The sequence below is a fragment of the Opisthorchis viverrini genome (assembly GCF_000715545.1).
Source record: "Opisthorchis viverrini unplaced genomic scaffold opera_v5_91, whole genome shotgun sequence".
In the NCBI taxonomy this organism is placed as follows: domain Eukaryota; kingdom Metazoa; phylum Platyhelminthes; class Trematoda; order Opisthorchiida; family Opisthorchiidae; genus Opisthorchis; species Opisthorchis viverrini.
In genome coordinates, this window is record NW_008751746.1 from 616,836 (window position 1) to 688,924 (window position 72,089).

The window sequence follows — 72,089 nt, forward strand, 5'->3', positions numbered from 1 at the left end:
ACAGTTGTACAGCTGCCGCCGACTCCACGGACTGAGTTCGTTTATAAGACGAAAACCCAGACACGTCAACAGAAGCCGAGATAAAACATCCTGGCCCGATTTTTTTCTTCAGGACTCACCTCAGATGTTCACGCGCATGCATATTCGTTTCTACTTGATTTCGTCCTCGTAATGTATGTGGAGCCAAACAACAATCAGAATTAACCAATATATGGGCAATAAACCGACCAAATGGCCGCTTCAAAACACACATGCGCAGTGAGCGGGGTAAATCTGAAGCGGAAACCTGAGAGCTTCAGGAAGTCTCAAATACCCGTTGGAAGGAACAGGATCAAAAAAACAAAACACTTTATCCGGGATCGGATATCCGATGGTCTATCAGGAAGTGACTATTTCGTCATAAAAGTAATACTGAGATCGTTCACACATTGGTACGGTTTATCTACATACCTGAGGACATCACACACATCACATCCTCGAGTACGTTATCACTCAGCGCATTGCTGTTGTCGTAGCCCATTCCCAGATGAGGGCAAAATTTGTCCAACCACCGAAAGAATCGAGTGCGTTTCCTATATATTCCCCCAGCTGCATTAGGCTGCTCGTTGTTTTCGACTTCCGAATTCGGTGTCTTTTTTGTGCACTGTTGCGGCAGTTAAACTGCCGCACACATAATTCCTGGAATAAGTAGCTGGTTACATATTGCTCGTTTGAACGATTTTGTTGTTGAGAGTGGTGGTTACATCATGCTTGTGTAGCGCAAATTGTGCATCCTGTTAGCTGAGTGTCAAACTTTTGGTTCTCGATGCCTTCTTTCAAGGTAGACACAAATTAGGAATGAAGTGGGACTGTTAAAACCAAAGAACCAAATCGCACAGTCAGAAAACATAAACAATGGCTCGGGTGGGGGGGGGCATAACTCGATGCAAAGTGACTTGCATTTTAAAGGCAGAATATTTCTATCTTGTTCTTAGTCTTAGACTACCTCTGTCTTGTTGGTCCTCATGCATTCATTTGGCCTTGATCCGTTAATCCTGCCCGCTGTAATAACCCAGTGTTGCTCATAAGTTTAGCTGTCTATATTTTGGACATCTCAGGCAATTTTTTCAGACTTGCTTTTCAGTTCATACACCTTTCAGATTGTCTGGCTTTGACCAGAAAGAGTGTAATGTCATAGACCTCAGAACTAACAGTGATCACGCACTGGACATATGAGCACACCATCCCGTCGCTCTCTGGGTCGGTCTTGTTCTGTTACCCTAACATCACATTTTTGTGAATACACCGACTATAGCGGACACCAGCATCACCGATTTTCCACTGAAACGTTAGAGGTAGAATATTTCTAGAATGGTACTTCCCAACACCTTCTGGGGGAAAACCCTCAAGTGGCCTTGAAACTATGACTACACGCAACGCACGGGAACTCCCTTAGAAACTTGGGTTTGTAGTTTGATAGTGTTGTTCCTGAGCTAACTAAGAACGAAACCACTGGAGAGTTTCTGAGACTATCTTCTAGTAACTGCAAATGTAATTTAATTTCCTGGGAAATAAACAGGAACTGCAGTCCGAAGCGCAGTTGCAGACATGCATTCTTATGCGCAACTCAGGTTTTCTACGATAACTGATGTCGCTCCCGGACTACTGTTGAAGCATTGCAATTTAGGTGGCCACGTTCGATTTTTCAGTATCCTAAGAATGGCTACCTAACTGAAAGTTGGACGCCTTCCAAAGAGATTCCTGAAACGAGCCAGAAAACTAGCATACGGTCCCTGCTAACTGAGATTTCTTTTAAAAGTATCGTTTCCTCCGTGAAAAAGTGAGTGATACGACACGAGCCGCATTGTTTATTGCTTATTAGTATTTTTCTAGTAAAAACTCGTTTGACTAGCCTTCCGCAATACATTAAAAAGGATGCGCGGAGCAAAACGGCCTGGTGAGTCTAGCCGGAACAACGTTTCAATGAAAAGGAATCGAAAGTACTTCGTGAGTGTGTATCTGTTGATCCCAGTGAGCGAAGCGCAGATAAGCTCAGTTGGATTTTCCTAAACGTGGTAAGATAATGAATTAGCTTCGACAGTTTCTGTTGCTAAACACGCCCACAGAATTCAGTCCGTATCGCAGAGCCGAGATCTTCTCTACCGGCACACTGAATCTGTGATCCCTACCTCATTCCCCACCACATTCAGCATGAACTAAAAAGGTGGCGCTGGTGCTTTTGGACACAGTTCTGGAATCAACGGGCTATACACGTACATCAATGGCATGGCGACCGGTTTTCTGTCGTCTGATGGCTCTAGTCCATCCAGCTAAAATTCCCTTCGGGTCATTCACACTGTCAACCGAAACTTGATGAACTGTCCCATTAAAAACCAGAACAGGATTAGCATTTAACGAATCTGCTTCAAGTGCTTTTGGTACCAAATTCAGTCAAGATGAACGTCTAGTAAGAATGCATTCAAACATTCAGTCATACAAAGTGATCTCTGAGCAAATAATTGGCTAAAAATGATACATTCCGAACTACTCAGAATATTCAATCTAGAATGAACACCATGAGAAAATAATTTTGGACAATCCCAACCAAACCAAGCGTTAAAATCAAACGGTCATCGTGTGACCACGTAACATGGTTGGAGAATGACCAGTACTATCTTCATGCGAGATAATCGCTGTGCTGATGAGCCCACCCGTGGCAGAACAGTTAGGTCTTCAATCTAATAGTCGAGTGGTCACGATCCCGAAACTTCTGGGGTTTCATGAGTGGCTCACACTTGATGTTTCCCAATAAGCATAAAATGTCTGTAAAGTGATACTCGTTTTTTCAGCATAGATTAGCTTCAGTTGCAGAACGAAATCTCCAATAAAAATTACTTAATCCCATCCACAAAATAGACACATTTAGATAAATCGAAGCAGGAGACCTTGTTTCTCACGAAGAAGTTGCGTCACTTGTGACGTAATTACGCGGACGGGTGGATTTGGTAGCGAAAATTCAAGGCTAGATGCAGTAAGTATATATATCAACAGGGATCAAAAATGAACATTTTAATACGTATCGAATATGAAGAGTTCCCGCTGCATTCTTTGGCGAAAGTAAACGCATAGATATGACTAGCCATCCTGCTTCTTCATACGTTGAGTGACGATTAGGAGTTTCCGCTACAACGTGTCCGGAGATTCCACTATATCTGGCGTCTCAACAGACACGCTTGAAGGAAACTGATACCAGTGAAACTTACGGATGACATTTTCAGAGAGAAAAGGGTACATAACAGTTGTTGACAATTTTGAGTACCGTACATGGTCAACATCCCTTAAACACAAACACCTAAGCCTAAACTCATCCGATCGCATCCGCGCAGCCGCTATCTACTGTGATCAGTTCAATTCGTTCAAGAAACCCACTCCTCAGGCAAAAAGAAGAAGGCATTTGGGCTCTCACTGCTCGAAAGAGTTGGTCTGATATACAAAGCTTGTGTTTGAAGAACTATCTTGAGCGGAGATTACCGCATGCTCTGAATACATCTATACACTAGCTCAAATCAACTTGACTTGCCTGGTGTTAGGAGCGATGAAATATATCTCGGTGGGGGACACTGGCCTCCAGATATACCGAACACCCCGTGATACTATTCGTCCGGGAAAAGTCAGTGGTTCCACCAGCATAATCGTCGTGTCAAATAGCAAAGCTTCCAAGAAATACACTCATTTGCAAATCAATTTGTTTTCGTGAATTGCCTGGTGTTAGGAGCGATGAAATATATCTCGGCGGGGGACACTGGCCTCCAGATATGCCGAACACCCCGTGATACTATTCGTCCGGGAAAAGTCAGTGGTTCCACCAGCATAATCGTCGTGTCAAATAGCAAAGCTTCCAAGAAATACACTCATTTGCAAATCAATTTTGTTTTCGCGAAACCAGTCGTGGGCTGTCGAAGAGTTTTCAGCAACCTTGTGAGTAGTTTTCTTTATGGAAAGCATAGCTTCCATTTCAGACGCAGGACTCAGAGTGAAAACGTGTATATGACACGATGAAGTGAAGCCTGATAAAGATTGCTCCTGACAGAATACCGTATGTCAATTACGGTGTATATAAGTAAGACTCACACGGTTAAGATTGCCGCCAACCATTTGAGGAGCTAAAAGTCAACAACTTTAACCAATATATTCCGGTTTACCTCTCCCTTTTCACTAATTTGGCTGGAGTTTCGTTTCAATTGAAACACCTAGTCCGCTGAATTAACATTCAAATGGAGATGCCGATCGGATACACCAAAACTTCATGTGAGTATTTAGGCCTAAAACAAGAGCTTGAGTATCCGACGGGGGTTGCCGCAAAAGGAAACAAGACTTGGTTTGAGGGGGGAATATTCAAGATGCACAAGGTAACAAAGAAATCCAGGTAAGAAACGTGCAGCGGTTTGTCATCTTAAAGAGTTAATTTCAGACGGTACGAGATGTTCGTTGTGACAGCCATGGCGAATGGGGATCGTCCGCAGAGGCACCACGATTTGTGTCATCAGTAGCCTTGAAAAATGGCATAAAATTTATAGAATCGCCCAAGTAGTCACATTGGGAGAAGCCAGGAAGTAGCGTGGTCGAGGAAGAAGCCGCCCTGCAGTCGCCGGGAAGATCTGAAATTTTTCAATTCTTCAGCGTTTCGCCACTGTATCTCGTTAGTCAAGAGCCCATTTTTCATGGAGATGTAAACGGTGTAGAACGCACCCAGGCCAAACGAATGGGTTAAAACGCTCTGTGCTTAGAGGTACTGGTTCAACTGGTAGCAAATCTTCAAATCGTTTAGATGCTACTTGTGTTTTGTAAGTAGCCAAACGAACAAAGTAACCGAACGAGGTTTTTACCAGGTGTAGAGCATCACACTGCATTCTTATTTAGAAGCCAATTTTAAATAGGCAGAGTTATCATACTGAAGCGAAGTTTGCTTTTGACTGAACTTTTCAAACTACCTCTCTTTCTGCTTGTGTTGTTGGTCTCGAAACACTACAGCTTTTCTTCGTTAGACATTCGCGCTTACATTCAGATTTTGTAAAGGACACGAAATTCAGAGTGGATTAATGATCATACGCCTAAGGATTATTATTGTGTGCTAACTTTCTAGTTATTCGCGTTAAAAGCGATCACATAGTGCCTTATCGTTAAGTTATGGCGGAAGTGATTCGGAGAATTTTCCCGCCCTAATGTTGTATCATCCATTTACGACGCTCTTCCGAGACTATCATCGTACCCTCGCTCGTAAGGCTCTCGTTGAGTATAAATACACATAATTCTGAACTGGAATCTGAAACTGGCCAGTAGATCAATAGGGGTTTTCCGGGGACTGAGCACGATGATACGTTCAAGCGGTTGCTGCCAATGTAACCCGGCGTACCAACACCCAGAATTGGTTGAGGCATCGGCCAGCTTAACTGCGATTCCATAGAGAACGGCAGCATCACTAGTCCTCAAACAAGAAGGAGGCCTTTTCTCTTGGTACTTTCCCATGTTTTAAAAAACATCCAAAGAAGTCATCAGCGAGATATTTTCTGTCTTATTCCCCAGATTTCCGGAGTTAACTTACATTGCACCGTCCAGCTACCACCAAGGTTTCCAGCTTTGTTTTGCACTATCACAAACAACGAACGTGCATGTGTGCACATGTTCTAACGTGACTTAGTCAGTGGCAGTCAACAGGGAGGAAAAGGCTTTTGCCTGTGAGCACAGACTACATGGTCGGAGAAGAATTTGTATTGTTGTTGGACACAACTGTACAGCGCCTAATGGGGCAGAAATATATCACCAGACAGTTTTCTACAGACGAGAGTCGCAGAATACTAATGAGCATCGATCCACCGGGCGGGTTGATTTTTTTAAAATTTTACCAGACGAGTCTGTATAGAGATACTGTGAGTTGTCCGAATCCTCACTAAAGATCCCATATATAGACAGACCACCGAAATTCTCCTGCAACTATACAGAAATAAAGAATGGCCAGTCATATTTTGATTAAAGTGATCAAAGTCACTGACGAAACACATTGATTTGCCAATAAGGTTGATGTTAACGGGAGATAAAACCGAAATCTCCCGTTTGTGACAGTAGTGTTACCAGCAGAGGTGGCCTTTTTTTGCAATTGCACACGATGAAAAATTCTTGTCCCTTTAAACTGAGCCAACCACGTCCCTCGAGAAAGCATAAATACAGTTGAGAAGGCCCAATTTCAACGTGTTTCGAATTACTGGAGTTCCTTGTTCTTCGCAGACAAGTCCCGGAAGACCAGGTCGTGACGGCTGTGTAGATAGAATGTTCGCGCCCCCTCGGACACAAGAAAAACGCCAAAAATATTACAGAACAACAGTTAGTGTGGTTCGCCTTCGTTTCTGTGCCCCAGAAGGCTCTATGGGAATGCTCAATAGGAAAGTGGCACAAAGCATTGTTTGATAATTCGGGGACTAAGTCAACAAGCCTTAGGGAAGGTCAACCCTACGACAGACTTTAGCTCCCGCTTTACCTTCACGGAGTATGTACAGATTTTCCCCTTATATTCGTCTCTCTCCCCAATTTCTTGATCGATGACATCATCCACAGCGCAATGGAAGTCCGACGTAGTCACGGCATAGAACAGGAGATAAGCCTGCCGACCAGGATGCTCGTAGCTGCTACCGTACTTCAGATGTTCAGAAGATGCGACCTAATTGAGGCGGCCCATCAATCGCGGTGGCACAATTTAGTTCCTCACATTAGAATGAAAGATGCTAGCCCAGGATTCATTGAGCCTGCCCTCACCATAGATAGGAGAAAGTTGAACCTAGGCTACGGCAGTGTTCACTTGGGAGATTGTGCCTTCTGGTGGGTGGGAGGGAACCGGGCAGGCGAAGTATCGCAACCAATTTCGAGATACGCAGTAGCTTTCGCCGATTTACGGGAACGAAGCGACATCCATCCTACTTTAAAGGGAAGGATGTGGAGATCACACAGTGCGTGCTACCTTGATTTACGAATGAGAAACCTGGTCACATTGTGTGTACCGCTGCTAGCAAATCAGTGCTTGAAGTTGATGATGACATGTTGACAACCGCGTAATCCTTCATATTGTGTTGGGTTCAGTCAAGCCTCTTCGAAGGTTGCGATTTTGCTATAACAGCTGAGATAGCTTTCGGACATTTTGTGCATACCCACTCAGAGCCTTCCACGTCACACGGTTTGCGCATGCTGGAACTGGAGGGCGACACATTCAGGACATGACATGATGGTGTAGAGATAAGGAATACTGCGGCAGAACCATCCACAGTTGTTTTCTGGTTTGGGGCCCGCCAGACGCTGATGACAACTACTGGGTGCAGATACTAGACGTATCTCGGCATCGTAACCAATGGTAAGCGTGTTCAGAAGCTCGTTGGTGACCGAAAAGAACAAACAAAATCCCGTCACCAAAACACAGAAAAGTGCATCTGACTATACTTGTCCTCCTCTTGCCAACTTCGTCAACAAACCAGATGTCCGACCGCAAACACAGAGCTTATAGCTCGTGTATACATCACTTTATCGTTCCATACAAACTCAATACTTTTAGTTCCCTACTTTATCGTTCCATACAAACTCAATAACTGTTAGTCCCCTACCCGTGCCTGTCTACATGTACCTGCCGAACCCAAAACTGGTATTTTGAAACGTACAGTCTCAAGGTCTTCGGGTAATACACTGTCCACTGAATGGGCCTGCGTTATCTATGAAAACCGAATTTATACTCTTCGAGATGGTCACGCCCAATTCTAATTCGTGATAGTCAAAAAAAGCCTACGGTTCAGAATGAATCAAAAAGTCAGCGCGAAAAATTACCGTTGTAATGACAGGAAGGATCACAAGTAAAAAAGTGATTCACCTGCCTCAGAACCAGAACTTCGGGTTATGTTATTCTCTCCACTCCCAGATAACAGAGATCCAACTGCGATTCTGCGGACCACCGAAACGATAAATAAGTTAACACCGTCGTAAAATGCTGTGGAAGATAATTTCACAGATTAACACAAATTCACACCCTGTGGTGAAATCTGTGACAAGCATCCTGGACAGTGGTTCAGGTAATGAAAACAACGCTTTAGGACGTGTATTTGAGTGAATCTCGATGACCGCCTGAGGTTTCGTGAGACAGAGGCCTTTAGAAAAATCGCCCTGTTATCAAATCGCGTTTGGCCGGGGAAGACCACCGTTACTGCTCTCAGAAATTTAGCGATCCAGCTCACATAGGAGTCTCTTCAAGCTTTCTAGATTCCATGTAAAAGCAAAGTATAGTTTGGATCATTTATTACAATGGCAGTTGTATTGGTTTCTGAGTAAGGTAGAAAATTGAACACCGTTCAGGTCAGGGATGTAAAGGCAAGAAAAAAGTCTGACTATTTGGTTGGTATGGAAAATCATGTTGAACCAGATCATTCGTCATCGGATCATAGTTAGTCAAATGGTCGTTCTCGTCAAAACCAAAAACGGGGGAGGACAAACAGGAAAAATATGAATGTCGCCGACAGCATTCCTGAGAAAAAGTCAAACGGACAAATGGGATGGAAACCAATATGACGCCACTGGTCAGATATGTCCGACTCTTAGTTTTAAGCAAAAGAGAAAGTAAAAGAAAAAAAACAATGAAAGAAAGAAAGAAAGAAGTACAAGTGATGACAATTCAGCAACGTTGGCTGGGGTCACGGCGAGGTGAAAAATTGAAGAATATGGATAAATCATCAAAGGAAAGCATCGTGCGACATCAGCAGTGGTAGTGGTAGCGTGATATCGCAAGAATAAAAAAGAACACATGGGCATAGAAAAAAAGAAAAATCAATCGTTTGTTGACAAAATGAAAAAATTCAAACTTACTATCATGGGATGTAGGGGCCTAAATAAAAACAGTTATGTACAGATCATATCACTTTAGTAAGGTAAGAACGCACACCGATAGATAGGAATAGTAAGTGGCGCGTCAGTAGAGGAGTGTAGGGTCAAACGAATGCACGGTGACACCTGACGGGGTTAGATTAGGATGCGCAAAGACAGGGAGAATCAAAGGCTGTACAGACTAATGAGAGAAAGGTGGGCGCAGCGTATGTTGAGTCGCAGACGATGCGATTGGCAGAAAGTGCCAAGGGAAGTAGCGAAGTAGCGGCAACCAATTATTGCTGATCCATTCGGAGCTGTGCGATCCCATTGGTTAGTGGAGAGGCACAAGAATAATGCGACTCCGCTTCACGCGTGTGTGAGCCCGCGTCCATTGGCAGAACTCTAACCCGCTGTTCCAAATCTATTGCCTCTGAGAAAGACCTATTTTAAGCAAGAAAGAGAAATGGATGTCTGTTGTTGGATTGCAAGAGCACCCCCATAACGAAAACGGTAAACTTTCAGCGAATCATATGACAGTGCAGTGATCCACATGTTGAAGGGCCTACACAAGTTTCCACTATCAGCGCACCTTTCGAACGCGTGCTCAGGCGCTGAAATATGGGTATTTCATTTCACTAAATCCTCGTTACTAAACTGATGCGCGCGAGGATCCCCAACGTACTGTATACATGTAAAAAAAACGTTTCACATTCCAACCGGGATACAAATAAACTATGGTCGGAGATACCTACGTCAGTGTCGATCAGACTGTTAATTTCTATCCTGACTACCTGAGTGGCTACTACTGGTGAGGTAGGCAACTTGGATGTTTTTGGACAGGCCAAGTGCACTGCAACCCTCCATCTTTATTATTTTTAGCAAAGGGCTTTGTATAAATAAATTCACATGATTTTATGATAGTGAAGTGTCGGTACGTTACATAAGAGTTGCTGTCATTGGTACCAATGTAGCTAGGCCAGATAAAAACAAGCACAACAAAACCATACCATTGCTTTTATCGAGAAAATCTACCTCTACCTGTGGCAAAACATGGAACGTGTAGAAAGGAATAGTCCCGCCATTATCGTCTACTGGAATGCACAATACGCTGAATGGAACAGAGCCGTGGTGCCAGATCTAAGGAACAATGAGCTACCTAGTCTGTGTGGACTAAAAATAGAACCAACCAACAAAGTTTGTATATCTATTGGTACGTGTGTGTGCGTAGGTATCTGTGCGTGAGAACTATGCTCAAACACGAGAATAAAGGCGATGATATTTACAGTCAATAAATAACTCATCAAAGGTGCTGAGCGAGATAAAAAGGAACCATGCAACATTCCAGTTAAAAGCAGGAATTTCTTCAACTGGACCCAAATGACCCAGTTTCATCACGGCCTCCGAAATTCGGATACAAAACACTAGAAAGTATAATGTTGAGTTCACCTAGGTACTGAATATGAGCATCAGGTGGTCCTAACGTTAATCATTGTGGAGGTTTTGACACCTTGGATACCTCAGGTCTTGACCAGACCACTGAGAAGTGGAGGTTCACCGGAAATCCGAGTTCCAGTCAAGAACTTTCTAGCCGTGTTGCATTCGGAAAGAAATGGTGACGGCGTTAAAAAACGAAAAAGATTACTTATTTTTTGCCTTGGACTTGGTAACTCGGAAATGTGTGCATAGAAACGGTTCGAGCGGCTAGCTGAACATCTGTAGACCTCGGTCACAACCAGACATTTAGCTGGTCCTAGTAAGTTATTTTACTAATAAAACAGTGGTACAACCAAATTACATAAAAATCACGTCAACGAGTCAGTAGGGCTCCATATCAGTACTGTGCAGCCGGTTAATCGAAGTTAAACAATAAGTACACCGTTTCAATAACCACCAGAAAGAGTGAATTTTCGACCAGTGTTCATCGACTGGAAAATTCGCCAAAAGGAATTGTAGTCTACGGTGTGCAAACTGATGCTTATGTCGCCCACGGTAGTCACTTTCGAAAACATTAACCTGATTTTTTCAGAAAATCTGTGCAGGACTCTCTCCGGAAGATATGCCACATCCCAGAAAACGTGTTATTTGTGGTGCCCTCTCGCTGAGAGGATCAACAATGAAAGTTCATCGCGTGTTATCAAATGGCGCAGGAGTATGAAGGAGATCACGAAACGCTTGGGTGTTGTCGGTGCTACTCGCCTTCCAGGATGGGGACCGCCTGATCCTCAGTGTGCCTGGTTGGAGACACCAAGATATGGCTGCCAACCGATGTCAGTGGCGTTCTTGTTGTCAGTTTCTGTCCAGATTGCCTGAATGAATGTCTGGAGGTGTAGGCACCTCGGAATGATTGTGTTAAGCTAGCACTAAGTCCCTCCCCCATCCACCTTTATTCTTTTCTTCAAATAAGTCATGGTTGTACGGCAGTGAAGCATCCGTGTTGAACACTGATGTCATGCTGTCGATGATGATGTTGATGATGATGTGTTATCAGATCGCCGCTGAATATGTGGAACCAAAAGGGTCAAAAATGTCCACGAAACGGTCATGCGACCAGCATGACCCATCGGCATTTATCTAGCCCAGAACAATTCTAACAGCATTGAAGCATAGAATTTCAGAATCCAAAAATCGTCCAAGCAGAAGTTTTCCTCAACTTAGTGTAGGTAGACCATGGGTGGATAGAGTTCCCCGACTACACTAAAGTGTGATCGCGACCAAACTGATTCAATGCCAGGTTGGGCGATAAGATGGATGCTGGGATTCAGTGAAACTCAACAGAGTTGTCGAGCGATGGTACAGCGGAACAACAGATCAGTACGTTTATAAGAATTCGACTAGTAAATCAAGTGAGTCAAGATGTAGTGCAGCTGCACCGAGAGAACAGATCAAAACAAAAACCAGTGAACTCTGAGAAAATGAAGTATGAATACAGCTAGTTCACTTACGTCTCAGTAAAAAAGCTTATCCAAGCTAAACGTTTCCGAGATACTTATAAAATAATTTTCAAGCTACCGTAGGTACTTGCTCACTCCTTACTCACTCATTCACTCACAAACCATTTGATCTGCTTAACCGATTAATTAATTATTCAACCATTTCATCAGGCTTCGCTTATGTTAACAAACTGGTTAGACAAACCTCTAGCTTCCGTCAGATCAGAGATGGAAGTGCCTTTTGGTGGGCAGAATAACTTCAAGTTAGATGATCTTCTCCTTTGGAAAGTATGATGCTGCACTATCCCATAACGTCGTGTTGGCGATTAGAAGGAACTTTTTACCACGATGCAGTTGATGAAACATAAAATCAACACCTGTTCTGCTAATTGTTGACGCAACCCATCTGCAAAACACCACATTGGTCGGTGACCAGCAACCTCCAGCTAACTCGTCACCTTTCCGGGTCACCGTTTGATGGAATTTGCCACTTGTCTACGTCCAGAACAACCTGCTGATTGATGTAAACTTGAATTTATGCTCAGTTCTCGCTCCTTAACTTTGATAGTACCTAGTTTCGTCATACCGTCCGCATCACACAAGTCGGTTAATCACGTGGGTCGTTCAACGTAGTAAACAATCAGTCAGTCAGCCAGTCAGCATTGTGGCCTAATTGGCGTTGTGTAGCTTATTCTTACTACGGCCTGAATTGGTGGAGGAATAATGTATTACTGTGCAGTATTTGATTGGCCACACTATGACAAGCAGTTCTTGAGAGTAAAACCCACGGATGCCAGCGCGCTTCTGCGCTGAATTTACTTAAATGGAACTTGTAAGAGTTGAGCGCTCGAGGTAAAGTTCTGGACTCTATCGAATTTCCTGTGTGCAAAAGCTGAGCATATAATACCATGCAAATACAGGTACAGCACTAAAAAAATCCAATCTAGTGACCATACGGTGATTTTTCTTGAACATTTTCAGATACGATTAGGTAACCTCTAACCGAGAGATAATCATGCAGTGCGATCGCTTTGGTCTAAAAACATCTCATACTGGAAGTAGCTGAATGTTCGTTCGTTGTTTACGTGGAGTATTCAGTTGTAAAAAAAATTCCATTTCCTGAAGGTACTTCCACAAGGTAGATACGCAGGTAGCGACCTGTTACTTGGAAAGAATGCAACAATTTATGGCGATATACATAGCTTTTCTAACCATTTATATCAAGCCTGCGTTCGTTCCACTATTTTAGAAGTAATCTCCAGCTGAAAAGAGTATTCTTCTCTAAGTCCGCAAAACAAACAGCTGGCATAAATCAACAAACCAAAGGAGAAGGCGCTGCATTATGTTCTTGTTTTCACTCGACGATAACGGCACAAACATATCTCGCTGTTGAGGATTGATTTGCCAGCGGACAAAAAGAACCGGAGGACAACCTGTTTATTCAAAGAAATCTAAGTGGACGAAGTGTCTGGCCATTATCCAAACCGCCTGTGATCCTTACGCCTAAGACACCCGTAGGGACGATGACTTGACTGAAATTGGAGAACTGAATAAATGACGTATTTTCCAAACAGTAGATTGCAATACACACCCAGCTATTTGAATTGCAGTTGAGCAGGTGACAAACACACATAAAAAAAACAGATTGGTAGGCCAATCAGATGTTCGTCGAGACAAGGAATATAGAGAAATTTCAACACAAACAGTGATTTGCGTATCAGTTCGGGTTTCGCGGGAGACTCGAGTGAATCTCTCGTTTATGATATTCTTCAACTAAATGTGCTTCACAAAGGCCGTCTTATGCTTCAGTTGATACCGTATCTGGGCTGTCGCAGTATATTTTCCTAAAGGCAACTACACAAGGTTGCTGAAAACTTTCCGACAGAGCATGACCAGTTCCATTCCTCATGGTGCTCATAAAGTATGCGAACTTCTCGAGTTTCCGTCAACTTCATGTTCTGCTTAAAACCAAATGGGATAGATTTTACTTGCAAAGCAATTTGATTTTCATGGGAGACGCCTACTTGATGAGCCCCAAGAAGGGCGAAACCGACTGCGGACTGTCACAGAGAGTTCAACAATCTTGTGGGTAGCTTCCTTAGTGAAAACATAGAACAGCCCTTTTGAGAGTTAACAGGAAGGCCACAAAACAACCGTACGTACTTTGGAGGGCTGTTCGGATAATGTGCTGATCACGGTATCTCCACTCGTTTTGGTTGGGATCCACTAATTCAGCTCTAGAGCATCTCTGCGTACTTGGGGTGGGGGGAGGCGATAACCAGGCTGAAAGCGGACCGCTCCAAAACTTGGATGCCATGAAAAACCAGTCTGCTTTTGGTGAGGTAAAGGCTGTGTACTACAGACGTTATCTTGCTGAAATATGACTTACTCATGTCTAGCAAAGAGAACAAGAATCAATTCAATATCTTTACCGGTCATTCGGTGTTACAAACCCACTCATTCCAGAGAATGACGCGAATTTAATGAGTCAAGGCCAACTTTGAAGATCGTGAGAACAACCCGCCTTGGAAATTTATTTAAAAGCAATCGTTGTCAAAACCGTCCAAACAGGACGTGAAGTATAGGTGTGCGGATTGGGCTCGATGGATGTTGAGTGGTTGCACGTAAATGGTTGGGTAGATCGGTGTGGCTCTATTATTTTCTAGCACCAGATATGGGGTTTTGTGAACTCGCTCATTATCCTATCGGCATAACAAACCTGATTCACAGATCTAGAACTGTAATCAACCTCAACCAGAGGGTTGTGATGAAGCATCGAAGTGGTCCAGTAGTTCCGTCGAGGTTAGTTATATGAACCCGAAGCAGTGAAGCAGTATGGCTATCCACAAAATTACGCGAACGTAGCCGGTCAGAACACAGGCTTGCGTTCGATCCAACAACACTACCTGTGTGAAACACGAACAGCCAATCACAGATGATGACGGTCAGCAGCACATAAGTCAGCGTACTTTCGCCCACGTACCACACTGATGATGTTACCCTGATTGGTGACGAACCAGTTTCAACCCAATTGTCCAGTTTGTTAAACAAACCAACGACCGAAGTCAGTTTCTATTTGGATTATCCGATTGTGTTTGGTAATCTGGTAGTATTTGGTGATACTTATGGTGGATTATCCTTCACCTCGCACAAGTGGACCACAAGCGTAGATAATAACTACAACAGGCGATATCAACAAAATCATTTGCACACTATTATCTTTTGCCGTAANGTAAAACTTGGATTCCCAGTCGCTGACCTACACGACTCCCGAATCCTGAAATCTCAACATGGACTTACGCATTCGCCTATTTGTTGTCACCGTCAGAGAGGCGTCACCCTGCATAGGCCGTCTGTCATAGACCATTCGCAGGTCAACTTATGGATGTAAACCAGCTTCAGTAAACAATAAACGTGATAAAAAGCCGAAGCAAAAGAAAAAAACTTACATTGCTACATTATGACTGCACACATTTTGTAAACACTGCCATCCAGTTTTGGCCTGGTAACGAATGGTAGCGAGCAGATTGGAAACGGCTTCCGGACAGGGAGCACGGTCTAATTCCAACTTAGAAATCCAATCTGAAGCGTTGTGAAATGCATCCAGAAAGGCTTCGGGCGCAGTGCCCATTGGATTCGAAACAGCGGCGCTCCCGTCACCCAAATACGGGATCCACTTTCGTGCAGGCTCGGGGAGAAGTAGGGCATTCAAACAGTTCGTGATACATTCGCTAACAACCACAGGCTGGTAACCGCCCTCCAGTGCAAGCACCACCCGACTATTGGCCAGCGACATACACTAAAAACAGAAGGTCCAAAAGAGGCAATAGATGTTACGATCAGCGGTTATAATTCCTAGAAATATCTGGAATTTTCCAGGTATTTCGTGTCATTTACTACAACCAAAAACACCTGTAGATTTTACACCTTTCCGGATGAATAATATAACCACACAGCAGGGTTTTACAATCTCCAAACAAGACATGTAACTTTGTCAACTTGTTTCACAGGTTCACCAACCACATCACTGACCACCACTAAAGAGCCGATGATAGGATACTCAACCGCTAACCGGCAGGTGGCGGTTTGGAATCCCGCTGGGGATCAGTGGGAACCGCCAATGGTTACCAAAAGGGATGAAAACACTGCACACTGCACCTCTGCTTTTAAGCATAGGTTGATCCCACTTGCCGGAGGGAATCTCAAGAAAGTCTCACGTGCTTGTTCCTGGCCCAAATTCATCAGCCTATTACGAGAGGCGCAGCGTTTCCCATCACCCAGGTTAATTCAACACAAGGAACAAACACGCTGACAACCAAGAGCAAAAAGCCTGCTACATGGAACAGAAGTGAAAACGAACAGACCAGCTGGGAAAGATGAATAAGCTAGTCGGTTACCTGGTCGACGAATGCGAAACATCCAGGGTAAAAAATGTGATAAGTACTACTAGCCCCTAAAGAAATCACACAGCACCATGTATTGATCCGTATTGGCAGCATATATATGAAAGAATGACGAAACTGACAATCTGAAAGACAGAGCGCTTCAGTGATATCACCTACCTGCCGGGTGATCCATGCGAATAAGCCTGGTGAGACGGAATAACCACCGAGTGCTTCCCCATGGCCCCGGGCAGCATCGAATCCAGCAGATATGAGAATCACATCGGGTTGAAATTCATGGCCTACTGGAATGACCACACATCGCATCGCGGCCAAATATTCTGCGTCACTCAAACCCAAAAGTGGTCGGTGTGGCGTAATGGGATCGGCTGCATGTGGTCGGTCAGGGTTTGAACCGGCTGTCCGACAGTCTTCAAGTGCAGTGCTTCCCGAACTGGTCGGAAGGAAAGACGATCCGGAGAGAATAGATGAGGCTATAGAGGATCGTATCGAATGGGATAGACAGACGGAGCATGGTTGGACAGTGCTGTTGTGCGGATGCTCGTTAGCATCCAATCGGCAGTGACACACAGGTAAATCTGTTGGATCGCGGTGTAACACACTCGCCTGGTTCGAAAAGACTGAGCTGGATGATGTCTCCGGGGAGTGAAGGCCCGCGACGATTAAGCGGGAACTGGTTTTACGATACAGTTTTTGTCGTTCGCAGGACTGTTTAGGTTGAGAATAGTAAAAGAGATTAATTGGAAGTATGAGTCCCAATCAACACCGCACAAACAGAAAGAACAAGACAAAAATTCACCTGTCGCCAGATTTCACGCCGATCCACTGCATCTAACATTGACAGAACAGTAGAATTCACATCTGACGCAGATGGGGTTTCCCAGGCAATATTGATCAGTTGAGAACGTCCCTCAGAGCTTGAAGTCAAGTTCAAGTCCCCATGCTTCGGACTAACGGGCCCCTCGTTTGCGGCACCAGTCCCGGGAAAGAACTTCCCTCCATCATACCGATGAATGCTAATGTATAGTAGTCCAGGATGTTGTAATGCAGCCAATTTGGTCCCGTTTCCATGGTGAATATCCCAGTCTAGAATGAGTACACGGGATACCAATTGAGAGCGAAGTAAGCGTAACGCTGTGATCGCAACCGAGTTGAAGTAACAGAATCCCATGGCTTGTCCAGGTTCGGCGTGGTGCCCCGGAGGACGAACTAAGGCGAAACCATTGCGAATTTCATTTTTGGCGACTCTACGTCAAAAGAAGAGAACGATTACACAAAAGGTGGTGACTAAAATAGCCTTTTGTGGTCGATTAGTTTGATATATAGAAGAGAAGTGATGACAAAAAATGTGGGGTTGTTCACGTATGCACAGAATGTGAAAACAACAATAAACGGTACATGAGAACAATGTATTTGGTTTTACAATACTCCACGTTACGCCACGATAGATCACGACCAGCTTCTCACACCAGATGAGCGCATTTCGAAACTCAGTGTGGCTGAGAATATTCAATGATAATAAATGAAAACACGAGTGGAACGGGAGCTCAGTATTTTCGTTTTTTGAACAGACCAACTGTGACAGGTTAGGATACAGAAACATGTGAGATGGGACAGAATCGCCAGTTTCCAGAACTGCATTCGGATGGCATTGGTAGCTGAAAGAAAGCAACGGTCCGAGGGTGTGGCACATGTCTAACAGGGGACTGCAAGCAGTGACGGTGTATATATGCAAGGAAAAAGAGAGTAGACCATCGAAGCCGAAAGTTTAAAATATTTTGCGAATCACACACGCAGGTATTATGGACATCCATATACAGTAATTATTAGGGACGGTGGCAATGACAACTCACTTTGTAGCCAAGCAAAGCACCTGGCCTACGGCCAGTCGTGCCGCACGAGCAGTACTCGACGGATTCCACACGGTGTCTGAATCCACACCGATCCCACCACAGTTCAGCTTGCACAGCCGCTGCATCAGTTTCTGCACAGCGTCTGCGGGCTTTGTGTCTTGCCCCGCAGGGGAAGGATTGAATAGTGATAACAACAGACTGGGTTCCAAAACTGGGTTATGCGGGTTGCCAAACGCAACCACGTAATCTTTGGAATGAAACGTACAAATCTCCTCCTGGACGTAGGCGGGATAGAGAGGAAATAGTCAACAGAATGGGTGGGTAGATTGCAGACGCTATGATGATGACGTTATGAGTCAGAGTTGAAACAGCCCAAGTGTCCCCAGGTGGAAATCTATGTACGACGGTATTGTATTAACGTTCGCCAAACTCAGCTGTGGATGGGAGGGGAACGCGACTGGACTACACAGAGAGATCCTGTACCACGAATAAGAATTCTGCAAAAAGGCTACACTAGTAGCCACTGTTTACTGGAATGCAGTTGGCGCGAAAGCAATGCGCAGGCACATGTAGGCAAAAGACGGGTTTCTCGCTTACAGCAAAATGTGCTTGAATGGAGGATACGAACAACTGATCGAAATTTGCGCAGCACACAGATATTTGTTCGGTCAATGTTATTAGAAACGAGCTCACATAAAAAGAGCAACACAACCTACCTGATGAGCCCTAAGAACGGTGAAACCGGTCTTGGGCTGTCGAAGAGTTTTCAGCAACCTTGTGAGTAGTTTCCTCTATGAAAAGCAACACAACCCAATTCACTTCGCTCGACCATCACAGAACTCGAAGCGCAAATTTTAGAGTCAAAAATTCTCCAAAACAATAGCAGAGAGCAAAAGGAATAGATTCGTGAAGGTGGGAGTTCATTATCTAATTCACACGGCACTTCCATTATGTTAATTAAGGTTATCTAATGATCACCACCATCCCCATTCGTTAATCAGGACCATTTCCCAATCCGATAAAGTTGTTTTTGGCACCACTGCTTAAATAGTTATGGAAAAAATGCACGCCATAACCTATCAGTTTTCGGGAGGGTAACGGAATGGACAATCTGACAGTAATCAATTAATGATGGACAGAAAATCTAATGCAGCTGCACATCAGCCTACTGTGCAGCGGAACACTCATGTGAAACAGTGCCGTGCGATTACACCCACATGTGTGAATCACGTGCGAGTTCACCGTACCGGAGAAAGGTCAAAAAGGGACACAAGAAATTCACGTCCATCCCATGGCCAAGCGCACAGGCGGCCATCTATGATTAACCGAAACAAAGGAACAACACGTTTGTTGTAATCAAACGAGATAACGTGAACAGCTTCCACGATTATCTCAATAGTTTAAACCCACACATTAAGTTTCGCATGGAAATAGAGTCCACCTCGGGTACATTACCATTTCTGGACTGTATAACCCATAAGGTTGGTGGTAAATTGAAAACGACTATCTACCGGAAATCAACAGACACGGGAACCGTCTTAAGCTATTCATCAGCACACCCAAAGTTCGTGTACGCCAGTATTGTCTCATCGACGTTTCGTCGAGTTAAATCGCTGTGCACAGAAGAGACCGACCGGACGGCAGCTTAAATCGAGATTGCCAACAAACTTCAAGAAATAGGATACCCAGTGAGTTTGATTAGGCGTCAACTAAGGAAGATATTGGATCCAGTATCTACACCCAGTAAGGAATGGATTGGCACAGCGGTCATTCCAGGAACGAACATCGGAGGTTATTCGAAGATTGTTGAACTAAACCAACATTCGAGTAGCCTTTCAGAAGGGAGAAACGATACGCTCAGTTTTGGTGCAATCGAAAGATCCCCTGCCAGCTGAAAGAACTAGGGACTGTGTGTACAAAATTAACTGCAACGATTGCGCCAAGGTTTATATAAGACAAACTGCCAAGGACTCGCACACCAGAATTGGTGAGCATAAAAGAAGGATTAACAAACCACCAAAGAATGCAGAAGAATAGCAAACGCTGGTCAAAGACTCAGCGATGGCGGTACATGCCTTAGACACGGGACATAGAATAGATCTGGAGAATGTGGAAGTTTTAAGACGGGGACTACGATTCACACCACAGCGGCTGATAGCCGAGCATCACAGCGTGAATAGAATCGAGGGTGTGGAGCTAGCGAGCGTATGGAAAGCGGTCTTAGATAAACCGAGTTGACACGTAACGATGTAGTTGTCAATCCACTTAGGATCATTAGAAAAAACCCCAACCGACCAAAGGTCACAGCATCCCTTTTACACAACTATCTTAGCACTAGCTCACCCACACAGACTAACAGAAGGTTCAAACGAAGTTCAAGAGGAACCATCAAATGAACCGAACCAGAAGAACTAGACCCTAGGCAGGACCCAAACACATGTGGGTTTCCCCACCGACCCAACACTTGTTCAACCACTCTAACACACTAAAATCCCTCGACCGACATCCAACAGAGATGTAGCTTGACTTAGCTGATTGGTTCTCCTTCCGCCTTAAATCTCGACCAACCTCGAAACCTAGTCACTTGGCCTGACGAAGCTTCTGTGTCAACGTTGCCCAGAAATAAATCTACCAATTGTCATCAAACCTCTTTCAAAAAAAGGAACAATCGCCCGAGAACCAAAGTGGGCGTGCAGCAGACACACTAGTTGGTTGAGAGCAGATCGACCATCAAATACGGTCACAAGTGAATCATATAAGTAGAAAGTTGTAATTGCATTAAGACACAGTTTTTCTGGTCGCTGTCTTGTCTTCTGACGATAACCCAGTAGCGTCACAGAAATACCGAAAACAGCTCCTTCAGATGAATCTACCTGGATGCCACGTTTCCAATTAAAATTTACGTCTTCTGTGAAAAAGTTATTTCCGATTACATGAGAAACCGATCATCATGCAAAGTGCCAATTTGTTTATCGATGAAATCCAGTTGTGCCGGCTAACTTAATCGTAAACAACAATATCATGGATGTAACTTTCTTTTTTACTATCAAAGCAAAAAAACTAGTTAGCCCAAGTACCTCAGAAGCCATTCGTGCACGGACAAGACGGCAAAATCCAATCAAAGGAATACGAGACAGTAGTTCCCGAAGCACCGTTGGATTCCAATCTGTCAGCTGATTTAGTTCTTGCTGCAACGTCGGATTCTCAGTAGCAACGGCAGATTGAAGCATGTGCAACAAGTCGATGGGTTGAAGCTGAATATTTGAGGGAATGTGTAGGAAAGTATCCAAAAGGCGCTCTAGCACAGGTCGCATGCGTTCAGGAGATTCTGGATGAGTATCCAAATCGGATGCCTTGGGACACAGACAGCGATGTTCCAACATATCCGGGTCGAAGGCCAGTGCAGTCGGCCGACAGTGGGGATCAGCTAGCGGGGATTTTTCAAGGTCACATGAGCTGCATTTCGAGGGAGAGAGAGAGAAAAAAAACAGTGGGGTGTTGAAAGACCATGGCTTTCTGTGTAAACATGTAAATCTCCAGCTGTGCAAATACAGCTGAAAATCGGCTATGCCATAATCATTTGATGCATTTCCGTTGAAAACGAACAAGTCCGGAAATATTCGTTGTAACACCACTACATATCCCGGCCTTCGTACTTAAAGTTGTCCCCATAAAATAACTGGGGAAGTGAATGATGCGAATGCAGGCGGAAGTGGACGAGCGTGCTAAAATGTGGTTCAGTACAAAAGTGACATCCAATTTTTTTTGTTTGTGAGGAAAAAAAATTGTAGACACCATTTAATGGAACATTGCTCAGCAAAAGATTTGACCGTCGTGCGCTGCCGCTTTCTCAGAGACCAAAGAAAGTTTGCACAGTCAGAGTCATTAAAACCAATGGTGGAAGGAAAAAGCTTGAAAATCAAGCGTTACTGGTGTATGTCCAGATTTGATGAAAAGTTTGTCTACAATACTAGCTGATTTCTTGCTCCACATTGGCCCATTCTGTAACGAATACCGGCTGTGACAGGACACACTTCTTGCAGGTTGCGCTATGGACGAACGAGGAACGGAATTCTTAAAAGCTGGGAGAGTGTCAACTGATCAACAGCCTAAAAGTATTATCCAGCTGGCATGTTACCTGCACTGATCATCCAGAGGAAGATCGTAAAAGCATAAAAGAACGCACTCCGTAAGCCTTAACTGTTTTTTATTCCCCATATAAGTGGATCACTCGAAGAAGGACCCATAATCGAGGACCCTCTGTGAAGGTGATGACAACAGAACAAGCAGCTCACTAGGATAGGCTGAAGCATATGAATCGTTCAGCTGTAATACCCTTGCGGTGTCTAGCTGCCATGCCACCCGGTGGAAGCACGAGGGCTGGGATACTGTCAGGTCGCCCAGGCCTAGACAGAGGGTGGTAGAGGTCGGGTTCGAACCACGGACCTTCCGGTCAGTAAATTTGCGCTCTAACCACTTGGGCCATCTCGCCCCCTGAGCATATGACCAGACGTGCTAACAGACAACTTGCAGAGCGACAATGCCTGAAGCAACGACGGCCAACCAACGGTGGTCGGTGGGGAAAGCAAAACTTTAAAGACCACCCAAGATAGCCCCAGAAATGTGAACAAATCGACGACATTGAAAGAGAATGGTAATTGTCAGGGTCAGAAGGGGATAATCATCTCGGGATCGGCGAGCAGAGGCGGTCGGGGAACAAGATAAGTTGAGTACGACCTGAAGAGGAGATAACCTCAGGCCTTATGTTTCCTCCAGATAGGGTGGCAGCTAGACAGTGAACGATTTTTGGACGTCACACTGACGGGCACGGCAAGTTGAGTATGGGCCGAGCGTAAACAGGAACCAGTGGAGCAAGAGATGATAGAATATGAGACACGAAGCTGAGCGACGGTCTCGACCTTCCTCAATGGAGGGAAGTTGATGTTTCCTTATAAATAACGGGGGGAATGCTGGAACAGAAATTCAGATTGAGGGTATTTGTAGTGTACATTAGACGGTTGAGCGTTAGCCATATCGAGGCCGGTATTGCGTGCGAAAAAGTTTGCCTTCGCCAAGGCTAGTCCGTTCGAATAACAGCATGGAGAAGAGCACGAATAAACCATTCGCCGAAAAAAAGAAGGAATGTGAGTGGTCTGACATATAGGACGGTAGCCATCTCTCCAACAAAAGTTGAAACATGGTCCGAAATACAAAGTCACCAAACATAATTAAAAATAACAACGATAATCATCAATAGATAATAAAAAGGTTTTCGCTTCCAGTCGACTAAAGAGTAGGGCCAGAAGGTATCACAGTTGGAGAGATGGTTACAGAGGCGAAGCTAAGTGGATACAAGGCATTGGAGCAGAGAGGCCGACTGGAGCAGATAAGCCACCAGTGCAGAAAGCAGGATGCAGAATGAGGATAAACAGAGGGTTTTTTTTACCCGAAATTGGTGTTGCAAGGGAATAGGGATAGGGAATTCGCAACAAAAATATTATTCCCCACGGTCTTGCATGCTGAGTAGACAAACCAATCAGAGCTGTTTGACCTAAACAGCTGACAGATCAAAGCTGAAATCCAGTAGGGAGCACAGTTGAGAAACATTGTCTGCATCGGAAGACCCATTAGTACAACTGCACGAATAGGTGGTCTGCTGAGCAAGTATCAGGGGAGGTAAAAAGGGAGGGGGCTAAAAGAGAGGCATGGATGTAAGCACAAATCATACTCGTGAAAAGGAAGCTGTGATGTAGAGAATAACTGGGAAATTATGGGTGAGCGAGGTCACAGATATTTGATCAGTTTATGTGAAGTGGAAGTAATGGTAATGGACCAAATTAAGGTAACTACGTAAAACATAAGTGTTGCAGACAGAGGCTGTCACCCATGGGTGTAGAGTGGTGAACTCCACAGTGGTTGGACCGTGTTGTTCGGGTTAGCCACGCATTATCCAAGGAGTGAGCAGTCTTGTGGAAGGAGAAGGTATCTATGAATTGAATTAGTCGTGCATGATACTATCAACTGCTCCACGAACTTCACGTCCGAATTAGTGAGATTTGCGGGGGGGGGGGCGGGGATGAAATTTCAGAAGATCTACTGAACGGAACGAACCGAACTTACTCGTAAGACCAAGTTTCCACAGGTAGACGGAGCCACCGACTTAAAATCGGGCTGGAAATGTCACAAGTATGGGAAGTCAAAACTGGCATGTCTGGCTGGACTGCAACAGCCGGATGGACTGGCTTATCCTCAGGATGCACTGACTCGGACACTTCCGTTTCCCAATCCATGGCAACTTCATCCGTGTCCCGGACGGAAGTCGAATCCTTGAGATAGGAGGACGAGGAATCCGATATGGCAGAAATCGAAAGCTGGTTTGGAATAAGTTGCGTGGGTGACCTCACAGAAGTTGAATGAGGTAGGGCGTCCAGGTCTTGGATGAAGTGAGCGGTACGCGGTTGGAGAGAGAAAACGAAGGAGCGATATATTATGAGGAATGTATAGCTCAGCACAACGCAAGCTTCATCCTGTACGTTTGTGACTACAGACTGACTAGCTTTTATCACAGCGAACACACCTTTGCAGATTTGTTGTGTGGAAACATTATTCACATTTGCTACGAGAGATGGACGATGCAGGTCCCTAAATTACCTTGAGCACTTGAGTTAGACGGTAGAAACCTAGTCTAGGAATCACGTTGTTAGTGGCACTTTGCTCTCCTAACACAATCGTATCATCGGGCCCACATTGGAAATGTCACTATCAGTTTGATATGAAAGTACACATACCGCGCATATACGCTACACACACACGTGGATGTTAGCGTATCGATCAAACATAGTGCAAGTAATGGCAGCCAAAAGGTTTCTATTATAGTGATCAGCCCGAAAACAAACCCGCGATTAAAAAAAAGAGGAGTAGTTTGTCCGTCCTGGCTCTTCACAATGCACGACCTCATCATCACATCAAGCGACATCAAGTCTCCGTTAAGGGGAACTAGAAAGAAGATAGACTGAAACTGTTCGCTCATGTAAAGAATTCTCCCTAGAGGGTATTTAATTTCCTGAGGCTCAGTGGTTGAAGCGAGAAGTTACTGACCGGATTGGTTCGTGGATCAAACCGGACCTCTGCATCTCGATTGCTCCTGTCTAGGCTTGAACAACCTGAGAGCAGCTCAGCCCTCGTATTTACTTCGGGTGACATGGCAGCTAGATGCCAGAATAGTATTGCAGCTGAGCAATTATTATTACACCATAAATAGATCTGAAACTATCCCGTTTCCTTAACTACTTCCTCTGCGAACCTGATTTCGCTTAAACACTTTACACACAAACGCCCGCTGTCTTTGTACTTACAGCTATTTCGGTTTCAGTTATCTTTACTGACGCATCCTCTGTTGGTTTCTTCAAACTGAGTGAATAAGATCACGGACTACCATTTAAACAACCCGGGTTCAAAGTCATACGGACGCGTTCTAATCGACTGTCGCCCATATATCGTTCCAGAAATGAGGGCGTAGGAAGAAACTGTTAAGCAACGCTCATGGATTCAACCAACTCTTTCAGAATAATTCGGCTATGTGCCGAGTAGAGTTCATCGAAACGGAAAAGGGGGGTATCACGAGAAACAACAAATCTCAATTCAAACAATTATTCATCATCAGGATTGAAGTAAGAAAGGGTTAATCCCGTATTTGATCAAGTCTGCACAGCTGATATCAACAACACGAGGATAAAGCGTTTCTCAGAGACAGGCGAAATCTCTATACCAGACTGAAAAGTGTAGGAGGGTTTCCGAGCACTCCCACGACAGGGTCATGAGGAGATGATCTAGTGTGCGGAGTGGCCATCTCTGAGCAAGCCATCCTTTACGAGTTTACTGTATGATCAGTCACGGGGCGAAGTGGACCAAGTGGTTAGAGCACGAATTTACTGACCGGAAGGTCCGTGGTTCGAACCCGGCCTCTCGACTTCCCCTGTCTAGGCTTGGGCAACCTGACAGTATCCCAGCCCTCGTGCTCCCTTCGTGCGGCATGGCAGTTAGGCACCGAAAGGGTGCTACAGCTGGACGATGATCAGTCATCCAATGACCACCATTGTTCGGATGCAGTGAGTAAAAAGCCAGTCCTCGTAAACAGTCGACCGCTCATCATAAGCAGTAAAAGCCGTGGTTTGGAAGGATTCAGAAAAATCCAGACACTCTATCAGTACCTTCGTTCTCGTAAGCACTACTATGCCAGTTACCCGTAAAAACACCCACCCGAACGTAGACGAGACGTGATAATTCGGCGAGGCGTCCGGTTATCCCTGTTCCGTGTGATTATCCGGTTTGGTATTATCACCATCATTATTGACAGCAACACCTGGAAAGAAGACTATTGCTTCACTGTCCATTTATTTGGATACCACCTTATTATGGCCTGAACTAACCAGATTAATCGTCTCGACACAGAAAGAGCACAAAATAGCATCGAGAATTCTACAAAATCCGCAGCTATCCGTCCTCATAGCCAACCGGTTTGCTTCCTACGCGTCAGCTTGACAGAGCCATTAGTGTGGCAAACAAACGGGCATTAAAACTCCCTTGGACTGACGGTGCCCATTGACCGCACAATGCTCTTCACGACTGGAGTAAATTTTTCGCGTCAAACTGTTGCGTATGTGCTCATACCAAAAACCCTTCTAATCTACGTTCACATTTTTGCAGCTCATCAAATTTCATTGTCCACTGGAGCAATCATACCTCTGGCGGAAAAGTCTGATGGAATAATTCCCCAGCGTTGTTGAGACCCCGAGATGCCTAAATGGAGCTCAAAAGTTCGGACTGGTACTCTAAGCCTAATTGTCTGAATACTTTAGTCCAACAAGGACACGTCATAGGCTTCGAAAATTCCATTTCGTTGTGCGAATACTGAGTGGCTGGGTTGACAAAAATAACTGGAATATTTTTACAAAGCTACGGGTGATTCCCAATACAGCCAATGCGTCGCACGTTTGATCCAACATGAACGCCCGATTGTAGCGTTTCGTTTGGTCCATAAGGGGTGACAATCGACAGTACATGCTAGAAGTACCATTAATCCCAGAATTACCTAAAGAAGCACCAACATCTGGACGGTTGTCATGCGGGCATAGTGGGATGAGCAATGCTCACAGAAAGCCGTTGCTTTCTCCAATCCACCACAGGGCTAATCCTAGTCAGTTTAGTTGGTTGTTCACAAACCACGTATAAGTAACGGATACTATGACCAAGCGTCTCACAGTTGTGTGTGAGATAAATTTAACACAAAGCGTAATCGATAAGCCGATCTCTACTGAGGCACATCAGAGTGAGGCGCTGCACTAACCATACTCATTTCTATTCAGGTGGTAAAAATAGTCTTGTATTATACACTGAACCACAACTGTAGTAGATCAAATTACAATGACAATGCCTGAGAGCAGAGAAAGTACACTTCGATCCGTAAATAGAACAGCATCGTTGTTCACAACCGTGCTCCAATCGGTAGCCAACAAAGAAAGGGATGTTACTAGCCAAATATCATCATACATATATGACTATTTATACACTTCTGATGAAGGCCACAGTGTAGTCGTGGAAAAAGAAAGAACTCGGTGTTAATAGTATTCACAGATCAGGAAGAATATCAACTTTATTGCGGGATGGAGGCAGTGATACAAAACGAAAGACGGTGCTTACATGTTTTGATTTTCGACTTAACGCTCAATGTCGCCAGGTGGGTCGGAGTGTCATGGGTTCCATGGGCGCCGATTGGGAAACGCAAGGAAGCCTGTCAAAATAAAACAGGATATAGAATGGACTCAGTCGAGAAAGATTTTCTGTAGCGGTGACAAGTCCGGTTGGTTGACATAAAAAAGCCAGGCTTATAGGTTAAGTGCTTTCGCAAGGAGGAATGCACGAGTGACCGGAAAAGAGTATCGCGGAGTTGTAGCAGCCTAATATTAAACTCTCATCAGAGGCCCTAAGTAGTTGTGTGCATGCTACAACTATCAGACCCAGATGAGATCAACAATATTACCTCAACTTGTGGTACTGGTCAACCGCGAGTAATCGAAGGAAAGCTCAGTGGCGACCAGCTAAGGCCGTCACTCACCAAGCTACGTGCTCCTCGTTTGCATCCAATGCCGGTTATACTCATGCCTTTGTACACGAGACTACACTGCACAATCCCAACTCTTGCCGTTTTCAGCGTCTTGCCTCATTCTGGTTACATAATGAACGTACGTAATGACCATCCACACACTGAAGATCGAATTCGTGAACAGTGATGATTCCCTTTCGCCCAGTCGCGCTGAGTACTTTCGAATATCTGCACGTCTTCCTTACTCCCTGTCATCTCATTTATACCCCATGCTATACATCGATTCTCTTTCCACTACTAAAATCTTCCATCTGACCCCTCCTTAGTCTACCAATTTGTCACGTCTTTCCTCTTAGTCTCGGGCCAGACTGTCTGCGACCCAGTGATGTGAGACAGGCTGACTGTTGTTTCGCTCCCTAAAACTCTTCCACAAGGCATAGCTACTAATTACATACAGCTACCAAACTCGGCCTCCACAGTGCCTCCCCCGTGCTTCCCCGTTTTATCGAAAGTACACAAAGTATTGGTCTGAACGCATGTCATCCGGTCCTAACATTCACGGTTCATCGTGCCTCTTCGTTTGTGGCCACAACTTGTCAAACCGAAACCCCCAAATGCTACAAAGAACGCTTCTCTTGTTCGTTTAGTCGCGAACTGACCGATCCGAGGACAGTCTCCCTCCTTACGTTTTCCAAAGTGCAGGCAATCATTATCCACCTAATTGTTCAATTCTTCCTGACCTCACAGTGCGCGAATACCCTTCCAAAGGCTAAGGTATAATTTTGGGTCTCATGCTACAATTAATCATCCCTACAGGAAGTCTCTGACAGCAAGTTCTCGAATCCCTTTCGGCCCACTAAGTGATCATCAGAAAACTGAGGAATCGGTAGATTAGATCCAATGGTCACGATGTCTGTTACTCACACTGACGCTACTCAAGTTGCACAAGGATACGCCTAGGCTAGAGGGGTTGCATAACCAACTAGATAGTAAGTAGTGTCCGGAACACGGACCAACACAAATCCATCAGGATTCTGCTTACGTTGAGCCGCGTGGGCCGACCACACTAAAACAAGCAAGTACAAACCTAGCGAGAAGTGACCCATTTGGATGTGCCGAGATTACCTGTCCGGGGGCAGGAGCTCCTTTCGAATCCACTCGGTCCCCAGAAGATCCGCTGGAATCCATCACGAATGGAGGTTCCAGCAACGGTTCCAAAGGAATAGAGCGTGACCCACTGAGCAGTCCGATCGAGGTTGTGGTCGACTGCAAAGTTCGATAGTCTAAACTGTGACGGCGTGGACTTATCGTAGAAGAGGCAGGAGGTAAAACTGAGGATTGATCCGATCGTAGTTGTGGGTTGTAAACTTGCTGGTTTTCAAGTCCAGTCTTGTCCAGCAGAAGGCGAGGTAGTAGTTGACGGAGTGGCCAGGAGTTCTGTAGGCAGAAAGTAGGGAGACATGGCTGAACATGCGTTAGAGAAAGGAAAGCTGTCCAGAATGGAGAATATCCCAAAGATTAGGACAATTCTGTTTCGAAACCGCCAGTGGAAAGATATATCAATGGCACAGGAAAGACACCGTCGGCGGAGCAAAACGTGACAAATAGTGCAAACGGACAATCACAAACAACAGCACACGTGTACACAAATATTTCAAGCGCATAAACAGTAACCAGAAAACATAGGAAAACTGAAACTGCAGCGGTGTGCAACTGAAAATGGGGCATTTCAAGCCTGACACAGTCCACGATAGCATAGACACGATTCCATCTCAAAGGGTATGACAAAGATCGTCACGTTTCGCAAGCATACAACCCAAATTGACAACCAAAAAGCCTTTCCGCGCCAAGAAATGCATAAATTATGGGGGAATACTGGCATGGGAAGCAAGTAAATGTCGAGCGGAGACAAATGCCCCATCAGAGAAACGTCAGGAGGTGAAGAGACGGTGTAGCACTGGTGTGTGGTGATGACAAAGCGGAAATAGACATTCACATTGGAAAGAGAAACGTTAGGTGAGCACATGGTTTCAATGATTCATCTTCCGGCCAGTACAGAACAAATGAAGGATGGAACGTAGTAAAAGTGAACCGATTGCACTAAGGTACACGTAGGACCAGAAAAATCTGTGTTGGTCAAGACACATAGCTAGTTACCTGAGCTACACGGTGGATAGGATCTGGTGTATGCTGAAGTTAGACGTTGAACACCTTGCCAGTTCAGCTGATGGGATGGGACGAATGTTTTTATTGCACAAAGTTCGGGTGTAATAGCAATAGCGTGAGCGATCGCAAGGTAGCCTGATCACTTTGGACAGGTTTTGTGGCACCTCATACACAAGCTGTGATAAACTGTTATGTCAGGTCGCCCGAGCCATGGCTGAACATGCGTTAGAGAAAGGAAAGCTGTCCAGAATGGAGAATATCCCAAAGATTAGGACAATTCTGTTTCGAAACCGCCAGTGGAAAGATATATCAATGGCACAGGAAAGACACCGTCGGCGGAGCAAAACGTGACAAATAGTGCAAACGGACAATCACAAACAACAGCACACGTGTACACAAATATTTCAAGCGCATAAACAGTAACCAGAAAACATAGGAAAACTGAAACTGCAGCGGTGTGCAACTGAAAATGGGGCATTTCAAGCCTGACACAGTCCACGATAGCATAGACACGATTCCATCTCAAAGGGTATGACAAAGATCGTCACGTTTCGCAAGCATACAACCCAAATTGACAACCAAAAAGCCTTTCCGCGCCAAGAAATGCATAAATTATGGGGGAATACTGGCATGGGAAGCAAGTAAATGTCGAGCGGAGACAAATGCCCCATCAGAGAAACGTCAGGAGGTGAAGAGACGGTGTAGCACTGGTGTGTGGTGATGACAAAGCGGAAATAGACATTCACATTGGAAAGAGAAACGTTAGGTGAGCACATGGTTTCAATGATTCATCTTCCGGCCAGTACAGAACAAATGAAGGATGGAACGTAGTAAAAGTGAACCGATTGCACTAAGGTACACGTAGGACCAGAAAAATCTGTGTTGGTCAAGACACATAGCTAGTTACCTGAGCTACACGGTGGATAGGATCTGGTGTATGCTGAAGTTAGACGTTGAACACCTTGCCAGTTCAGCTGATGGGATGGGACGAATGTTTTTATTGCACAAAGTTCGGGTGTAATAGCAATAGCGTGAGCGATCGCAAGGTAGCCTGATCACTTTGGACAGGTTTTGTGGCACCTCATACACAAGCTGTGATAAACTGTTATGTCAGGTCGCCCGAGCCTAGACAGGAGCAGTCGAACCACGGACCCTCTGGTCAGTAAATTCGTGTTCTAACCACTGAGCCATCGACTAGATGAGTTAGAACAGAACTCTAGATCTCGGCTCTATCTACCAGGGCGAGCTACATAACCCAGATAATCAGCTGTGTTAGATCACCTTTTCCTTGGCTGTAACGCAGATTTTCCTATCGTAACTGGTTCATTTTTGTTACGTTCAATCCATACTAAAATTGATGCATGAGGCACACATGATGGGATTCACCTCGCGCGTGACTGGAAACCCTACAGTCGGCTGTTGCTCCTTGGCTGAACTGCATGTATGTCGCTGTGTGCTGCGCTTGTGTTGGGTGAGGTTCGCAAAGCACACTAGGCCATTTCCACTGATGCCCGCTAACATAATGCTCATCCCACTGGTCTTGAAGGACGTCATCGCTTTTGGCCGAATTCTCTCTAGAGAAACAGGGCCTTTTACAATAAATCCGCACTCCTTCAATTGCTTTCAATACTTTACGAGTGCCCTTTACCTCCACGTTGGCCGAATGAAGTAACAGTTTCCACTTCTGGTATATTACTGCCTATGATGAAGATGATGGTGAGTCGACTCTGGTCACAGAATAACAGTAATAATAATAATGATAAACGTATTCCGCACACTGTACAAGGTGTCATACTGTTTCTACATAGATCTCAGACAAGATAGCAATAAGATTTTCGCAGTCCCACAATCTGTGCTTCAAAAACGGACTAAAACAAAGCCACCAGATATTCAGGTCGCTTGTTGACGTGGAACATTACGAACAGAACGGTACGTGCTACTTAGTACGCAAGTGTGATCTCCTGACGTGAGCATACCGCTTTGTAAATGTGTGTTCACAAACTTCTTCCGTGCTTTGTACTTATTCATCATTTGTACCTGAGTAGCTGAAGCAGAAGCGGTGATAAACTACTTGCTTCGTTTTGCTTATTCTCTGTGACACTCCGGGAAGTATCTGTTGTGTTAACCAGGAAAATTTGCATCAGTGGTGATCATCAATCAACAGACTGCATCACTTCAACTTCAGCTACGAGACAGCTAATCACGCTGACCTTCTGCATCGTCTGTTGGTTGTCGTCATTACAAAAAACAAAACACGTGGTTACAAAGCCCCTTTCCACGAACGTTGAAGAAAAAGAACATTGGCACGAGACCACAGAGGCCAGTAGGAACGGGGAAGACATGGCCTGTATTGCCTCAATGAGACTAAATATAACCCACCTGTCTGGTCTATGAAGAACGAAACAGGATAGCAAAAAGGCGAACGGTGAGGTTAGCATAAAAACCCAAGAAAGATAACTCCATTACTGCATAGATGTCTTGCATGTTGTATCCATGGAAGCAATCAATTCTTATTCACTTCACACCGCAAGTGTAGCGCAAAATCAGGGGTGATCGTCCGCTATTTGTCGGATCCACTCTACATTGATGTTCTACATAAGATACTCATCAGTGAGTGGGACTCAACCAACCCAATGAAACAAACAGGTCGACCACCTGTAGACCGGATTAGGTAGGGCTGACCCAGTGGCGAGCGTTCCGAAGGGAATCACATATAACGATGGGATGCTTGCGTAATAAGAGCGAAACCAAGGATGAGTGGTTCTTTGGTTGGCTTTCTGACACGGTGGTCGAGGATTTAACAAAGTATATAAGAGGTTGATAGGATGCTGTGGTTAGGAGGGAATCTCACTCTAAGCATTCCTAAACTACGGTTGCGTCCAAAAGCCAGAGTTATTAGTATTCACCTGAGGGGAATAGACCATAAAACAAAGTTTTTCAGACGATAAACTGGATGAAGATCAAAGTGAAATCGAAGCGCTAAAGTAAACGTTACTAGTTGATAATTTGTCAAAACCGGATAGGTTGAACCGGATAGGTATGAACAGAATTACCGAAAGGCTAGGTTGGATCAAGGCATCAATGGAAGTGCTAAAACCAGCCACGGGAACAATATACGCACAATCGGTGCGATGCATGAAAAAGCTTGATGCTCTTCACCGTCCAATGATGGTGCTTCACAGCCGAGAACGATACTCGTTGGCATACAAGTGTTAGTGCTGGCGTGAACCCGATAAGCAACGACTAGGGCATTGTATATGACAATGCTATCTGTCACGCGCGTTCAGGTCCTAAACTCCGCGACGAACACGTAACGATGTGCAACTCACGCACGTACTCAGCCACACGGGACCCGATCTAAACTATTTGGAGTGCAGAGATGCAGCCAGACACGCGTTAAAAGTGATCCATATAATGTCCCTGCCAAAGAGTATCACTCAGAAAACTAACGTCTGCACAGCATTTCACATTCTCAAAATGCTACTAATTCACTCATCCGAAAGGTCTACAATTCTGTTTTGTTGTATGAAGGTATCAAATAACTTGGAATTTACACTCGCTGTTCTTTTACATTCCCGTCAGAACGTGGCCTCTAGACAGACTGCTAGTTGAAGGCGTTATTGGGATTCCGAGCGCTCATCATACACCAACTGAGTCGTTAACATGGATGCTACGTGGAAGTACTTGCTATGTGGACTGCATAGTTGTGCACGTCCCAAATTATTTAAGGGTACATAGAGAAGATGATGTGGTCCATAGTATTATGTATAGGTGAGTACAAACCAGTGCGGCCTAACCTTCCCGTGACTGTCCTCCTATGTGTCTCGCGCAGTGTAGGCCGTGAGCTTATTTTATTTCAAACGAAAACGTACACACAACAATTTGTTCTGTTGGTTGATTACACTACTCACGTTGTTGGGACTCGTGTGACAGAGCATAGTGAATTGGTCTGTTTCAGCTATCGGTTCTCTTCCAGTAAAAAAAAATCACACCATTTTCAAGCAGAAAAATGCAAACTGAATCGCAGGTAGTTTGCTGTACCACCCGCGTTCATTATGACAAGTCGCTCGACTTAATGGAGATGGTCGACAGCTATTTTTGCTCATAAACCTATCCAGACAAGTGGTGATCGATCAGTGTATCGTGTGGAGACGAATTAGTGCAAATTGTTTTAGTCATCCATCTCATTGTGTTTGGGCATAAGCGCAGCGTATGTAACTTCATATACGGTGTACAATGTACCCTCTTTACCTCTGCAAAAAAGAGAACATTCGATGGACCAAGTGTTCCAGTGGCTGGGGGGCCGAGATACCATATGACAACGGAGTCAAAATCCGACTCAAACAGCTAATCTAAAAGGGAAAAAACTATTATCCGTTCGTATATCAAAGTGTTTTAACTAAAGCAGAAGCTGTTTGAAGTAGAAATAAAGCTTAAAAGAGGGGTGCTACTTAACGTTGCAAAATACCACTGAATGCTTGAAATCAGTTTGCAGTGTTTCAGTCGTTCGCTGTCTCCTTTCTTTTGCGGAAATACTTCTGAATCACGGAAGAAAGTCGCGTGCTCATCGCAAACTGTACTCTTGACAGAAGTCGTATAACCCATTCAAAGCCACAGGAAATGGAATGCTGAGGACAAGGAGGATTCTCTGTTTACCCCACCAGTTGGTCAACTTGCGGAAGGACACCACATGTCATTAACAAGCAATAAAAAGTGTCACCAACCTAATAAAAGTTCTGGATGTTTGCGACCCAGTTCTGTAACACTTGGAAGAGATGAAATGTAAGCTACACAAGACTAAACTTCTTGAGGACTCAATAACCTAGGCAATTGGGAGGCACCACCTAGCGGCTCCACCGTCCGGAGAGATGAGAAAAGAGTAGTTGAAAGTTGGAAACAAACTCGCCTCCAGGAGATCGGGTTCCGACAATGTCTTTCGAATATCTGTGCTGCCCAAGCCAGCAGCCAAATGCAATCGAGTAAGGAGTGACTCCTTCAACTGTGCACCGGTATGCGAATCTTTCAGAGCCAAGTGACCGGTGAGATGTTCGATAGCATCCAGAATTGCTTGGTCCTCTGACGTGGATCCAAGATAGGAACGATGGCTGGGGAGTAGCGCATCGGTTGCGGAGGATCTGCGAGGTCCCAGATTGAGGCGAGGAGGGTCTGTGTTAGAAGGGAGCTCAAGTGAATCGCGGCGGAAGTCAGATCCTTTGGGTCAGTGGGGATAACAGGGCATAATAAAGGAATAAAAAAATAAGGGAATAAGAATAAACTGAAGCTCTGTTGGTGCAAAAAAGGAAAGTGAAAACATACGACAATAATGCAGTGAACTCAACACTCGCATCGAATGTTCAAAGGCTGTCTACAGGTAGACGAACACATTCGTCGTGTTTCGATCGAAACGTCAGATGAATAAGAGTAGCAGTTGAGCTACGGCCGGAACAAATAACAGTCACTGCTATGAGAAGCAAAATAAACATCACTGTTTACGAGAGAACAATCCAAATATCCTCTTCAACTCTCCACTTTGTTCCATCTTGCAGTGCGCACATAAATCCCCCCCAACTGAGGAGTTCAGGCATTCATACTACTGGAAGATATTAAGGTCAGGATATTTGTCAGAGGCAGCAGAGTTTTATCATTGGATTTATATGATGAGTGGGCTAGTACCTAACAGGGCGCACAAATATGATGGTGGGCGTGAACGAGATTCCACCCGAATGACCACCTACCATGAATAAGGGAATCCTCGTCTTTCGATGTCGCTGAGTCAGCACTGTGCCAATACCGTCCTCCCTCCGAAAACTGATCATGGGTAGAGGAGTAGTGTAGGTTTACAGGAGCTGGGAGTGAGGAATTGAACTTTTCTTCCGCACGACGACATCGTTCCATAGGCGTCACGCGTCTGCGACGGTTAAGAACGTAGGCTCTAAGACGTTGTTTAACCTAAAATGAAGGGAATCACGGGCGATAGAGACAGTCTAGTTCATGGATTCAAAATATGATGCATTGAATCCAGATCCACGAACTACAACACGGACACGCTAAACAACAGATATTGCTTCTCACACCACCAGATTTAATGAAATGAGATCGACTACCATCGCGTGTAAAACGATTATCCTGGAAGAAGTTTGAGAAAGGTCTTCCTGTAGACAGGCTAGCATCAAGGACAGTAAATGTGAGTTTAGAAGCAAACTCTAGATAAAAGAACGGATTAGGGAAAGGTCACTATGCCGCTCTATCACAGTAACTATGGTGTCAAACGCGTGCTCGAGACAGCTCAGTGGTTAGGGTGTGAACTTACTGACCGGAAGGTCCGTGGTTCGAATCCGACCTCGTCCTCTCGACGGTCTCTGTCTAGGCTTGGACAACCTGGCAGTATCCCAGGTATGGCAGCTAGGCACCGAGAGGGTGTTACAGCTGGACCATGATGAAGATAATCTAGACACGTTTCCACCCCAAACGACTTTAATAAGGGGGAGCAAGACACTGTTAGTGTTTCTTTACATAATAATTCCAATTTGAGATATGGAGAGCTACACAACATAACATTTGTAGAATAGATATTGGGGGGCTAGACTGGCGTCTTTCATGTTGTTATTGAGGGGAAAATTGTTTTTCGACAAACTAGACGTTAGAAGATAATCCACATAGACCTGAATTGGAAAAAACATGGAGATAGCTTCCCAACCCATAGAAGATAATCCACATAGACCTGAATTGGAAAAAAACATGGGGATAGCTCGGTTCCCAACCCAAACGATCGACAAGCCAGTTGATTAAGCTAAATGATCCGCACCAAAGTTGATTCCGGTGACCTCTCCTAGTTAGTTGTGCGATCCGACCGACCCAGATGAATGGAAGATCGGTTCCATCACTATAGTTAACAAAAGTCTGGCGGTTGTCAATTTCTATGGTCTCGGTAGACAAACGCTCCGAAGTCCATGTGTAGAACATGTATATGAGCGAATTCAACCCAATGATTGTGCTCAACTGAATGCAAGGCTATGGCAAAGCCGTACTCGAACTCCGTTCTTTCTGTCAAATCTCGAGGTAGGAATATGGCATGACGTTCGCGTTCCGCTATTCGTTTCTCCAGTTGCCCGGTCGTTTGCCCAATACATTTGGTCGGCATTTTGTGCAGTGTAATTTGTGCGGTGTCGTGGAGCTATAGGATCTTTTGCTCTTACAGAGTGTATTTTTGAGAACGTTGTCAGTTCGGGAATACGTCTGCTTTATGAGGTTTAAGATTCTATTGATAACATCAGAGGCTCCGAACCTACAGGATATATCAACTAAAGCCGGAAGTTCATTATTTTTTCCGTCCTTCTGATACGAAGAACGATCTTGAAATCTTTTGTCTGAAGAACGTTTGGGAGTAGTTATTTTTAGAGTATCTTGTTCCGTAAGACAAGATCGTTCTTCTTTAGAATCATCCAAGAAGTCTCTTGAATTGATACGATAAAAAGTAAAAACTGCACACTTAGACGGACTCGTAAAACTGAGTCATTTTTCAGATACAGTACACTGACCACTTTCAAGAGACTAACCAAAGGCGAGGAATTCAGATTCGAAACTGGTGATTGGGCAACGAGACAATCGACTTCACATCTGAGAGACTACGGGCTGCTATGTATACTAGATGCAATCTTTGAATTGATACGATAAAAAGTAAAAACTGCACACTTAGACGGACTCGTAAAACTGAGTCATTTTTCAGATACAGTACACTGACCACTTTCAAGAGACTAACCAAAGGCGAGGAATTCAGATTCGAAACTGGTGATTGGGCAACGAGACAATCGACTTCACATCTGAGAGACTACGGGCTGCTATGTATACTACATAGATGCAATCTAAAGATAATGACAGCCAACCACCCTACCCACACCTCAACAGCGCACTATTTTAGAAAGGTGATAAAACGTCCGCAAATCGAACGCTAAGCTTGGCGAATAGTGAAACAGCAACAGGAAATCATCACTGATAGAAATAAATCAATAATACATAGTGGTGGTTAACTGCCACAAAACCATGAGAGAAAAATGGTTTAGTAAAGAATTGGAAGAAGATGGAAGGGTAATGGAAGGGTAAGGAGTTCGAAATCTGTCAGGATGCACTAGCGTGGATGGGCTATATAGTATATAGTGAAACTTTATAGAAGGTGGGTCACGATAGCGGCAACTTCATCAGCTACATCTAAATGCTCAATACCTCCAAAGATAGACCGCTCCCCGGACAAAGGAAAAACCTTCTCCTTTCAACGTAGCCCATTGTCAATATATCAAATTGATGCTAATCAATGTAGGCACCCAAAGAAGGACGTTCCCATGTGGTCGAAATTGGCCCTAGGACTGAACATGGGCAATAAAGAACGACCGAAACATCAAACTTAATTTACCTGGGAAAAGCGGCAAAATTTGGTTGTTGAGACGACATGGTAGGCACAAAGCTATTGAGTAGGAATCTTCCAGAGAGCGCATATAAGACCAGTCACGTCCTCCCTTTTTTGGCGCGTACACACGCGGTAACAGCCGCTAGGAGTGACATTATCCGATAGGTAGTGCCTGGCAGCAGACAAGACAATCGCGTACCAGACAGAAAAAAGAAATTGTCTTTTTCAGATATTGTAGGTTGTTAGTTATGTCAGCCAGAAAAAGTGTGTATGTATGCACGGCCAATCGAAGTACCAGCCGCTCCAGACTGAGCTCAACGGAGTGTATCAACGCAGCAGATAGGCAAGCGGTCTCCAGAGTGCGTCAGAAGCGAAATGGGTGGGTTTGTTTCAAGAATAAGCACGATACGGATAAATTTTTTAGAAAGTCAAAGCGGATCTGATAAATCTTGCTATGATAAACCCAACGGCACATAGGATGGACGAAACGGAGGCATTTTGGTCTTTTTTCCTAAGGCATGTTTTTCGTTGATTTTCCACACGTTTCATGATCCCACCAGCAACTAACCACTTCTCAATATGTCCCATATTCATGACATCACACCACCAAAAAACAACAAAGTAACCTAATAACCGTCAGAACTCCTCTGTTCTCTAGGAGTTACTCGCCACAGGATATGGAAAGAAAATGAGAAAAGCGCGAATAACACAAGAAAAGTGCAGGCCGATTGACGCTCACTCGTGCCAAATTGTTACAAGTTTCCTGCTCCATCACCTACAGCAGTTACATGACGTAGATTTGGGTACAATGCCATACAAAGATATTGTCATCGTAAGAGCAGACAACAGTGGGACAATAAGATAGGCGGGTATGGTGAGCGAGTATTGTTTCAGTTGAAAGTTTACGGATATGAGGTGACACGTGATAAGATACGTCAGCGATTTCTATTTCCGCCTCCTGCTCAACCAAAGCGCATGATGAGTATGCCGGGCAATCTAAAGTACAGAATAACGAAACAAGATGACAGATAAAAATGACGTGGCAGGAATACGGAGCCGGTAACGAAGAATTTAATTACTGTTGACACTAGTCAACCAGAAAGACTCAATACATGACTGCTAAGCGACCCCCTGACGTTTTACGTGTTGATATTCTTTATTTAGTGATCGTAGCAACACCATGTTGCTCGACCTGCGAAGACACTGCGGAAAATTTTAACCATCATCCGAACTGTCACGCAGCCCCAGCCTGGAATCGGTTCTCTCTTCCAGTCGAAAAATAGTCGTTCAGCTGTAACACCCTTCCGGTGCTCAGCTGCCATGCAACACGAAGGAAGCACGACGGCTGGGATACTGCCAGGTTGCCCAAGCCTAGACAGGCTAAGTCGAGAGAAAGAGGTCAGGTTCGAACGACGGACCTTCTGGTCAGTAAATTCCCGCTCCGACCACTGAGCCATCTCGCTCCAGTACCTGAGTATCTTAGTGTCTCGTCAGATGTGTAGGTTTTGTGTTAAAAACATGAACCGAAAGAAAACGGCGTTCATTTATTTTTCTGTACTTTATGAGCAGACAATGACCTTCATAAGTCACAGCTCAGTAGGCTCATCATCGATTAGCAAGAAGAGCCATGTGGGTTTTCGATTCACTTCTTGCCCCTATTTCAAGTCCGAGGCATTTATAACACCAAGATATCGGCTGCGGTTTAGACTGCCCTTCCCCGGTGGAAGAACTTTCAATGTCTTAACCGGGACTTCGAACCAAACGTGTGCAATCTGGCGCATTTGGGTCGATTGAAGACCGGTGTCTCATGGTGAAATACTCACTAAAACAACCATCCAGGTACCATTATAAAAAACAGCAGCTGGAGCACACCACACTGTGCTGTTTATTTGGTTAACGTAACACCACAGAAGCGTAGTTTCTCTGAAAACTTCATATTTGCTCCCTCACTGTTCGACGGATGGTGGTCTCTGTGGTTGCCATACACGTGAGCAAGAATCGACCACACGATGAAGTCCGTTCAAGCTTCGTTGATTACGCCTCGTGTGGAAAACATGCGAGTTCGCTTTGGGAAATCTCAACCGTGAAGCCCCTTCAAAAAATTTGAATCAAAACTGACATGTGTGATATGCCATGGGCACTAGGGCTGTCCTTGAGTTGGCTTGAAACTCAAGACAAAGTTACACCTATTCGGCATGCAACTTTCAGGAAATTGAAAAAATTTTCTATTAAGGAATCCAAACGGAATCCAAGCAACAATACAGGTGTATTTGTATGCGACCGAAACACATAGTCCCCTTATAATTAGATAAGTGCTTCGAAAATTAAGCTAGAGAGATCATGGCATCAAGTAAACGTAGACTTCATGCTGATGCACTGATGCATTAAAACTGCAAGCAGCGAAACGTTGATACTGTCTAGGAACCTGAAGGGCATCGGGCTAGAATTGATATAGAAGGGAGGGGGTTGAAAATCAGGAATTGGAATCCAGATGTACATTATGCAAACGAAGACCAGCAATGGAAGCCCACGCCAAGACCTCTGTTGACCTAACGCAGCGTCCGCGAAAGAGTAATCTCCGATTTTTTCCTACTATTTTTATTTGGAATTCAAATGTGAAAAATCCAAAAAGCAGGGAATTCAAGTCGATTGTCATATCGTTGGGGCTTATTTGTCGAACACAGAAGATCGATGGACGTCAACCAACGCAGAGCCAACCGGAAGAAGGGCCGATCGCAATCGATTACTTTGAACATCCAATAAAGCGTGTGGACGGTAGCGAACGATATCGCTTACCCATTGTTAAGAACCCACGACATTGTACTAATTAACTTGGAACGTCTTTGAATCAACCAGTTCTTTTCTTCTGATCGTTTCCCGAGCCGACGTATTCCTGTGTTACACCGGTAGTTCGCACAGGTCTGATCGCAAGTTAACCAGATTAGAAATGAAGTGCTCACGCTTCACTACCAAGGCTACATCGGTAAGACTCTGCTTTAGTGGGAATAAAACATCGGGACACAAGTAAGCAGTTGGAGTGTAGAGAACAGTGGGTACAGGACTGGAACCACCACATTCCACCTGAGTTTGGCTGGTGAAATGCACTGAAACATACTGTACGGGCGAAAGTCAGTGGCGTTACCTGTCTGCTTTAGAACGCGCCCAAGTAGATTGAATTCAGAATTTAAGAAGGAACATAGCACTCAGTAACTGCGCCATCGTACCAACACGTCAGCGCAACAGCAGACACCTCAAGGTCTGAAACATGGACGTGCCTAGGTAAGTTTCTTCTATGAAGTCAGCTCATTCGGGCTGCAAATGCACTGTCACGGGAAAAAAATTAGAAAGAACAGTACAAAGGGGACACCAAAGAGCTAACTTCTAGGAAAGGATGGTCTACAATCAAATATTCTTGTTTAATTTGCGAGCTACATACCCAGAAACATGTCCTTTCAAGTTCGGATGTTTTTTGCACAAGGTTGCGATGGCCCGATGAGAATCACAAAAATGTCTTGTGAGATATCTGTGCGGTGTTGAGAAGTCCCAAGGGATGCTTCAACTCTGGAACGAAACCCGCAGCGTTACACTAGTCCGATAAGTCTTGACTTATCATCGAGCTCTCTATGGTCTTTTACTGAAAATTTTGGAATCGCCATAGTGTCAACTCAGGAATTTTATCGAATACATCTCACGAAAATGCCGAGACACCCCAACGAGAAAAACGCACGGAACCAAATGATCTCCAGAGGTGGTAAATTTATTCACCGACAAGAGGAACGGTACGGAATTGATAGCCCTACACTGAAGGCGATGGCCTAGGCAACATGTTGGGAGCAAAAACTGGGACGAAATGGAACTAAGCTGACATCTAGTCCATTGGCAGGAATTGACTAAGGGAGATCAACATTGGAGGGAGTCACTCTAGCATAGAGACTCTGTTTACGACCTAACTGAGTCATGTCATTAAGTGCCCATAATTGTCGATGAGTCAAGTCAATGGATCGCCATCCAGGAAGACTTAGTCCAGCGATGACGGTTTTGATGAATTTTCAACTTTACAAACCACTGAGTGTTTCATTTGTAATCTATATAAAAACAAAACATTGTTGGGACAGAAGGTTCCCTGACGTTCTGGGTACGTGCTCTAACACGAAGCCCGACTAAGTAAGCTAGGGTGCTTACGAAGGCAACCTTGCTTAAACTTACAGGCATAGTTGATCGATTCTAGAGCTCCATATCCGCCTTCTAGGTGGCCATTTCCTGTCTGTTCCCACGAACTACCCACATCTGAAACTCGTTAGCACTCTAGAATTCCATGTCACAACACCAAAATTTCTAGAGAATGTTCGGCTTGAAGGGGTAGCCATCTCTCAAGTTCAATTCTGTCATTTATGAATTTTGATCACAAGTTATATTTTCCTAGTGATTTATAATCCCAAGGACTGAAACCACACGTGCAATCATTCGCAATATACTTGTCGCAAAAGCTCAAGTCCATAGAATGGAGTCGGCGGGCGAAACACTGCAAACTTTGAAAGCACTAACCTGGGTGGATGACAAACAACCTTCACCGCCATGATCGAACGAGGGCTGCCGAGATAAGGTTCGAGTCCAGGAAGCCCCTGGTGGGCAATCACCTGAGGCAATCGAAGGACGACAGCCAGGATGTGCCGTACTGAATGTAGAGTTCTGTGAGCTAGAGAAGCTGGTCGAGGTGGCGCTGGCCGTGCTACTGATTGATGGACTGTCACCGTTGGAAATAGAACCCGGCAAACCAGCCATAGAATGCATAAAGAGAATGAAATTAAGGCTGAAACGAAAGAAGAGAAGGTGGGTCGATTGCAAAATGATAAAGTACTGTATCTTACCGTTGTTTCACGCACAAACAAGCGAGGCAGAGCATGATTTGTGTTGTTTCACGCACAAACAAGCGAGGCAGAGACTTCATGGGTCCGTAGGAAATGGAGGTAGATTCCGAGTAAGATACACCCGCTCACGTTATATGTCCCGGCAACATTCTTCAGCTGATTGGGAGGGCATTCGCTAACTTCTCTGAGCTTTTTCGTAAAAGTGCTATTCTCCTGAGGATCTTTTAACGTCTGTTCAGTCATGGACGTTCCTTATATTCCTAGAATCCAGCATTCCCCTTGCTTTTTTATATCAAGCGAGCAAGCGTCCCATCCCCATTCAGCCAAGAAGTATGGATCTTCTCACAAGTGCTGACCATCCTGCTGACGGCAACTTTAATGAACTTGCAGTCGGTACATCCAAAGACGTTTATTGTTAGGAAGGCCAACGAGCTAATGAGAGCGCTAACCGAAAATCGGTCAATGTGGGGACTGTCCGGAGTCAGCTAAAACTTGCCCACTAAAAGTTGCCACCTCACATTCAACGTGAAGGTCAATCCCCAAGGCAATATGATGGAAAACCGGCGAGCTCCGCTTAATTTTTTACCACCAGTTCTTTCACACATCAAAAATTCAAAACTGTCCACCTTCTACTATAAAACGCACTTCCCATCACCTACAAGTACTTCCGACCCAAAGCTGTCACCTTGTCATAATGGTCGGGCTTCTGTGCTGCAATGATCCTGTGGGCTATGCTGGCTGGAACTAAGTTCCCAAAGGTTCAACCGTGCCAGGAATGCCAACGGGAAGCAGACCGAAGAGGAACAGCGAGTCCCCGTACTGCGAGTAATCGCATTACTGAAACCTTGCTTCCCGTCTCTGTGTGCACTGTGCACTCAACTGGACCATATGGTTATCAGTTACCAATGGAGAGCCTCACTTGAGGATCGTCGTTCCTTGTGGTACGCAACTTGACTCCGATCAAGCCACCTTGCGGGCCCGCTTAGCACTTCGCTTTCCACCAGCATTACGCGTGTTGAAAGAGAGCAGCTCCGTTCATCAACTTCGACAAGTTTCAGTAGCTGAAGCGTACCGAGCTGATCTGGCTAGAAACTACTGGAAACGAACATTCATGGACGGCGAAGACTGTTTGGAGATTGAATAGAGACGAGTTAAAAAGCAATGCTCTCAAGTTTGGGAACTGTTTGTCCAGCCCATCTGACTCGACTCAATGAATACTGGATATCCTCGAGATCAGCCGACTTTATCGCTGTTAGAAAAGCCATACCAGCAAATAGAGACTATGATGGTGTACTCAGATCCCCCAAACTCCGAAGGAGCCTGAAAAATGACAGAAAACGCTGGTGGGTTTCGAAGTCCGAAAGGGTGCAGAAGGCTTTCGCTGCAGACAACAGCCGCGCCCTGTTTTAACTGATTCGATCAATGGGTCAGAAGAAGGCAGATGTCAGTGAGACCATATGCGAAAAGGACGGAAAAGCAATTCACTCTCACAATCGCGGTCTTGAGCACTTCCTAGAACAGTTCACCTGGTCCCCCTCAGCACAATCGCTGGAAGAACCAACCGGGCTTGAATGGAACATTGACACGAACCCACTGTCAGCAACCAAAATCCAGTGCGCGATTTCAAGCCTGAAGCGCGACAAGTCACTTGGCCTGGATGGTCTGCATCTCGCGCTCTTCAAAGGTGGCGAGGTCCCGATGAACAGTCTGACAGCCATACTAAAGATTCGGAACAAAAACAGAATACCAGCCATCATTTCAGTTTTCAAAAAAGCAAGAACGCGTGCGAAAATCATCGTGTTATCAGCCTGGTATTCGTCGCATCTAAGGTACTTTCTAGCAGAATTTAGCGCGGATTGATGGGTTATCGGGAGCGACAGATTCCCGAGAATCAAGCTGGGTTTCGCCCTGGTCGAGGATGCATCGACCATATCGTAAACTTGAGGCGAATTCTTGGACAGCGCCACTCATTTAGACGTCCCACGTTGGTCATTTTTCTGGGCTTGAAAGCTGCTTCTGATTCTGTCGGTCGTCAGCAACTTTGGCAGTGTCCGGCGATCAAAGGTCTCTTCCAAATATCTCTCCCTTATGAGGGCGCTGTATGCGAGCTTCTGTGGGCGCGTACAAGTATACAAGCTTTCGCCTGAGTTCACCAAATCCAGTGGTGTAGGACAGGATTGTCCTCTTTCCCCTTTCCTCGTCAACCTTGTTATTGATATACTGCTTGAAATTACTCTACCCGCCTGTGAAACCTCCGGAGTCGAAATGCACCCGGGACGCCCTCACAGACAGTGAGTATGCAGACCGTATTGCTCTCCTTGGTTCAGATCCTTCCCAAATACAGACGATTTAAAATAACCAAATAACTCTCTTGCACGGTTTGGCATGCGCTTTACATTTGCAAAGTGTAAAATGCTGCTACAAGACTGGGCGGGATCAAACCTACACCTCACGCTTGTCGCGGCATGCGCTTTACATTTGCAAAGTGTAAAATGCTGCTACAAGACTGGGCGGGATCAAACCTACACCTCATGCTTGTCGCTGAACCAATCGACGTGGTAGATAAATTTGTTTACCTGGACAGCTGTATAGGTCCCGGTGGACTGGCTGGAGACGAGATTACTTACCGAATCGGAAAGGCCAAGACAGCTTTTGCCAACCTCCGACACGTATGGTGCCGACGTGACTTGAGCTTGTCCGTCAAAAGAAGAGTTTACACCGCGATGGTGCGATCCATAGTGCTCTATGGATCAGAGACTTGGCCCCTACGCGTGGAGGAAATAGGGAAGATGTCAGTGTTTGATCATCGGTGTTTCCGCAGGTCTGGTGGGAATATCGCATTAGTAATGCTGAGGTACGCCAAATGGTCTTAGCAAGGAGGAACTCTCCCGCAATATATGAAGCTTTCACGCTTCATAGGCTGCGATCTTCATCTGGTGTCCTTCATCTTCTTCCTTTAGGTTTTCCGACTCAGGTGACTAGAATATCAACGTGACAGAATAATTTGCATCAAACTCCTAAATCACTCAGTAGACACACACAACGTAACATTGAAGACGGGTTTCCCACAATGTTGATTTCATCTGATCAACTTCAGGTGATTTTGGAATACCAGCAAAAGCAGTTTGAAGACGCGCAACTGCAGAAACAAAAGCAATTTGAGCACAGGCAGAATTTGAGTATTCAGGCTCCTGAGGACAGCAGATGTCAACCATCAACTTCACCTGCAGGCTCTATTGCTAATTCTATCACCGAATTCACTTTTAACGCGGATGCAGACAGAACATTCGACTCTTGGTTCAAAAGGTACCAAGACATATTCTTGATTGATTTTGTCAAGCAAGATGACTCACGGAAGATACGGCTGTTACTTAGGAAACTTGGCACACGTGAGCATTACCGTTACCCGAATTACATACTTGCTAAACAGCCGTGATCTCAGCCTCGACAGCACTGTCCATACCCTTAGGAAAATCTTTGGTGACAACACGTCCTTGCTCAACATCCGATACCAATACCTTAAATTGGTCATGAAGGATGATGGCTTTGTCTGCTTTACAACACTTGTCAGTCGAAAATGCTAGCGTTTTAAGCTCAGCGATGTGGACGAAAATCAATGTAAATGCTTTAAATTTATATCTGGCATCCAGTCCTCTCATCCTGCAAACATTCGGACAAGATTGCTGCACCAGTTCGAACAAGGAGCTCACTGCTAAATGTCACCGCCTCATTTAACTGAACCAGGACAGCGCAATGACTGGCCAAGCATAATCTGGCTCACACGACATAGCGCACAGTTTCTCCGGAAATCAGATTAAGGCTTTTCATCGCAGCTCCCATATCAAACTTAATAAACCTTCTACATCATGTTGGTCTTGTGGTGACTGGCATTACGTTCGCTTTTGTCCCTTCAGGAAACACAAATGCCAGACGTGCAGCCGTACTACGCGTAAGGAAGGATTTTGTTTCCCACAGGGAACAAAGCCGACTGACCACCGAAAGAGCACACCTAAAACAGCTCCCACATCACAACGGAAGCGATGTAGATCGAAATCTGTCTTTGTATCATTCATCATCATCATCATCATCATCATCATCATCGACAGCATGACATCAGTGTTCAACACCGATGCTTCACTGCCGTACAACCATGACTTATTTGAAAGCCTTATTGTGAAAAAAGATGAAAGGTGGATGGGGGAGGGACTTAGTGCTAGCTTAACACAATCATTCCGAGGTGCCTACACCTCCAGACATTCACTCAGGCAATCTGGACAGAAACTGACAACAAGAACGCCACTGACACTTTGTATCATTCAAAGTGAATTTCTCATCCCACAGAAAATTTGCCATACTTTCCGTAAATAATCATCCTGTCCGTCTGCAGCTCGACACAGCCTCAGACATCACACTGATTTCACGTTCTACTTGAAATGCAATTGGGAAGCCACTATGCTCTGCTACCAACGATTGTGCACAATCTGCTTCCGACAATAACACACCGGTTAATGATGAACTCACTTGTGTGTATTTCAACAATGTACGATTTGAAGGCACTTGTTACCTCACAGGTTGTCCAGATCTGTATTTGCTTGGTCTTGATTGGATAGATCTTTTTTTGCGTTCCTCTACGCTCTGTATGTAGAAGCGTGCATCTCACACATACAAGCATTTCCCAACAGCTCACGCGCACAATCCAATTAAAATTTTCTGGTGTTTTTTCAAGATGGTCTCGGACGTTGTTCCAAAGCCCAAGCCACACTTCATTTGAAACCAAATAGTAAACCTGTCTTCAGACCGAAACGCCCTGTACCTTATACGACTCCTGCATCTGTGGATGCTGAACTCGATCGTCTCCAGCCTGTTAACTACTCTTCCTGGGCAGCTCCCATTGTTGTGGTCAAGAAGACGAATATGAACATCAGGATTTGTGCTTATTATTCCACAGGATTGAATGCTGCACTCGATTCACATCAGTATCCTCTTCCAGTTCCAGAAGACTTGTTTGCCACACTCAATTATGGCACCTGCTTCGCTAAACTCGATCTGGCTGATGCCTGTTTACAAGCGGAAGTTGCTAATGACTCGAGGGGTCTTCTAACGATTAACACACACCTTGGTCTTTTCCAGTTCAATCGTCTCCCTTTTATAGTAAAAACGGTGCCAGCCATAATCCCACAGATCGAAGACGCTTAATGGGTTGATAGGCGCCGTGGCGTACTTGGATGATATCATTGTGGCAGCATCCGATCAAGAACTCCTTCATCGCTTAACCTCAGTACTTGATCGAATCCAGGAATATGGCTTTCATCTTCGAGCAGAAAAATGTGCATTTTTTTTCCTACGTCTATCAAATATTTGGGTTTCATTTTCGATTAATCTGGCCATCATCCTGACCCGGACAACATTGATGTAATTCAGAAAATGTCACCACCGTAGGATGAGCCTTCACTGCCATCTTTCCTCGGGTTGGCGAGCAATCAGTGCTTTTCTACCGGATATGCACCGTGTTCGTGGTCCCTCAACTACCTCTTAAAAAAGATGTTCCTTGAGATTGGTCATCTCAGTGACACAGTTAAAGCACTTCTGCCATTCGACTTGTGCTTAATGTTATATACTGACGTTGTGTTTAACTTTTTTACTCGCTATTCGTTGAGCTAATTGTGTTTCCTAATGTTTTAGCTGATGTACTGAAATTGATAGAAGATTAAAGCCAATCATTCGGCAATCCTCGTTCTCTGTTTCTGGCACAATCATTCGAGTGCGCAACAATTTAATCTTCTATCAAAACACAATGGAACGATTGTTTCGCCGATCCCCAATCCTCTTCTGCTTCAGAACAATGGATCCATTGGCACGAAACGTTTACGAACTTCCTCTCATGCATCGAACTCCCAAACGTTGACAAAAGAAAACTTTTGGTAAATTTCCTTTCTCCGTCCGTCTATCAACATGTTTGTGATTGTACTACTTACGAAGACGCCATCCAGACGCTCGAAAAGATGTACATTAAACCCAAAAATGAAGTGTTTTCCCGCCACGTGCTGGCTACTACCAAACAAGAACCGGGCCAATTAGTCGACGCGTTCCTGCAAAAATTACGTTACCTTGCCAAGGACTGCAATTTTCGTGCGGTTTCTGCCGATGAACATCGGGATGAGGCTATTCGAGACGCTTTTATCACAGGCTTGCAGTCTAATTCCGTTCGCCAACGACTACTAGAAAAACACACTCTTAAGCTTCAACAAGCTTTTGACGAGGCACGTCTGCTTGAACATGCTCAACAACAGTCACTCTCATACGACTCGTCTTCTCATGTTCCCTGTGGCGCCGCATCTATCAAAACTGATAAGCCTCTTACTCCTGTTCGTGATGCTTTTATCTCTCAGATGGAATCTAGTGACACGATTGCAAGCACATCCTTATCTTGCTTCTTCTGTGGCAACGGTAAGCACATTCGTTCAAAATGCCCGGCTCGTGAGTCTTTCTGTCATTCTTGCGGCAAGAAAGGTCATTTCCAAAAAGTTTGTCGATCCAAACTGGGTTCAAGCCGTATCACATCGACGGTGAACCCTGGTGTCTCATCCATTTTCAACATCTCTTCATCCATGGGACTTTCCAAATCAATCGTTGATGTTATAGTGAATAATATCCCACTTCATGCACTTATCGATACTGGTAGTTGCGAAAGTTATATTTCTTCTGACATCGCACTACAGCATGGTTGGACAATAACATCCTCTAAGAGCGCTATCTAGATGGCTTCAACGAACTTATCGTGTGTTACTAGCGGTCATCTTTATGCTACCGTGCTGCACAAAAGCACAATATACGAAAGTGTCAAACTCTCGCTCTCATCCAATTTGTGTTCAGACGTCATCCTTGGCTTGGATTTCTTCAGTCAACACCAAAGTGTCATCATACCATTCACGGGTAAGCGGACCCCATTCGCCATATGCACACTGAAAGCAGCGAGAATTAACGCCCCCTCTTTGTTTGATAATCTCACCCCTGGGTGTACTCCAGTTGCCATTAAATCTCGTCGTTTCTCTCGCATGGATACGGTATTTATCGAGACGGAGATTAGGAAGCTACTAGCTGACAAAATTATTGAGCCGTCTAACTCTCCTTGGCGCACTCAGGTTCTCGTTACTACAAATGACAGGCATAAGAAGCGCATGGTCATCGATTACAGTCAAACCATAAATCGCTTCACTTACCTTGATGCGTATCCTCTGCCGAAGGTGGACGAACTTGTAGAGAAGGTTTCCCATTACACGGTGTTTAGCACACTAGACCTTCAAAGTGCGTACCACCAGATCCCCATTCTCGACAAAGACAAGCCATATACTGCATTCGAGGCATGTGGTAAACTCTTTCAATTTCGCCGCATTCCGTTCGGAGTTACTAATGGTGTGGCCTGCTTTCAACGCACCATAGACAACATCATACGCGAGGAAAATCTGCTCGATACATTCGCATATGTTGACAATGTTACCGTGTGTGGTCGCGATGCCCAGGAACATGATCGAAATTTGAAGAAATTCTTAGAGGCCTCAAAACGTCACGGTATTACATTTAACCAGAAAAAGATCATCATAGCTACTGCGAAAGTACTATTACTGGGATACGAAATATCTCATGGTATGATAAAACCGGATCCTGAACGTTTTCGAACCCTACGGGAGTTGCCTCATCCATGTGACATCCGTTCACAACGAAGATTGGTCGGAATGCTGGCATACTACGCACACTGGATCCCATGTTTCTCAGATAAGATTCATCAAATCGTCCGCAATCAGATCTTCCCGATTCCAGATAGCGTACAAGCGGCACTGAATAAGCTCAAACACGATTTGGAAAAGGCAGCCGTTTTCACCATAGACTACACTCGTCCACTCGTTGTGGAAACTGATGCTTCCGACATAGCCATTGCGGCCACTCTCAATCAAGACGGGCGCCCGGTAGCTTTCTTTTCACGCACTCTGTCACACAGTGAGCGGCATCATTCAGCAATCGAAAAAGAAGCGTACGCGATTGTTGAAGCTCTGAGAAAGTGGAGACACTACCTGATCGGCAATCACTTCACACTTGTCACGGACCAACGATCAGTCGCCTTTATGTACGACAAACAACACAAAGGCAAAGTAAAAAACGACAAAATCCAGAGATGGAGACTTGAACTGTCCTGTTTTCATTACGATGTCCAGTACCGTCCAGGTAATCAGAATAAAGCCGCTGACGCACTATCGCGGACTGATTACGTATCTGCGATGTCACAGGTGGATCTCAAACATCTTCATAATACATTATGTCACCCCGGTATCACGCGGATGCTTCATTTCGTTCGCTCAAAAAATTTGCCGTTTTCGACCGATGATGTTAAGGCGATTACAAATCAGTGTAGTATTTGTTCGGAATTGAAGCCTCGTTTCCTCAATCACCCTTTTGGCAATCTTATTAAAGCTACACAGCCGTTTGAACGCGTCAGCATAGATTTTAAAGGCCCACTTCCATCGACCTCCCACAACAAATACCTTCTAACAATGATCAACGAGTAATCCCGTTTCCCATTCGCCTTCGCGTGTACGGATGTGTCCTCATCCACCGTGATCAAGTGTTTCAATCAGTTGTTCTCTTTGTTCGGAATGCCCTCATACGTCCATTCTGATCGTGGTGGAGCTTTCATGTCAGGTGAAGTACAAACGTTTCTTCACGACAGGGGTGTAGCAACCAGTCGAACTACCCCATACAATCCGCGCGGTAACGGACAAGTCGAACGGCTTAATGGTACTCTTTGGAAGTCTATCACTCTGGCGTTGAAGACCCAACAACGGGACATTACCGAGTGGGAATGTGTGCTTCTAGATGCTTTGCACTCTGTTCGCTCCTTATTGTGCACCGCTACTAACACGACACCACATGAAAGACCCCTTAGCTTCCACCGGAAGTCAACGTACGGCACCTCTCTTCGGACTTGGTTATCGACCCAAGGCCCCGTTCTGTTAAAAAGGATGACACGTTCTTCCAAATACGATCCGTTAGTGGAAGAGGTGGAACTTGTTAACTGCACCCGCAGTATGTGGAACTTGTTAACTGCAACCCGCAGTATGCCTGCGTTCGTTTCCCGAACGGAAAGGAAGAAACTGTTTCTCTTAGACATCTGGCACCCAAGGCACAGACAATATCAGATGTCTATTTAACTGAATCAATCGAAAGTGTAGCGGTTCCTCCAGACGAGACTCAATCACACTCGCTTGATCCTCCTGGAGGCGCAACAAAACCACCAGAACAACCCAGTGAAGTTCCAGGGAATGTCCTACAGTACATCACAGACCAACAGCGTGTTCTATAATCTAATCTTCGAAACCGCGAAGCTTAATTTATATTCTCCTGACAATAATCCCTCCGGTGAGGAAGAATGTTATATATTGACGTTTAACTTTTTTTTTTTTACTCGCTATTCGTTGAGCTAATTGTGTCTCCTAATGTTTTAGCTGATGTACTGAAATTGATAGAAGATTAAAGCCAATCATTCGGCAATCCTCGTTCTCTGTTTCTGGCACAATCATTCGAGTGCGCAACACTTACACATCACAATCTTTCTATGGATATCATTCTAGCGTTAGATGCATCCAACCATGGGATCGGAGCAGTCATGTCCCACTAATTTCCCGACGAATCTGAAAAAGCCGTCGTCCATGCAGCCCGATCTTTGACACCAGCCGAACACAATTATAGTCAAATAGAAAAAGGAGCATTGGCAATCGTATTTGCCGTCAAAAAATTACACAAACTGATTTACAGTCACCATTTCACACTCCTCAACGGTCACAAGCCGCTTGTCAGCATTTTCGATTCGAAGAAAGGCGTTCCTATATACACGGCAAATCGTCTCCAACGCTGGGCGACCATTCTCCTTGGCTATGATTTTTCAATCAAATGCCAGTTTACAGATACAATTGACCAGGCAGACGCCTTATCAAGACTGATGAACTCACAACGAAAGCCGACAAAAGATACGGCTGTAGCTTCCATTCCTATCAAACCGGAATTTCGCACGGTACTTGCTGCATCCATTCGAGCCATTCCAGTTACTTCGACAATGGTCAGGGACGAAACCAGATGTGACTCCGTGCTCCAACAAGTATTATACCATCATCAAACAAGCTGGCCATCGTCAGCGACACGAGACATTCAGTCATTATTCCACAGACGATTTTCTCTATCTGAAGTCGATGGTTGCCTTCCTTTTGGTGTGCGTGGTATAACACCTACCAAAGTGCAACCGCGGGTACTGAAGCAGTTTCATTTTGGACACCTAGGCATCAACCGCATGAAAGCCTTGGCGCGCAGTAATGGCCGGGTATGGACAAACAGCTAGAAGAACTTGTGCAGTCCTGTTCCAAATGACAGTGTCCTGCAAGATCTCTACGGAAGGCCGAGTTATCTTCTTGGCCTGTATCAACTAACCCTTGGTGGCGTCTACACGTTGCTGGACGAATTATCAGCATTATCTTATCATGATTGATGCTTACAGTAAATGGCCAGAGACAATCATGATGGATCACATCACCTCTCGCTCCACGAGCTTGCAGCTCACCCGAGTCTTCAAACGCCTCGGCACGCCAGAAACATTGGTTTCAGACAACGGCAGTGAATTTACCTCGAAATTCGCCCTGCTTTGCAAGCAATATGGCACTCACCACGTTAGATCACCGCCATTCATCCTCAGTCTAACGGTCTAGTTGAACGCTTTGTCGACACTTTTAAAAGAGCGCTTCAAAACCTTAAACGGGAGGAAACGTCAGTGGAGATTATTGAAACGTTCTTGTTAAGTTACCGTGCGACACCCAACCAAAATGTGCCAAACAACAACTCACCAGCGGAAGCGCTTTTCGGGCGTAAAATCCGTTTACCCATGGATGTAGTACATCATCTCCCACGCACCTTCGAAAAAGGAACACAAAAATGGAGCGACCGTTCAATCGCCATCACGGTGCCGTTCACACCGCCTATAAGCCCGGTGATTCGGTCTTGGCTAAGGACTATCGCAGCGGTGGAATAAAATGGACTCATGGTTACATCAAGCGCCGCGTGGGTAACGTTATATACGTGCAGCCTACCACATGGGTCCGTCACGCGAATCAACTTCGCCCTGGATGCGCTGCACCGGCTACATCGGATAACTCAATTTCCCCAGACATATTGTAGGATACCTTTTTTGAGTTACCATCCTCACATATGTCCCCTGTACAAACAGACAAACCCCCAGTCGAATCCATATGCATACCAAGACGTTGGTCCAGTCGTGACCCAAAACCATTTGCACCCATGCAGGTGGCTCCACATATGAAAACCTACACAGGTTTTGAAAAGGGAGTTGTTAGGACGGTCAGACCCTAACGAACAGTCCTACTCTCTGTTATATTTCACTAAGATTTCATTTTCCCTCTGTTGTAGCCAACTGAGCCGCAGCACTCTTTCTTTCATTGGTTCATCTGCAGTGTAGCTGATCTTCATCTGGCCTTGAGGGTTTCCCACTCAAGTGACTAGACTATCAACGTGACAGAATAAATCGCATCAAGCTCTTAAATCACTCAACTAGCATACACAACACAACACAACGAATGCAGCTTCTGGTGCTGGACACATTCTTCAACGAAAGTACCCGTTGCACAACCGGAAACGTGCATTCTGATTGTCCCGTTACGGATATGCTGACATGATTGTCGAACACCTGAAGACGTCTAAGTTCCACTGCTCGAATAGGCCAAATCTCACAGTCATACAAAAAAAAGCTCGTACTGCAGCTTGATACACACATTCCTTGAGAATCAGGGATAAACCACCCTGACACCATAGGTGTCGCAAATTAGCAAACGCGACCCGAGCCTTGCATTCACCTCATCTGCCACACTACAATCAGAACTAATACAACTTCCAAGATACGTAAAATGCTTCACAATTTCCAGTACCTCTCCCTGGATTGCAAGTGGCGAGTTCAAGGACTGCACGTCCACGAGCATGACCTTACACTTTGAGTACAAGGTGCATACCAAAAGACTTTGATCACTTCACCCAAGAGCACCTGCGTCACCTGCGAACTCCAGATCGACAAGATTTTCTTCACAAGCTATTTGAACATCAGGGCCTTGGAGACCTTCCAGCGTTCGTCTCATTACCTCACCGATCACGAAGTTAAAAAGGAATGGAGTGGACATCCCGGACGGACACTGCTTTGTGCATGGAAGCGTTTGGATAGCCCTCCGTATAGTCTTACACATCCGGAATTCCGGGAATACAAAGAACGCGTGATGTTCACAAACTCCCGGGATATTCCTTGGTGGACAAGAGTTTCAAGAAGAGCAGACCGATCAACCTAGTCGAATGCGCCTTAGAAATCCAGGAACAATAGAATTGTGGGTTGCTTATAGGTATGGTGTTGTTCTACTACCTGATAGAGTGTGAAGATTTGGTCACCGCAAACCCCACTAAGCCGGACGCCCTCTTGCTGATCTCGAGTCAGTATCTCACGAGCCACTGTAAGGCGACGAAGCAAAATTGACGCCAACAGAAACGTTACGACCGGGATCAAGCTGATTCCCCTATAGTTACCAGTCCCTGCGCGCCCCTTTTTTGAACAACACCTGATGCCACAGCGATTTCGCGCGATATTCTTGCGGCCTTTTTTAATATGGAAATCGCCGTAGAGTCGCGCCATTCCGCTGGAATTTACTGACCGAAAGGTTCGTGGTTCGAACCCGACCTCTGCATCTATAATTCGCTTGTCTAGGCTTGGGCAACCAGCTTTCGTGCTTCCTTCTGGTGGCACGGCAGTTGAGCGACAAAAGGGCTCTACAGCTGAACGAACAGTAGCAGTGTAGTACACAGTGCCTACCGGTTTGAATAATTTGTAAGCGTAGGTGATTTACAACCCTGCTTACTGGGCTTCGGCTCATGAGCTTTTTTCCACGAAAATTGTCGCGATCCCCTAGCTTGGGAGAATCACTGCAACTTAGTGCTGCCACAGCGTGCATACCACACTATGAAAGCGGGACATGTTCGAAAAAATGAAATGACGAGATGGTTTCTGAAAGTCCGTAATGAAGCACTCGATCTTCTTTGACTCGATTCATCAGCCCTTCCAACAAGCACCCACGATAGCGGCGACCTCTGCCCCAGATACCCCTAAGGGCATTTACGCCTTTAAGGCTTAAAATAAGCGAGACCAGCGAACAGACAGTTTCTGAAAGTCCGTAATGAAGCACTCGATCTTCTTTGACTCGATTCATCAGCCCTTCCAACAAGCACCCACGATAGCGGCGACCTCTGCCCCAGATACCCCTAAGGGCATTTACGCCTTTAAGGCGAGACCAGACGAACAGACAGTCCATTAGCTCCAGATATCCCGCTTCTCAACGGCGTTGGAACACAAGCGGGGTTGACTTCTCTAATGACCTGCCAGAATGCGTCGTGAAGATCAAATCTATGTTCAACCCCCGTGCGCCGTGGCTGCTGGCAGCCTCAACGAAAATCCCACCGAAGCCGGCATTCGCCATGACGCCAAGACCAGATGGAGGTGGTAAATACTGAACGCCCATTGGTCGGAATGAACAGGAACCAGAGGGTGTGAAAGTTCATGGTAGACTGAAGGTTCGCATATCCAGAAAAACAGTAGCTTCTTGGGTATTCACACTGGGCGTTTGGGAAGGCGGATCAATGGTGAAGGTAAATGGGCGGCATTTGTGCAACCCTCAGCTGGAATACTGAATATGCTTTGGGAGATTAAACTTGTTCGCATGAATTGGTTGGTTGTAGAGATAAAAGACTCCGATGGAAGTGCGAACAGAAGAAGAAACTTGACCCACTTTCGAATTTGTTCTTCCTGCTTTCCTTCTGCCATTCTGACCTTGAATCCCTTGGAATGTTCTTTCTTTTTTCACTTTTTGTTTTGTTATAGAGAGATGGTTACAAGAGTAAACTTAGTGGCAAGCAACTGAATGGTTGCATAGATAAACAGAATTTTTATTTTGCAGAAGTCATCTAATTAATAGACTATCCTCGTCTACAATATACAGACGGACAGATGGGCACAGAACTAATCGAGTAGTTTGGCAAGTACTGTCTCAGCTTGAAACTGCTTCCCGGTCTGTATGGCGCCTAATGGGGATTTCTCGCTGGATACCAGGCATCCACGCATGCAGTAAAGCGTCATGGTATAACACTTCAAATAAGCTTGACGTCCGTAGTCGAGCATTCGTCTGCTCGATTCTCTCCGTGAGTGTGCAGTTCCCAAAGGCCTCCAATATTCAAGACTGTAGAACCGAAGAGTTTCGGGCTTTTCCACGTGTAGTGTATTTGCTTAAAACCAAACATTTAAGTAGAATTGATATACGCAGGCTTAAGTAGTGCGACACCCTTCTTGGCTATTACTGACCGGCGTGATACTTCGCTTCCGGTTGTGGACTTATACTCCTGAGATGGGTCGTTAGATGACCGTTCATTTGGAATTGTCAGATGTTCTGTTTCAAAAGTCCTAGTTCCCTGATTCGGTGCTGCCTTTCGGGTTTGGAGCACCGAGTACAGCCAGCCGCGTGCTAGAAGGCCACCATATAATTGTCAGTCGTGTCTAACAATTTCATCTGCGCGAGGTCTTGTAATTTTATTGATAAAACCGAGTTCAATCAGGTGTGGGCCGGTTTTTCGATCGCAAAAACCAATCCAAACTTTTGGTTATTGGAATCTCTTTGAACCAGCTTGGAGGCAAATTCTTAACATCGAAGATTGTCTGAAAATATCGTCTCCGTGGGTCGATTTGCCATAAAATCCTAGCCACCACGATTCAAATTCCACATGGCCATTTTAATCTTTAGAAAACGCTGTTTTCTGCAAATACGTTGGATAGTTTGAGAACAGTGAGGAGCAAACAGTATGAAGACACGGTCCCTTGGTACCAATATCAGGAGAATTTTTAGGCCACGCATAACTTAAGGGGCACCTATAGGCACGTAGTCTAGCCCTTTGGCGAGTCCCACAAGTTAGTCGCTTAGGGCAGTTGGCTAAAACATGCCCCTTAAACAGCTTCCGAAATAAGAAGAGCTACCATCAGGGCCGTGCTCCCTCAGGACGTGGCGGCGCTCGTGTCCATAAGAAATTGTTTCGCACGTTATTAGAGAACCAAAAGTTTCGAGTTTGCCGAACGAACCGGAGCGATTCAGGAGAAAGCATTATTTTTCTACAATGCCCTATAGTCTGTTGGGTGAACTTGCGTACATGGAGATGAATAAGGTACCTTCTGTTTTCTGCTGCGATCGACATTTTGAAGCAGACCATTACATTCGACGTACGTAAAGTAAGAAAGAGTTATAGTAGACCTAAGCGGAAGCTTTTGAGGATTTTCGACAGGCTGGATTTTCCCATCCAGTAAATTTATCAGGCATTTCAGTCGAGCAATGGACTAGGTAATTGGGCACTTTTGCTGCCCAAACTTTTTGCGTCCGTCCATTGAATCGGCTCTGTAAACCAAAAATTAATCGAGTTTTTGTCTCTCTTACACACTTATCATCCCTGTTAGACAGCCCGTCGTTATACCACCCACGTGAACCTACGCTTTTTTGACCACTGTCTTCCTAAATGAAAGACTGGAAAGTATGGTCTCGGGGTCCTCCAGGCACAAGCCCCACAAATGTCCATGAAACAGAACTCTTGACTCGGAAACCTGTCAGCGGTTACCAGCCTTATTGTTTTAGAACCATCATTAGCAGCCGTTGATTCCCTATGCCCATTCGTAGCAGTCTATCTGCATCCTGAACTTTGTCATCGGATCCCTCATGCATTCCCGCAGAAAAAAATAATCCCGTAAACAATGTTGGGCCTTGCATCGGTGGCCCAGTTCATAGCTGTTCAAATTTACCATACTACACAATTTTGACGAAAGTTTATTCCCACCATCAATCGCTTAGAAGTGGTTGGTGGGCCGCACCTTCAACCGATGCAAATCAACATAATCTTCCGCGTCATGGCAAACGGCAAACCCTGCAATTTTGCAAGGGATAAAAGGGCATACAAGGTCTCGTCTTCTACTGAAACTCTCACCTTTCACCACACTCAAACTAATTTGGACTCCATATATCTGGTGAAATCCTTCCAGATGTCTTCCTGTTGCTGCTCTTTCTGTTAACGCATTCATACCTAATGTCAAGCCCATCACCTTTCCAATGAAATCAGATGACTTATTCCCATACACACTTGTACAATTGTCTTGTTTTTCTAGGCGCACTTTAAGGCATCTTCGGCGTACAGGTTCCGCCTTCTTATATTGGGCTGCTTTGAACTTGAAGAACGAAGGATCGCAAACCCTAGGCAAGGCCTGCAACAATTCACTGAATTTTGCCGTTCATACTCTTCCCTTGACGTTCGAAATTGCAGACTGTCAAATAAAAATTTCAGCGCTTCTTCACCGAATTTCCAGCCATAAAACAGCCCTTTCACCGGTTGTGAAATTCTGGGCCCTCAGAATACAGTGGCCCAGACGACTTGAGCTACGTCTCCGCACCGTCTAGTTCGCTGAAATGTTTTCATGACAGGAACCCTCTATCTAAATTCTAGTTTTCGTCACGAATTCCTTGATTCCATCAGTATATTCTTGTATGCTGTTGCCCTTATTTAACTGCAACAATAATTCTTCCTGGTTGCTGCTGTTGAAAAGCATCAACATAGGACTCGTCGCAGTAGCTTCTTGCCTTTGATGTGTAACTTTCCTACTTGTGATGCTGCTGCCGCCCTACGTGATACTCAACTTCACCTCAATTTCTTCGGTACCTTAGGTCCAGCACATCTTTGAGTTTGACGTGTCCGCTGTTAGCCGTGTTGTATTTCGGCCCAAATAATTAAGTTTTAGCTCCAACTATTGTGCTTTCCCGGCCATTTTTCTCTGCGCCAGGCCTTTCCAAACTTTCGCTCTTCTAACCGACATGTAAAAGGTAATAATATGTCTCGTCTCTCTGAAACCCGGTACATTTGTAAACGGAGTAAATTTGCTGGATTCATGCCTACTCTTCAGCTTGTGAATGAAAACAGAGAGAAAGGGGTCGTTGAACTCACGGAAGAGCTCACAACGCCTTTTGCATTTTTCCACCTAGTGTAGCTTGCCACCTAGTTGTACCAAAAGTTCGAGGTGCCTTCAAGGTAGAAACGGGACATATGACTTGAGGGAGTACTCTAAATGCTTCCGGGTTTGGGAGTTACAAGAGCAGAGATAATAATTCCGAGTCTTTCAAAGAAGGATTTGCAAGAGCCTATAAGACGACAGACAAGAAAATAAGCGCAATCACCAGTACCCACAAATTCCGCCAACCATGCTTTCATTTTTAATTTAACCTTATGATCATGCTTAAGGGTATGCCGCGCACCATTTGATAACAGACATTATCGTGCTAACTGAATCAGAAGGCGGCCTGCGTGCAGCACATTCAGCTGGAGGACATCTTAAATGAGCGATTCAATTGAGTCTCCCGTGAAAACCAAACTGATTTGCAAATGAGTATAGTTCTCGAAAACAGTGCAATTTGGGTTCAAGTAGATCATAAGGTTGACGGAAACTCGGGGACTGTGCCTACCTGATGAGCCCCAAGAAGGGCGAAGCCGGTCGTGGGCTGTCGAAGAGTTTTCAGCAACCTTGTGAGTAGTTTCCTTTATGAAAACATTACCGATATTATTCTTCAGCCGCAAGCAAAGACTTCATGATCACGTCCAGGGAAACTGTGGCCAAAAGGCGATGAAATAAGGACAACTGTTAACAAGTACAACGCAGAGACCTTGGAGAATGTTATTTTAGTCCGGAGCTTGAAATTAAGCCCATTTAGACTCCAAAAGTCAGTAAGGCAGACATATTGTAGCTAGCAGATGATGAGAGGTTTGGCTAGATATCGATGAGATTGGACGTGGAGACGAAGTGCAGCTGTTTGTGTAAAGGTCATTTGCAGAGGCGTGGATGAAATGTACTGAATGCAGGAGAGGCTAACTACGTTCGTGAGGACCGTCGAAGGCTGAATTGTTTATTTCAGTTCCGAAGCATAAAAACAGACAACAAGGCGCCTCAACAATCAGAACAACTCTATTCCTTAGGGAATAAGGCAGCAAGTATACCAGCGATAGCAAATTTCCAGATATGCCTGTAAAGGTTGACTGTACCTGTTCTGTTCTGTGCTGGTGCTAACTGCCGACAAATTTTCTCAATCTCCCAGCAACTTGCCGAGCTGTCACGTCGCCTGGTTTGAGATTTTGGTACACACAGTTAACATAAATATGATTTATGTTTCCGCAGGTTGCCTTTTTGTTTATAATGCAACCAGGTATTTGTCAATCATCAATAAGTTATTACCGAATAATAATTATTATATTATATATATTTAAATGCTATTATTATTACATTACGATAGGCTGAGCTCTGTTTACATTCTCGCCAACTGCACTCAATGTGGCGATAATGTGCATTGAATTTTGAACACGGGATGCAATGCCATGTCTGCTCAGATTGGTGGCATTTTTAAAAGTAGCCAAGTGAACCGATCTTCCAGTGCTCCTGAACTATTTGTCCGCACCAGATGCCTTTACCCCAGGGGTACTACGCACAGATATAAACTTACCTCCGGTTGCAAGATTAACGTCTCACCATTGAGCCAGGGTATAAGCCATGTTGTATATGATGAAAGAAAAGAGTTTTTGCACGGGGTTAAAAGCAGGCAACTTTGATATCTTGTGCAAACAGGAAAGGTCCTACATATGTTATAGCACCGAAAGCGTCATTCATGCACAGCAGGGAGATGACGAGGCCTGGCCAATTCCCTTGACTGATCACACTGATGGTTGATAGTATAGATGGCCTTCGTTATTTCGTTTCGTTTGCTTCCTATCATTAAGTTTGGAGGTGAACCATTCAAGTAAGGACGCAATGATGCCAACGGCACCAAAATTCTGTTCCAGCGATGCATGAAGGATCTGGTTAAAAGCTTCTCAGTGCCCGGCATCCTATGCTTTCGTGATGAACTAAAAGGAGTAAATTTGGCAGCCACTGAAGAACGCTGACACAGGAGCCCATATTTCCGATTACCTATGACATTTGTAGCTAGGGAAAACCTGTTTAGTCTGTCCTTTCCCAGTAGTCTGAGTCTCGTTGAAAGGGGGTAGAGTTAAATTTCCGAATCGTGAAGTACTTTGTCTAGACTCGGGCTTAAAATTCTTAAAAAGCATAGATCGTTTATACAGGGTGCGGACTATTTCAGAATTTTTCGAGTTTGAAATTTTGACTGTCGTTCGAAAAGACGCCGGGTGAGAACCCATCGGCCTCCGGCACGACGAATTTCTCAAGAGTTCGAAGAAGGACAAAATCGTTAGGTGGCGAGATGGTAGCGGTACCAAGAGACGTGTGGTGACTCTGACCGTTGTGGGCTATGGAGAATGTGTTCGTTAGAACACATGAACGCTAAAGTGACAGGGATTAAAACATTCGTGCATGGGTTTTTAAATGAGGGCCATGATTTCCTCATATTAATCAGATTTGTGCAATGGCCTCAATTTTTGAGGGTTGCAGACCCTTGGCAGTAACGCACGGGCACTGAACAGCATTATTGATGGGCTTATTGGTAGGAAAGTCTCAATTGTGGCGGTGTTCACTAATGGTGTGCACTTGATGCGGATTGCGCAGATGTACAAGGAGTTGATTGCATGAGAAATCTGCGCTTGGGTCACCAACTGAGTCACACAGAGGGCACCAACTGGTGCAAATTTTTGAAAGAAAGAGGGATCTGCTTCATAGTTTTCATTGGTAGACTTCACAGATTTGGGGAGTGAGTTTTCAGTAAGCCACCCTTGCAATAGTGTACTAGCTGCATTGAACTTTACGGTTCACTTTACGGCCACTTGGCTTTGAGAAGCTTCTGTGGACTGGATGGGGAGTTGGACGACAGAGATTCACGGCCCAACAACCACCCAGAAAAAGGCAAGAGTAGTGACATTATCGGCTAGTCTAAAGTGTGTTTGTTGGTGCAGCGGTGGCGATTTCACAGTTGGACCGCTTTAGGAGGGCCTCAGTTCCAGTCTCGGCTCCGCATGTGATGGGATGTTTTGAGTAGAGTTGCGGAGGTCACTGGCAATGCATTAACATGAACGCTCAGCTAAATGAGGTACACACCCGCGCAAATATAAGGCAAAGGGACGGGCTTTAACTTATCAGGTGCGACTGTAACCGGATACTGAAGATTATGGCAGCTTCCGTTTACATACAAGGGCACCGAAGCTGAGGTTTGGTGTCTAAGACGGAGTCCCTATTTTACGCCAGGGTTTGGATATGTTCGAGTACGGAGAGGACGAGGAGAGGACGATAAAATCGTCGTTGTTTCTCTCCAGCTACTAGCTGAGTATTTGATTATAGATAAGCTTCATTAAACCTGTGTGGGCAAGCTTAGGAATCAAGGATGCCAAATCAGGCAAGGAAGAGCCAGCAGGTAGGGTGATTTCAGATATTGAGGAGCACTCGTAATAACCGAATTCATCACCACACCAGAATCACTTAAAACGCTGCAAACGGGCTAGGTTATAAACATTTTACAACAACTGACCTTGAACTTCTCTTTTCACTCGTTTTATGGCTTTTGTGGCCTCCCAAATGCCGCGACAGTTTGTGAGCTTTATGTGCTTGGTGAATTTGACGGGGTCCATTAGCCACACAGTACTCTCATTGCAGAAACTCTACGAGTGAGCTTGAACCATTCGAGCCGAAATGTTGCATTTTCTTGCGCACGTGCTCAAACCAGAAACAATTCTGACCTACTTTCACATTTTTGCTGCTCACTAAATTTCATTGTCCACTGAAGCAATCATACCGCTGGAGGAAAAGTTTGGCGGAATAATCTTCCAGCACCACTGAGACCCAATTTGCTCAAAGGGGGCTCAAGTATTAGGACCGTTGCTGTAAACTATACTGTCACATTGCTTTAGTCCACCAAGTCTATGCCACTGCTTTCGAAACTTCAACTCCGTTGTGAGAATACCGAGCGCCGACTTTGCCTTTACTGTTGAAACATTTGCGTAAGTGCACCCAAGTGCGGTCGATTCATCCTCCGAGCATGCACCTCATGTTTTCATGAGAACTTTTATCCTTGCATACTTTTAACTGTTAATTCAACCAGACCCATTCGTGCTCTCTGGTTAGTTGGCCCCACTTTCGGCGCAGCATGTAATATCAGACAGCCATCTCTTTCTCCGGTCTTTATGCTGCCAAATGTTAAATGGTCTTTGTCTGCAGCTCCATCACTCACTTTCTGAATGAGCACTGCTGATTCGGCGATAGCCCCCAACCCCTTTCTTACCTTGGCAGGCCCCGGTAAGTAACGACCCCGCCCCCAAAATGCCTGAAGAGTCGCGTAAGCCAGAGACAAGGGCACGTCAACTTCAACTACGATATCCATAGGCTTCCACCGACACCACCGGTCTTCCCATCCAGCTTCATGGATGATTTCACAACCAGCCATGACCCTACTTGGGAAACATTTGGCTAATGCACGCCCTTATATTCGAATGTGGTCACATTCGCTTGCGCCGACCACGCAGTGCCAGTCCGCACTATCTTTTCCCGAATGCCGATTGCCGTTTTTCGCAATCAGGTAGCGTCGCCCCACGAAAGTAGTTGGAAATTACGACCACCCCTAGGTGCCTGCTGCTTTGGGCTACAGTCTAATTCACATCTCAAGGATTTCTTTTTTTGGCCCTCTTTCTGGCAGTGAGTCACCAAAGGCGCAGTGCTGGTTTCCACACCCAAATTACAGGTTCCAAGCTGGATCCGGTCAGCTTTGCGGAAAAAAGCAACGTAGTCTATAGAGAAATCAAACACAAGCGTTGATCTCAAAGCCAGAAACTGTTGTCAAGTTCCCACATCTTCGGAAAATGCGACAGTGTCAGCCCCGATCTCGATCTAGTCAAAGGCAGACTACCCTTTCGGGTACACAGTCCTCATCCGTGACCTTGGAAGCCTAAGCCTCAAACCCGGCAGCAGTTTGCTTAAAATTCACGCATACACTGACTTGGCTACACCCCATCAAAAAGCTGTTGGCTACGTTTCAGGGGTGCACTTCTAAAAAAACGAGTCTCCCAAGAGTGCTAACAGGGAAAATACCCCCTGGTGGTGTTATACATCGAACAAGCAAATTGGCAGTAATTCAGGCAAAAGCCCCATCGGTCACATCACACCAAATGCTCAAGAGACTACAACGACGCATGTTCACTGCATATCCTCGAACAAATACAAATAAAGTCGTCCAAAAGTTGCCATTGCACAATCAACAGGTGGCAGTCATTTGAATTTTTAACAAACAGGAAAAAACCTGCGTCCTTCACGGGCTAAAGACCCGCGTGAACGACGGGCAGTTCCCGCAAAAGCCAAGGCAAGAAGCAAAAATATGCGCTACAGAGTCCTTTGAGCCATTGCTTCAAATCCGCTGTACAACTACCGAATCTGATAATTCATCTTATAGCACAGTTCCCACCCCCCACCTTTGGCTGCAGCAGAGATTGTGCTGAACGGCTTATCTGCAAACCGCCTCAAAAACCCTTGCAATGATAAGCACTCAACTTACTTTGAACGACCGTCCAATATCGCGCTTGCGGACTCCTGGCTCACACCACACGCCTCAGGCCCACATCTTAATAAACGGCTACTCTCTCTTCCGACTCAAAGCTCACAAGAGTAATTAGGTTGCTTTATACTTTCCATCCGGATTGCCTTCCTTGGCACCACTGCCGCGACGTTTTGTGAGGCACGAAGGATTCATATCCCGCGGAACGGGGCCGATTCTTCTTTCCTCGACGCGGTCTACCTTTGCTATTCGAGTCCGCTGGTATATAACCAGTTCCACATACAAACGCCTGGGCAACGTCCCCCTGGCTTATACTTCACATATCCCTTGCTGGTAGCCGGTATGAATGCTACGAATGTCTCCTGAATAGAAATCCAACGCATCAGATCCAGCGTACACTTTGTAACAGCGCTGACAAGAGTCGTCCAGCAGAACGCTTGGACTCGGCACGTCGTCATACTGCAGAGGCCAACTCCCATCCTTGGTGTATTTTGCTCTCACTAACGGGAGATCAAGTGTTCGTTGAAGGTCCCTTGAGACAAAGTGACCAGCACGTACCGACATTTTATTTCATCTGCTACTAGGCCGGTAATCCCGAACCACATACTTGGATTCGAATCTTTTGCCATGCATGCTTCCCGGAAATGATTAACATCCTTGAGCAATTGAAGCGTGTCTTGGCACCTACAGACCTAATTGCTTCACTAGTGTACCATGCAAGCTAATGGAGCGCACTCTTAATTGAGCTGCCCTAAATTTTTCTGCCCACCATCAATTCGATATCCCCAGAGCAACACCGATTCCTCTCAAAACATTCTTGCGTGATGAACATGCTCGCATCAATAGGCAGATTGACCCAAGCCAAGGATGAGGGAATCATACCGGATGCCATATTTTTCACCTCACGAAGGCACTCGATTGTGACTCACAAGTTCCATTCCTCTAAAAACTTGAGTCTTGCGGGATTCAAGGAGGAATTCTAGCTGAGTTGACGCATGTTTATTAGGCAGAACATTTCAAGTAAAAGTGGGTCTACACTTCTTCAGCGGTGGACTCCATCGGAGCTACTCAAGGCTCTAATCAGGGACCGCCTCTGTTTTCGATCTATGTCAATTATCTTTCAAATGTCTTTTCATGTTGATGTCTACTTTCTGCAGATGAGTTGAAATCCTGGAGCTCAAATGTCGGTGCCCTCCAAATGCATGAAAAGCACCACCATGCGTCATATCAAGGAGACTCAGTAAACATCGTTATCGTGCGTGATCAGAATGGAATTTAAGATATTACAAGGATAGACGCCCAAACGGATGTCTTGAAACGTCCTTCTCACTGCATTATGGAAAATTGGCTCAAAGGGCATTCGCTGTCCTGCGGATGGTTTGGCGAACTTTCCCTGTATAACTCGCATTAAATTTCAGGCCCTTTATGAGGCCTACATCAGGTCGCCTCTTGATTATGCCGACAACTATGACTACTACGCAGGAAGGATATAGCCCTTGACATGCGTGTCTAGAGAGACTCTACAAAATTGGTTGCTGGCTTAACTCCGTTGATTATAAATCGCGTTTCACTTTACCTGACATATTTTCCCTGAAGTGTCATCGCCTTTGAGGAGACCCAGCACCTACGCCGTTTAAACCGGGTTTATTCGAACGTTTTTTTACCGTTGACCTGCCTGAAACGTGGTGACGTCATGGTGAGATTTTCAAGCTCAGAACGCACACCTCTGTTGAGTAGCGGTTTTCATCATTTCAAGTAGGTGGTGCTTAGTGTATCCGTGAGCGCGGTACCTTCGAAATCGGTTTTGCTTTTCTCTCGTGCAAATTGGTGAAGGAAATTTTTGGCTTTTCAATCTATTTACAGCGTACACAAGAGTCATTGTTGAATTTTATTACTGTAAAATAACTTCCAGGAGATAACCTCAGTTATTTTGCGCTCAGTATCTATTTTGCACCCATCCTTAACAATGACATCGATTTATACAGATTGCCCTCTGCAGCCAACGATAGGCCACGACAGATGTGGGCGAGATGGCTGCCTGTTGAACGTAAACCGCGATATGCGGTGCCACACTTGCAAGGCCTGTGACACTTTAAACGCACGGGCTTACTGGCGAACAGATGAGCCGATTGACCCCCAAAGAAGGTACTAAATCCTCATTGCAGAAACCAAAAGGCCCATGTGAGTATTCCGCTTTGATCGAAATACTCGACGCGAAATTAGGGCCCCTTTCTAAGGCCCTGGGGGATTCAAAAATAAAAAATGCAGCAGCATGGACGAAAGATGGCAAGGAACTTTCTTCGCTGAATGAGTACCTCGCGCTATCCATACCGGATCCGCAGGCTGCGAAGAAGGGCATAAAGCCCTCTGACGCGGCTATAAAGACCACCATATCGTCTCTAGTGTACAGGCGCTTAAGGGAGAGCAGACATGACCTCTTCACCAAAGCCACAGCCTCTGAACCACACTGAGTCATATGTGCGGGGGCAAGCAGCAAAGCCAATCTCCATCCCCACTCCGTCAAAACCTGCTTGTGGACAAAACCATCGCCCAAAACCCCGACAGCCAAAGCCATAGACGTGACTACAGCCAACCAAAAAATTCCTCGTACATTCAGTTGGCCACGCTGATAGACGATGGATTGGGTGTGCGCACAAATACGAAAAAATGCGACAGCAGCCAAACAAGCCCTATAAGATTCGCCAGATTAGGAAACTGCTGGATGGCTTCAAGTTGCAGTCCTCTGCGAAAGCGAGCCCCATGAGCGCCACCGAAAACGTTAATTCTTGATGCCGCTACCTAGCGCACGGTGCTTCACAGAGATACTTTTCGGTCGAAACGCGCCAAAACACTTAAGAATCCAGAAGGGTGAACGCCTGCCGCAAATCTTCGATCAGCGGCAAATCTGGTCACCAAAAGGGGGTGCTGAGAGGGCTACAAACAGCAACGGCCAAAATTTTTGCGCACGGGGAAAAAACTCCGTCCTACAAAGCCAAAAGGCCCAAGCAAACCGGGCTCCCACGGAACGAAAAAAACCTCGCAAGCGAAAAGCACCCCCAGAATCCACGAAGAAAGGAAACAGACGAAATTGCCCCAGAGGCCCCTTTGGAGCCTTGGACTCAAACACGGCGCACAACTATTAAGTCTGCTAACCACCCTGGTCACTCAACTTTCAGCTGTCCACTCTCGGAAGCAACAGAGAAAGTGTTGATACGCTTGTCCACTTCCTCAGCCATTTCAACAAACTCGGCGATGTTAAACAGTCAGCTTACCTTGAACAACTGTCCATAATCGCACTCACAGAGACTCGGCTCACACCAGATATCTCTGACGCGAAGATCTCGATAGACGGCTACTCTATCTATCACACGCGGCCCTACCAATCTCGGTTATCCTCTCTGACGCCACCCCTGCACCCTTTTGCGATGCACCGTGGGTCCAAATCCCGCTGCGCGGGTCCGATTCTCTCCTTCTCGGTGCGGTCTACCGTAGCCCCTCGAGTCTCCCTGAAGATAAATAAGTCCTCATACGAACCCTTGAGAAATTCTCCTCCAACTAACACTTCACTCATCTCCCACTGGAAGGTGACTACAACGCTCCAAAGGCCTCCTGGATGGAGCTCCAGGGCGTCGGATCAAGCGGACATTTTGCAGCAGCGCTGATTGAAATCGTTCAGTAGAGCGCTTGGACTCAACATGTCGTTGCACCCACCAGATACCGCACAGGCCAAATACCATCCCTGTTGGATTCGTTCATCACCGACGTTTAACACTTCGTTGACCAGGTAACAATTAACGCTCCACTGGGACATGGCGACCACTGTGTGCTGACCTTTGATTTCATCTGCTATTGGGCCAGAAATCCCAAACCTCAAGCGTGGTTTCGAGACTTCTGCCGTGCAGACTTCTCAGGAATGCGCATCTTCCTTGAACAAGTTACACTGGGACCAGCTCCAGTGAAAGATTTATATGGGACCATTGTCCAGAATGTTCACGAGGCTGACGCGATGTTCTTCCCAAAAAACAACACACACTCGGATGAGCTGCATGCTGCCAAAAGGGATTCGGCGACTTCTGGAGAAAAAGGCGCAACTTTCTACAAAAGGTTGACTACAGGGGACACAGAAGATGAGCTGGCGTTTCCTGAAATGCGCAATCGCTGTAAATCAGAAATCCGTCAATGGAACATACGAAAACTAGCCAACCTCGTAGACATCGCTCGGAAAAACTAAAACGTTTTGTTCAAGTACATGAGACATCGCCGCAGTAACAAGACATCTGCGTTCTCTTCAAGGGACAGGAACGGAGAATCCACGAGTGACCCAAATGTGGTATCTGAACACTATGCAGGTCTATATTCAGCCCCAGCGTCCTCGTCATATCCAACCTTGTCAAGGTGTAACTACGAACTGCCGATTTGTTCTTCACGTCTTCGTCAACTCCTGGACGAGATCAACCCATTCTGGGTGTTATGGCCTGACGAGTTTATCCAAGAATCCTGAAGGAAACGTAGTCTACACTGGCAAATGGTTTATACCTGGCCGCCTTCCCTGTGCTTGGAAGGAAGCGATTGTCACGCCAATCTACAAGACTGGGAACTGACTATCACCTGGCCCCTACAGGCCTATAAGCCTATAGCGTGCCGTGCAAGGTGATGGAACGCATTCTGAAGCCAGCTACCCTAGATCACCTGACTTCCAGCAATCTGATATCTCCAGCTCAACATGGATTTCTCCCAAACCGCTCTTGCGTGACAAACATGCTCGTGTTTATGGACAGCTTAACCCAAGCCAAGGACAAAGGACTCATATTGAGTGCCATATTTTTCGACTGATCAAAAGCATTTGATAGGGTCCCACACGTCCCGCTGCTCCACTAAGTCGAGTCTTATGGGATTCAAGGTAAGATCCTTCGCTGGATCAAGGCGTTCCTATCAGACAGATCATTCCGAGTGAGAATAGTCTCCACCTACTCTTCTCCAGCACCGGTCTCCATTTGAGTTCTCCAAGGCTCCATCCCGAGACTGGTGCTGCTTCTGATCTACGTCAACGACCTCCTAGACGTTCTTGCGAGTCCATGTCTTCTTTTTGCGGACGACTTGAAATCTTGGAGTTCCAATGCCAGTGCCCTCCAAATGGATGTAGACGCTGCCAAGCAGTGGTCGTTGGACTAGCACTTTCCTCTGAATGACTAAAAGTGCATCCATATGTCATTTAAAGGAGACTCAGCGAATGCCTTTGTCATGCACGGTGAGGACGGACCAGAAAACATCATGAGGATAAAAGCAAAAAGGGTTTGCGTATCTGAGTCTCCTCAAACTTGTCCTTCTCATTGCAGCGTGGGAAATCGACCCAAAAGACACTCGCAATTTTACGGATGATCCAAAGCACCGTCTCCAGTATCACCCGCATGGACTTCCAAATACTCTATGGAGCCTAAGTCAAACCGCTCCTGGGGTACGTCAACCAAGTTATCTACTAAGGACGAACGAAAGACGTCTCTCTCATTGAACATGTCAAGTGAGCCGCCACGAGAATGGTTGCCGGCCTCAGATCCGTGGACTACGAAACGCGTCTCACGATGCTTGATCTCTTTCGCCTGGAGTGCCGTCGCCTTCAAGGAGACCTGATTCTTACCGATGTCCTGTTTTGAGAGAGCTTGGAAAACAGGTTTTCCACCGTTGACCCAGCAAACACGCGGCGAGGACATAATAAGAAAATTTTCAAGCTCAGAGCGCACACATTCTTTAGACAAAATTTTCCCCGTTGCGGGCAGTAGGTGCGTGGGATGACCTTCCCCCGACGGTTGCCCACGGCCCTTCTATAACTCCGTTTGAAGCACAACTGGACATTTGTTTATGCGAAT

General features: G+C 45.3%; 1 protein-coding gene across 1 annotated transcript; it reads right to left on the reverse strand.

The window, feature by feature from the left end:
• Nucleotides 1-8,312: 8,312 nt before the first annotated feature.
• On the reverse strand, nt 8,313-43,834 carry T265_13667 (hypothetical protein; the record flags this gene model as incomplete). Its single annotated transcript, XM_009169948.1, is given in 15 exon segments — nt 8,313-9,309; nt 15,248-15,597; nt 16,361-16,909; nt 17,001-17,448; nt 18,055-18,329; nt 20,034-20,129; nt 21,132-21,510; nt 24,175-24,487; nt 27,754-27,844; nt 29,282-29,593; nt 35,251-35,398; nt 35,404-35,533; nt 36,058-36,271; nt 43,269-43,533; nt 43,713-43,834. Coding segments are annotated over 15 exon segments (3,840 nt in total).
• Nucleotides 43,835-72,089: the final 28,255 nt, after the last annotated feature.